At 40.7% G+C, this 72,089-nt stretch overlaps 1 protein-coding gene across 2 annotated transcripts; it reads left to right on the top strand.

The window, feature by feature from the left end:
• Positions 1 to 18,745: 18,745 nt before the first annotated feature.
• wdr11 (WD repeat domain 11) lies at positions 18,746 to 70,071 on the top strand. 2 transcript variants are annotated; one of them, XM_041050157.1, is made up of 30 exons: positions 18,746 to 18,928; positions 19,733 to 19,844; positions 21,260 to 21,413; positions 21,661 to 21,834; positions 22,259 to 22,460; positions 25,681 to 25,846; positions 28,103 to 28,205; positions 28,913 to 29,111; positions 30,167 to 30,267; positions 33,154 to 33,330; positions 43,223 to 43,307; positions 46,290 to 46,396; positions 49,176 to 49,251; positions 50,998 to 51,106; positions 52,018 to 52,139; positions 53,024 to 53,171; positions 55,651 to 55,757; positions 56,057 to 56,171; positions 57,476 to 57,647; positions 57,862 to 57,970; positions 59,483 to 59,545; positions 59,882 to 59,947; positions 61,915 to 62,104; positions 64,168 to 64,263; positions 65,059 to 65,224; positions 65,426 to 65,523; positions 65,874 to 66,019; positions 66,665 to 66,744; positions 67,907 to 68,124; positions 68,227 to 70,071. In XM_041050157.1, the coding sequence occupies exons 1-29, from the start codon at positions 18,843 to 18,845 to the stop codon at positions 68,107 to 68,109; spliced, it is 3,732 nt and encodes a 1,243-aa protein (XP_040906091.1). In that variant the 5' UTR covers positions 18,746 to 18,842; the 3' UTR covers positions 68,110 to 68,124; positions 68,227 to 70,071. The 2 variants fall into 2 exon arrangements, with proteins under 2 accessions (XP_040906091.1, XP_040906090.1); XM_041050156.1 differs by having other exon boundaries at positions 67,907 to 70,071.
• Positions 70,072 to 72,089: the final 2,018 nt, after the last annotated feature.

Raw genomic sequence — 72,089 nt, 5'->3', positions numbered from 1 at the left:
ACCGTGCTTGCAGTCAAACAAACATCCAGAGCTGAGATCTGACAAGATATTTTTAGCGATTACTGGTGCAAATTTTTTCTTGAATCATGATTTTAATCACCCGTGATTCATGCTGCTTGTTGCTACATAATGACTAGGTCCTGGGTTCACACTGAAAGTTTACCTGAAAACTAGCAGTCATACATCAAGACTACAGATATTTTAGAAAGCACAAGCATCCCATAATGTTCTTATATTTGTTGAAATTGCACCCCTGTAAACTGATGGCCTCACCACCACCTTATTGGGCACTAGCTAGCTGTTTCCCGGCTTTATGCTAAGCTAAGCAAACTAACTCCTGGCTGTTGGTTTACATTTACTGCACAGAGCTAAGAGCATCATTATTCTCATGATACTCTTGGAAAGAAAGCTAAAAAGCAAATGATCCTAAATCTATTACATTTAAATATGTGATATTACTATTAATATCTAAATCGCTTAAGGATTTACAGGTTTGATTTGTCACATGTTCAAGCAATATGTGCAGTGAAATGCAGGGTGGTGGAGTTGTGCTAAAAAAACTCCTACACCCACTCCGACATCAGCCACATGTGGGTTGAGACAGCATGTGTGATCTTAACATAATGTTGAATGGGTGAAATAACCTTCATGTCAGACTTCATCATTGTGCTGATAATGAGATGACAGGTTATTTGCACAAAGGACTTTGGGTCTGTGGAAAGACTTTCAATTTTTTTTTTTTTTTTCAGGTCACTGGAAGGAACATGTTATTCACTGATTCATATCGTTCTGCTTTGATCAGGAAAAAATCTGTCTCTAAAGCTCCTCATGGCCAGTGAGGCAGCATAAATAAATCTGTCATTAACTGAAGAACTGATTTGTGCAAGCTCGAACCGATCACATCCTTGAAATTATGGTGGTTGCTGAAACTTCATACATTCTCAAGTAACTGTCACCCTTTCTTCCTCATGTATTTCCACATGGGGGAGAAGCTGCTGGAGAATTCAGTCGATCTAAGGAAAAGTAGCACTGTGAGGTTAAATAAACACCACGATGGAGAATCTACTGTGTTTTTAATGGTACTCACTCTCAAAGCATGACTACAAAGAGCATAACTCTATTGTATGTTAATAAACTTACTATGAAGCTTCATCTTACCCGAGGCACAAAAATTGTCTCAAAAACATCTGTCCCTGAAAGAGAACTGTCTCGTTTCAGCCCAGCAGCTCCACTGCCCCAAGGCTCCCTGAAGCTGTCTCTCTCTCTCTCTCTCTCTCTCTCACAGGAAGCCTCAGATTTCACAGGTTAAGGTAAATATCACATGGCATGAGACCTATACATTTCATAAATAATTTCAGTGATGAATTATGGACAGTCTTTGTGTTTTTTAGATGCAGATGCTGGACATGTGTACCGTTCAAAAACAAAAAAAACAAAAAAAAAGAAAAGCAAAGATGGCCAAGAAATTTATTTTAAGATAAACAAAGGAAGCTACACATCAGTTCTATACAGAGATGTGTTGAGCAAAGGGAATAAACAGACAGGATGAATATTTAAACTGTCTCCCTTCTGTCCTTTTTTTCATTCACTTCGTCTGTTTAATTGGCTTTCAGTCCCTTCGCTTGGTTCCAGTTGATGAATCACAGATGAATAGCAGCCTTTATTTTTCCTCTTAAGAGCTTGCGATGGTAAGTTTTTCTAAAGAATTTACAGTATTTTCTCCCATTCAGGATGCCATGGTATGGCATGTGAGTCAGTAGAATACTTTTTTTATATGTTTTATAACATTTTGAAGGAAAATGTCATAGGTCTCAGTTTGTGATTTTCTCCATGCAATGGCTGTTGTTTTGTAAGCAAACTTTTCGCTCGATATCATACAGGGATGTGACAGAAATGATTTTTCAGAATTGGCAGAGGCGTCTTCTAGCTCTATCCGTGAAGTTTGTATGTTTTGTGCATCATGAGATACACACAGTGTATGTTTATGGACCAGTTACCGTATGGACGGGGGTTCACAGATTAAATCACTTTCTCACTTCAGAAGAGATAACTGCGTCGCCTTCGCATTATTCAGGTGGCGGAGATGCATCAGGTTTGTTTGTGTTGGGCCTTTTTCACACAAAAATGATATTCATGAAACCTCTAATTGCCTTGGTTTGTTAATTTTATGCACACACACTCACAGATACACACACACAGAGGCATACAAGCAGTCGGCCAGTCCTCTGAAGTGGAGATGATGTGTGAATCTGGGGCATGCACTGACTGATGTTCAGCGCTGATGGGCATTGGCACTGCCACTCTGCCAAACCCACGAGGCGCCGGGCTGAGGAGAGGGGCTACAGCTGGCCTGGATAAGATTCGCCTTCAAGAACGACAGCAACCTGGCTTCAGTGGGACTGGGAACACATGGGCCATATAGGGACACTTTGAGGATGCTGATCCTGCTGTTGACTCTGTGAAATACTGTGGGAACCGGGTAAGGAAGACTGTAGGTTAAGCATAAGACAAAACAACAACTTTTAAAATATCGTAAAGGATGTTTTGAGACCATAGGAGAGGAGATTTGATCAGGACCAAATCTTATTATCTGGTTGTAGCAGGAAGGTTTACAGATTCAAACCAGCCCAGACCATTTGCAATCTGATAGTGTCTGATACTGATTCAGTATCTAAGAACAGCTCATGTGGTGTGTGGGGATCACAGACTTATGCCAAGAATGGAAAAAGGCCAATGAGAGATGAGTTCACAGTGAGGTGAATCTGCCTGTTTGTTGGATTTCAGACATGTTGTACTGTGCAGAGGATTAGAGCAAGTGAATGTATTAGAACCCAGCGGGATTTTCTTATTATAAAAAGGCATTCTGAGGCCTACTTATTTAGTGTGAACAGATGTATGTCTGAAAGGCAGTTTTGTAAACACTTACGTGTGATATGCTTCTTTTTCAAAGTAATTTAACATTTAGAGTATTTAACTGCTTGTGTTGCTGTTAAAGCAACGTGCCAACCAGCACAATTGGATTCATTTGCTGTCAGTCTCTCTCCTCCTTTTCAGTGCTGTCATTCCTACCCTGTTTATCGGTGTAAAACCTCAAAAGTACTTGCAGAACTGTTGCTCTTCCAGATCCTCCCCTGGATGGAAATGGATTAAGGTTCTGGGATGATGCAGGTTTCCTACATAGATGTAACTCTTTGTCCAAAATGGTGTTAAGCAGTGAAATAATCTCTATAGCTGCGCACAATCTTTGGTCACAATGGCAATGATCATACAGCACTAACCAAGAAGTTACAAAGTGAAAGCCTGTGACCCCTGTGTACATTTGGGAGATGGAAACATAGATAGTACAGTAAATGTCTCCCTTAATTCATCACCTGTATCCAAAGAGCCACCAAGTGAGGGACTGTGCTCATTCTGGGCAGTTTTAATGAATTATTTTTTAAAGAAAAGAACTTTGAATATCCTTGTGTCTGAATGGTGCTATTTAAATTAACATGCCTTGCCTGTGAAACTGTAAGAAAGTGGCATTGCTCGAATATAGCCGGCAAACCATGTTCGCTACATTTTCCTGGAAAGGTTAGAAAGTTAGAAAATAATTCTCTCCATGTAGTGGACTGAATTGACCCTCTCTGTGTACCTGGGGGAATAAATACATATCTCCGTTCATCTACAGCTTTAGAGCACTTAAACTGCTACAATCATACAACAGGTCAAAATAAAAAAGCCATCCCTCCTACACAGTAAGGTTAATTGGCATGAAATATGATGCTCATAACAAGCTGTACTTTTTCCTCAGAGACCAGCGATATATACAACACTGGATTTAATTCCTCTTTAAAATTCGAACGAAGAGTTTTTCTTGCTTTGTCAATTTTATTATATAGTTTATACAAATACAGAACTCATACAGGAAATGTGAAATTGTTATTGTTGATGATTAATTGTGCATTAATTGTGGGGGACAGCATGTCTACTCGTTGTCTTGGTTACTACTCTCTCAGCGGTAATGAGATTTAGTTCCATTCCACAAGTTTCCCTGTTGTTGCTGTGCTACAAAGGTATTCCTTCCAATAGTGTTTGGAAAAAAAGACCATTTCCGCTGTGCTTAACCTTTAAGACAGCTACTGTTGAGTAATACTCTATGAGAACCTGCTCTGAATGAATTTCTCTTAATTTGCTTACCTCAGTCCATTTCCTGAAGGAGAGGGCTTTGTCAGCTGTAGCAGACTATTTGCTTAGCAAAAGGGAGGATGTTCACAGGAGGAGATAGGTTTGTTTATCCAGTCATTTCCATTTAAGCCTGCATGCTTCTCATCCATCTGAGGGGCTTTGTGACGAATGAGTGAAAGATGATGCCTTCAGGCTGGTCGATGGGATGCTGAGCTGCTGAGGACACCTATGTTCATTACCATATAACTCAGAAGACGTATTGGCTCCTCACTCAGGCCGAGGGTTTTTACTGCTTATGAGGATTCATTAAATATGCATGAATCATAACAGTGATTTACAGATGATTTCCTGTCTATGAATCTTTAATGCTTTTTACTATGTCATCTGGCAAGTGATACACCTCCTCTGCTAATCACTGTGAAAAACATGTTGCTTTTTTTCAGCACCCTGTAGCGTCACTGTCTTCCCTGTGACATCCCACATAAAATGTTGTGTCCTAAAAGGTGCCAGTATAAAAATCTACTACATATCTCTTCAGACTTAGTTGTCAGCATAAGGTTTGCCTTGTGTTGTTTTGTCTGTCAGTAATCATTCTTGCTTTGATATCGTGTATGAATGCTAACTCTGCATTTATTTTGAAATTAAGGAGCCACTAAGGCTGCTTAACCACCCCGGTTTCATTATCACTAATTGAAGCCAATTACATTCCAGCCTGTATGGGAGCGTGTGCATAAACACATCTTTTGTGCATCCAAGCACCAGTAAAAAGGGTAGCCTGTGGCAAACATGGCTAATACAGTCTTACAACAATCAAGATGCAGCTGCAAAGACATTGTAACAGGCATTTGCCTTAGGCGCACTCAGCACAACAGTAGCAAACAATGAAAAGAAGCTATCCAACAGGAGCACTTTGGGGTAGGAAGACTTTTACTGATGCTTGTTTTTCTCCTACACCTTCATGACGCTCTAAAATATGTCAAGGTGAATAAAAAGGAGTTATGATATTTGTCAACTTTCCATTCTGTCCCTGACCTAGATGCCAGTGCAGAACCTGTCCAGGTTCACAGCTAAACTCAGCACAGAGTCCTTGAGTTCACACTCATCACTGTGTATTGCTAATCTTCTTATTCCACTGCCAGTCGGATTACCTGAGTGCTGATATGTTGAATAAACCGTGTGTTTTCCCTCTCCTTCCTCCCTCGAGCTCTCTCATCTTGTGAGTTTATCCGGGCAGAAGATGCAGTCAGTAATCATTTAGTTGCAGCTGGTAGCACAGCAAAAACTGCATCATATCCAGGGATTCCATCTTATACCCAGTATGAATACTATCTGAAGACATGTTCTGCTCCTTCTCTTGTCTGCTGGAGAAGCTTAGTTTGCTCGACTATTGAGAGAAACATTCCTGCAAAAACTGATAATGCATAACAATTAAACACATTTAGCAGGGTTGGATAAGCTCCTACTTCATAGCGTTGTATTTGTTTGCTTTTTAAATTAAGCGTGCATGCATAATTTGGAATTGGATATTTCTGGTGACTGTAACCTTGTACTGTTAATTATCAGAACGCCTTCTAGTGTACTATAAATGGCCTCTCACATCTGCTCTGTAGGACCTGCATTTGTGTCTGGTGAGCAACAGTTGCCAGTAGCTGATTGGATGACACTGGTCTAAGAGTGTGTTGTACACTGTGACATCCTGGCAAGGGCACATTTAGTCCTTCATCTGTAGCCTCAGTCAGTGACCCTGGGTGTTTTTCTCCCTGCCTTCCCCTCATTTTTTGCTCTTCTGCCTTACACACACACACACACACACACACACAAATGCCCATATATCCACTCACACAAACCCAAAAACATGCTGCCCTCGCTTTCTTATCTCCCTCAGCATCTGATATCAGCCCCAAAAATGCAGAAATTTGGCATTCAGCCCTGCAAGTGCAAAACAAAATGTTTATTTGTTAATTTTCTTTGTTCTGCTCTAGCTGGTGCAATAGCTAAATTGCTGCTCATTAGAAGAGATGATGCCAGACGGTGTCCCAGGTCCATCCTCTTCCCCTATGTATGGAAAATAACTCCACTGTTAAGAGGAAAAGCATTAAGAGTGGCCATTACTGAGCATACAGTGGAAACACATAAAAAGCCACATAACGCCACACATTCTGGCAGAGGGAGACAGAGTTTCAGTGTTACCTTATTCTCTCTGGAATCTGGATAATGAAAGTAGCATTTGTTTTCCAGCGAAGGACACCAGCTGTATTGCAGAAGCAGCATTCTGGCACTGGCATGTGTGCTCAAAAATAAGGACTTCACTAATTGCATAAGAAACTACAGAAATGTGACTTTGTTTTTAGCAAAGTCAGAACAGCAGGAACATTAATTTTGAGGGGCTGGAGGTCACTTTTTTTTTTTATTATTGCACTGACATTTTGGACTACTGTAAAATGGTGGTATGCATAGATGACAAGAGAAGAATTTTAGCCTTACACTAGCTAATAATTGAGTGTGACACTGAGTGTGTGTGGCAAATTCCATGACAATCCATCCACCAGTTGTTGAGACATTTTATTAAAAAACACGTGTTGAGTAAAGACTGTGTAAAAGTCAGAGTTCAAAGTCATTAGGATTAATCCTCCTCTGGGCTCCATGGATATCTGTACCAGATTTCATAACAATCCATTCAATCACTAATTCACTAAAGTAGACTGACTCATTCTCTGCGGACAATGCATGTTGCTGGTATGTGACATATTTCAGTCTGGACCAAAGTAGAGGTTGTTAAAGCATTTTCCTACTAAAGGTTTGGGTTTTTTTTTCACCATATAATCAGTTAGTAATGTCTAGTCTTTTTTTTTTAACACCCTGCAGTGCTGGGAGATCCCTGTCATGTCTGGACTTCAGTGTCTCCTCCCCGATCCACTGTGCGGCTAAAAGGTCAGCGCTGCTTTCTCCCACGGACACCAGCTGAACACTGGACTCAGCTGTGATCACTGTGGAACCGTGGTGCTCTGAAAAGTTTTTCTTGCTGCAACCTGGTTCTTAGTAAGTTCCCAAGCTCACTTTAACGAGGCTGTCTGCTGAGTTGAAAAACAAACACATACTTGCTGATGTGCACTGTATAGGCAGCACAGGGAAAAATGTCTTTTTCGGCTTAAAAGGTTATCGTCAGCCCTGGTGAGCATGCACATTTAAACTGCGCTGCTTCATGTTTCATGTTCAATTTATTCACCTCACCTTGACAGCTATTTAAAATTGCAAACTTTCTTGAATGACAACAGTTGGGCAATAAATTATTTATCTAAAAGTGCTATTTTGCCATATTTTAGGGCGCTGAAATGTTACCAGCAGCAAGAGAGCATTCAAAAAAACAAGGCTTGTTTCTGTTAATTTCTTCTGACAGTCTCAGCCCACACCATGTCTTCATGTGTTTTTATATAATCACCATCCTATGGAGTGTTATGCACTCATGATTTTTAATACACCATCTATACAAACAACACGAATTCAGCACATAAGGAGCAAGCAAGCCAATCATATCTGTCATTAACTGTTCTTACATGTTCTGTCTTATGTCTAATTGGAAGTCTACACAGTTTTTTTTTTTCAGTATCACTCATTATTTATTCCAGTAATATCAGTTTTATCAGACAGACTGGATGGTGGTCACCTCCTGAGGTTCACAGGAGACCAAATTTAAATGTGCTCAGTGCCAATATACAGCAAACTGTACAGAGTACATCAGCAGCTACACAGCTGAGCTGGATGTCATGTTTTATTCAACACTCTCCTGAAAAGAAAAGACCTTGAAATGAAAACATTTTAGTTAGGGGAGAGACAGTGAAAGCTTGGAGGAGGAGGAGTCAGCACAAATTTTCCTCTTTTTGACAGCACAGTTCAAGCTGAGGGGACTCAAACTGTACTCCTTTGTAGTCCAGTCCAGCCTTCTTTTGGGCAGGAAATGTGGGTTAAATTGATAGTCCATACCTTTTCTCCACGACTGTTGCTCTTTGCCAGAAAATGACTTTCTTCACATTTTGTTTCGACCTCTTTCACATCAGAGTTCTTGCTCTGATATTTTGGACATTTTCCAGGTTGTAATACATTATGAATCTGAGACTACTGAGCTGTCTTGACACAGATTCATAAAAGACTGTATGTAGTATCCGTAGCCTTATTGTACTTAGGCAACTTTCACACAAAAACCTTGTCGACTATACAGTGAAGGGTCACTTATAGTGAATGCATACCCCATAATTATGAGTTTGCATTCATTTGTCATTTTAACTCTCACCTGATTGCAAAGTCAGCAAGCCCCCTGAGTCTGACAGGTGATGAATAGCTGCAGGGCACAAATTGTTTCCTGAATGACTGTAACTGACATAAGCTGTAATCAAACTGTTTGCAAAGCAAAACAAATCCATCACCTGTTCAGAGAATAGCACACAATCCCATTTCCTTCGCATCTGGTGAAAACACAGCTTTGTTAAGTGGAAAAGATGGAACACAGTTCTTCAAAATGGTCTGGTATTTCAAGACCTGTTTTATACCAGCAACACTTTTTAGGACATAACTCTCAAACTTTGCACAAGCAGGGATCAACTGTTTTTTGTTTTCCATTAATATTTTTTGACAGTTTTGAAGTTTAAAGTTTGAGGTTGAAGTTTAAACCAAGATCTTCTGCACTGCTAAGCTCCTCGTCCCCTCAGTGTTCCCTGTCTGTGTGGGTCAGGTCTCGGGCTTGTGCCTGTGTCTGTGCTATGGACGTGATGAAGCTTCGTCTTTGTCTTTTCCACTCTGTTGCACTTTATCTCTCTCACCTCGTCTCTCCTGCCACCCTGGTGTCTCTTCCCCTCTCCTCCCTCCCTGTCACTGCCTCAGGATTACTGCAGTGGAACCTGCTCTCATCTCAGCGGTCAGGATGATTGATTACCCATCAGCTCCCAGACTCATCTACTCTTACCATCACTTCTGAGCTGTCGCTGCTTGTTTTTTTTAGGGCTAGCATTGGTCAGAGCAGGTCGCCAGAGCCAAAAACAAGGGCGTGACAGACTTTGATTCCATCCTAGTGTTGTAAAACCTCTAATCTTGGTTGTTAGTCTAACCAGTTTCAGCTCTTGGCTCCCAAACAGTTGAATGACCTTCCTGCTCCATTTAGAAAGATCAAAGTAACTTCTAATCCTCCATAACAGGCAGTTAAGTCATCTTTTAGTCATGACTGCACCACATTGTCTTATGCCACTGAAAGTTCACCTCTGTACTGACTCATAACTCTTTTTAAAAGTGACTCCCCTTTTAATCAAGTATTTTCTCTCTCTTCAAGCAGATTTCCTTGTTTCCTTCTTGATGTCACGACAGAAGAACTATAAAAACAGCAAATCAGAAGACCATCATCAGAACAGTATCAGAAGAAGATGGACATGTGTATGACAGGTGGGGTAAGATGAATGACTTCGGTCAGTGCTTACAATTTGTCCTTGAATCTGGAATTGTTTCTGTGCAAGATCGACGTGTGGAGGGGAGAAATTAGCTCTGACATGACACAGATCTCAATGGAAACTTTTGTGCGAGTGTTGAATGTTCAAGGGATGGATCCTTGCATGAATCAGGAAACTGGCAGATTTGGAGCTGAATGTGAAGTTTGATGACTGAATTATTAGTGTAACTATGAAGGATCAAGGCATTATGCTGTTATAGTATAAGACAGGGGTGGGCCGAGGGAGGAGGTTTGACATTAATCGTGGAAGCTCTGTTGTAAAGCTTTATTACTGGTTCAATGATTTACATGTAGGAAGCCGCATTGTGTGTGAGACTTTTTTTTTTTTTTTTACATCCAAAACCAGTTATTTTTAAAATTCTTGCATTCTGCAATATCTGAGCATGGCAGCTACAGCATATAATCTATATGAGAGGTGTGGTTGGGGTTAGGCAACTAAAACATTTGGTTAAGATATGAGAAGCATCATGGTGACAGTTAATAAAAATGTGAATTTTAAAAGCATGTCTGTGATGGGAAACCAACTCCTATCAGCTATACTACATGCCCATCAACTACCACAACTTCCAAAACTTTATAATCCGCCCAACAACATAAAAGGCACACCTGTGTAGATACTGCAGATATGGACCTAAGACGTTGCAATCTGAGACAACATCAATCATTTCAGCAAATGTCCCAAAACAAAATGTTTACATCCAAGTGACAAAGTTCTCTAGCAGCCGTGAGAATTATGACTCTGCAAGAGTGACATTATTCCTGTGCAAGAGAGTCCGCAGATGGAGGAAATTGGGCTGGATGGATGATGATGGATGGATAAAATGTCAGATTTTAACACAGGAGATCATTGTTTGTGTCTGGTTTCCAGTAACAAAGTATTTTTTGAACCGCAATCGTGTGTCCCTAATCCTAACCAAGCAATTTTTGTTCCTAACCAAGCCTTAACCATAGCAAGTGATTTATTTTTCAATAGCAATTTACAACGGTTTTAGAAGGAACAGACAAATGATGTCCTCCTTTCCAGTTGAACTTCCTGTGTGAATGCATGAATTTGGGCTTAAACTTACAGATGACAAGAAACGAGGAAAAAGAGCAATAATTTTAAGTGTACAATTTAGGGGTAAAAAAGTACTTTTTCATGAGTGTTGAGATAAAGAGGTTAACACAGAGGTTCAATATCTATATTTGAGTCAGAGAGACAAATCAATGTGTCATCAGTATACAGAGATTGCCGGACTGCTGGAGTACTAAGGGCTCATCTGGTCAGGGATCAAATGTACGATAGTCCAGAGCAGCTCCGAACATCTTCCATTTTCCATCTGCCCATACTGTAATGCATTCAGTCAGCCCGCAGGATCTGACCTGGCAAAAACAAGACTTCAACTCTTACAGGGGAGAGAACAAGACAGAGGCAACATAAACAGCCTGAAGTGAAAATGTACTTTTACTTTAGAGACTGTGAAAAAAACTAACTTACTGTTTTCTTTCTCTGTGAATCTCTGCCCATCTTTGCCTCACATATTGTTCTGACTTCACACTCACTTACTCACGAGCACAGATACACAATCACACTTGCACCAAGGCAGTGGTCAATTAATATTGAGCTGCCATGCATCCTTTGCTTTCCGAAGGTTGATCTGTCTTAATTGAAACTGGAGTAATTAGCACATAACTTATCCTTTGTCCAAGATTGAGTGTCTCTAATTCAAACCCATACATGCACCAGTGAACATGCGAGTGCGCATTATGTGTGTAACCTACATGTGCACGGACACAGATATATACACACACAATTAAAAAGTGCATGGGTGAGCTTAGTTGTAATTCTTTATGGTCTATAGATTGGGTAAATTTATGTTGGAAGGAGAAGAGACTGGAGTGCAGAGAGTTTAGCAGTGCCTCGTGGTTCAGCTAAATTGTGAGTGTATGAGCTAAGTGTGGATTTCTATAGCATTTCTTTCCTCCTTTTGCAGGCATCAACCTTGAAGCCTCCTCCATTCTCTGCCTACTTCTCCTTGACTATTTCCCTTACTTTTCATTTTCACTCCCTCCGTTATCTTTAGTCTTGATTCAATTTTGCATCAAATCCATTTTCTTTATTATCATAAAGCTCGCATGATCAATACCACCAAAGCGCAGGAATGCAGTGAAATGTCACTGAGATTAAGAAAAAACAGCCGCTCGCTCTCTCTTTCTTTCCGTATCTCTCCTTTACTTCATTCTCTTTGTCTTTCTATGCCACCGTATCTGCCCATGATTTAAGTGTATCCCTGGCAACAAAGTCTTTAGTGTTGCCATTACAACTGTATAGTTGCCAGGGATGAACTTGTCTGCTTTCTCTGAACTGTATAAGAGAAACTAACTCTGTAAAATGTGACCTTGTACTGAGTTCAAATCATAGAGCCAAATCACATTATTAGGAGGCTGGATAAACTTTTATCAGTGAAAATATATTAATCAAGAATGTGCGTTTGCCCGAGGTTGTAAATGAATGCATCACAGCTGTGCTCTTCATTTTAAAGAAATCAAGTATGCAAAGTATAGATAATAAAAAATATGCTAGTGATTAGCAAATATAATTAGCATGATTGTGAGACATTTAAAGCTTATCATGTTGTTGGAGATTTATAGGCCTCATCATCACATTAAGCTGGTGAAGTACTTTCAGAACTGCTCTCATGGCCTTTGTACCATCCCCACGCTGCTCTTCCTTAGTGTAACTAATAGGCTGTGAAACCTCGTCTGAGCTGCATGTTGAATATAGTCTTACTGTTTTACTGAAACATCACACGGACAGGGTTTAATTCATTTTGTTTATACGCCTCTTGGGAGAGGCTCATTTTCTTTAACAGCATTTCGTGTCTGACCGTCCGTCACCTTGTCATTTATTAGATGTTAATAAACATCAAGAGGGAGGCCACAGCAGGAATAGTAATAAGTTATGCCGACAGCCACATCAGCATATGTGGTTTGTGTTGATGAGGCATTAAGTGAGGTCAGGAGACCAAAAGCACCACTTATGGCTCTCTCAGGGTCAGGTTTATGTGAGACTGTGTTACCACCACATTGAATATTCTTCCCAAAGTCCCAGGAAAATGATGATAGCAAATATTGATTTAAGGTAAATGTATGTGAAACACATAGTTATATTTTTCTGTTTTGCTTGGCGCCTTGGTCAAGTTCTGTGAATTCATTCTCATCATTTAGTTTCTCAGCACTGCCTTTACTGAGTGCTTAGTGGTTTATTGACTCATTCCTTCTAATGTTTAAATGGTTTGAATCTGTACATAATGGTTCAGAAAGGGCTTAATGACCAGTATTATGCATAGTTTAACTAAGCTCCGTCCCACTCATATCTCCACTGCTAGGAAAGAGAATGTCGGTGCATACAGAAAAACTTGGGGGCTTCCCAGATATCTATTAATGATAATCCTCATGCTTGTTCACAAACACATACAGGGATATAGATGCATATGGCTGAACATTTAAATGAAAAAGTGCCTATAGCAGAGGCCACCACAAGCCACAGTTTCACAGTGATGCACATGGAAAAAAAATTCTACAAGTCTCTGGAGGGATGAAAACCATTCCTACAAAAGATATTAGAAAGATAATTTTTTCCACGCACTTTACAGACTTCACTGTGTTCACTTAAAAGTTAAAAGTCCTAAAAGTGCAGAGAAAAAAAAACTCCCCTGTAACATCTACTGTTCATTTCCAAGACAACTGGGTGTATTCCATTTGCTGAAGAAGATAGTGTGACATGATTAAAAAGAAGAGGTCAGATTGTTTTTCCACTTTCTGGTTTTCACAGTCAAGAATGAACTTTAAAACTCAACATTCAAATGTATATTCCAGATGCATATCTTTTTTTTGGACAAAAGCACTCCCATTTTCACCTCCTACTTTGCACCCAGACTCTTTTATTGCTCTACAAAGATATTGTACAGATATGTGGCCTTCATTTGCACTCAGCTGATGAAAATTACCTTCCTGTATGGGTCTGGGAAATTTCTATGAATGTGCAATACGAGGGCAGTGTCCTCTCTTTGGCTTTCATGAAATGATGATACTCAACAATGAAGCTCATTATATATGTACATTGTCTTCCAAAGCTATGCCCGAGCCTGTTTCTCCGTAGCGAGAGGGAAATGGATGTTGAATCACATGGTATTCCCTCAGATGACCACTTCCTTCCCCTTCTATAGGTACAAGGTCGTGTAACCTTTATGTCATCGTGTCATTTATATCCTCCCTGTTGCTCCTGATTCTACTGTATTTATGATAAATAAAACGTGTCCGTTATACATCATTTTCCTTGTGTGAATAAATGATGCGGCCCGAGTATAAAATGATGACTCATTTTGCTGTTACAAGGCAGCAATTTAGAATCAATTTCATACCAGCAGCAGTAATAGAAACAGTGCTGTCAATTACACAGATGACAATGCCTTTACTATACGACTCATTCAGGCTTTCATTAATATTCATATGGCAGATGTTCAATTGCCTGGATGATAAAAGTAAATCAGGGATTTCTTGTGGGGATCTCTCTTCTCAGAGTGCGACATCGTAACTCATCGTGACATCCTGTGCTGTAACCATAGAGTGAGACGGTTTGAAATATGGAAGAGAGCTGTTAACACATTCTGGAGGTCTGATTCAAAGGGCCAGTCCATTCATGTGGATCTGACATGCTTCATGAGCAACAGAAGGTCTAATCTGGTGATGAGAACTTTGAAAGTACACGTTTTGACTTTTTATTTTCAGCTTCCTCAAACTTTTCAAGTGAACTAAGACATGACAAAACATTAACTTGAACCTCCCATATGGACTGCTGTGGTTTTAGAGAAATCAGTGAGAATTTTATGGCCCTCTTGCCTCTGTTTCATCTTCTCTTCTACTCTATGCCCACTGTGCTCGCAGAGGAAATTCGGCTGATATGAAGATCAGTGGCAGGCAGGATGGCAGAAATGAGAGCATCTGGGGGAGGGGGGGCTTCAGCTTGTCATTAATTGTGTGTTTAGTCAGAAACATAAAAACATGCATGACAGGGCTGGATTTTATTGTGTGTCCGTTAGAGGTTTTGAGGACAGATGATGATGACAAGGGGAGCCCTGCAATAAACCTCTTGGCTTTTTTGGCTCTGACAGCACATCTGCTGTAACTGCGTGACTCTTTCACAGTGTTTCAACTCATTGTAATTTTTCTGGGACTTTTTGTGTTTTGCTTCTCAACTTTTTATATTTTGAAAAAAAATGCTAAAACTTACTAAAGCAGTAGCACAGCTGCCAAACACACACTGGTTGCTGTCATGGTGTTTGTGATGTGCTACTACGTGTAATTTTGTATTATGTGTCTACTAACCGCTTTATGCTGTTTTATCATTGTGGATATGTTCTGATTGTGGATTTTAACCCCTGAGCGTACTGAATTGCAGCTTGTTATGCATTACATTACATTTACAACCTTTAAAGGCATGTGTATTTCTTCATCTTAAATAAAAGCACGGGAATCCTGGCAACATGTATTCACACTTTTTTATAATCGTCTTGTGCAAATGAATGCTTTATTTTTCCCTATAAAGCACAAAGCTGTGCATGCCACACATCAATAAAACATTTTAGCGCGCTCATGTGCACATCTAAAATAAGAGTGGATATTGAAGCTAGATGTAGAGATGGGAAGTGAAAATAATGGGGATATTTCACACGGCTGACGGCCAGCAGTCAAGCCCACTCAGAGCACTCAGGTCTTAATTGAGTTTCTAAGTAACCCAAAGTGTGATTATCCCTGCTCTCCATTTTCATTATAGAACCTTCAGGACACATCGACACCCAGATCCCTTGGCCAAAACAGCCACAGAAACCTAAAGGCCGTAAGAATAAAAAGCAAGAGAGAGATTTAAAAGACTGATTTACTGTCTTTCACTCTGTCAAATAATGCCTGTCCTGTGAGAATAGCCTGACTAAATGCTGCCTTTCTCGCACGAAACCAAGGAGAACTGTGCATCCAGTGAGTCAGAGAGGGAGATATTTTTCTCAGGCGTTAAGAGAGACCAAACCACTAAAAATAATGAATATTGGACTTTTTTGTGGCCAGAAGAGACTGTTCTACCAAGAGAAACAACAGGGCCAGTCATCTCAGTAAATGCCACAAGTACTTGTTGTTTCACATTTTGGTTTTCATACAGATCAAACAAACAAGATAAATTTTGTTAATTATTACCCTTTAGGGTTTCAGTTAGGTGGATATGGATCTTCTCATATTACTCGTGACAAGAAAGAGTATTCAACAAAATGTTGAACTGTTATTTTAACCAATTAACCCAAAGCAAAATCCTTCACCAACCCTAACCAAATCCTTTTATATCTAACCTTAACCAATACTTAACCATAGAGGACATGAGAAAACGATAAGTGTGATTTGCAACCGTTTTGGAAGGTACAGAGAATTGATGCTGTCCTGCCAGTATGGACAGATCAGAAAACACTTACAGCAGTTACAAATGATGAAATGATTTTGCTGTGATTCTACCTCATAGTATTAAAAAAAACAACAACTCCCAAATGCAGCATCAGTTTTAATGTAAAGTGAACCCATGTACAATATGCTGATGTCAAGTTGTGATAGACTGCAAAACCAGGTCAGAGTGGTGTGTTAAAGCACTATAATCAAATGGAAATCAGAGGCAGAGTCTGAATGAGATAATGTAAGTAAAAACACAGTTGCAGGCCTGTAACCTAGTGAACAACTGGTTACACTGACAACACCGGGTGGATGTGCCGTAAGAACTGTCCCTATAACACCACCATCATCTGTAATGCTCTGTAATAGAAGCACATCAAGAGGTAAATAATAGTGATAAGACATAGGCTGACATTTGGTGCTGGACAGACCTGAAGCAGAGATGTCAGGGTTACTATTTGGATGTTTTCAGACCATTAGCTGACCAGGAAAACCCAGACCCATCATTCTTGAAGAGACACATTTCAACATTTGGGGAAATATGCTGGGTAGCGGCCTCATACATTCAGATGAGAAGATCAATATGAATCTCATTTCTTTGCATCCACTGGCTACTGTTCCTCCTCAGTTCCTCAGTCACTCTCATACTGACCAGTGTACCAGTTCAAGCATGAAAAACAAACTTGAATGCAAAATGCTTATATTAGAACTATTTGACGCTGAAACTTCCTCAAGTTTCAAAACAATGAAAGGTCTGGCATTCTCTAACGTAAAGCTAATGGGAAGCCAGCTATATGTCTGGCTGAAATTTCAAAATGGGAGCCTCAGGAGCAGGTGAGGAATAGTTTAATAATTCCATATCAGCTTGGCAGTGTTCCTAAAGACAGCAGGCCTGCAATAATCATGATTTATGAGACATGTGTACATTGAGCATGCAGGAAACCGTGACCACAAGAAGGATTTTGACAGATAGTCAAACATCCAGGATGTAAAGTGAGATGCAATCTTGAGTCAACCAATTGACAATTAACATGCAAATCAGAGAAGAGCTGCAGGGGATTGTTAAGAAAATCCAATAACCCTGTGACAAAGAAGGCTGTGAAACATGGTCATTTAGTCTGCCTATCACAAAGGAAATAAAAGAAGATTGGAATTTCTTTTCTTCACTCATGTATATTATTTTACAAAATATACAGTATCTAGAGAGAGAGAATCATTTTGGAAAGGCTAGATATGTCACAGTTATCATTTAAGCTTATTGTTGTGACTGTATAACATAATGCAGTGTATGATGCATTCAAAATGCAGGTGGTGAATGTTTTATGATAACTCCCTGTAGAAAATAGCTTTAAATAACAATTAGATTTTCTCATGTTAAGAAAAACACCAAATGACAGTGCTGCAACCAATGAAACGTGAGTGAAGAAACAACTAAACCGAATATTTTCTGATTATAAGAAAATTATAATTATAATGTTTTACTATCGAACTTTTTTTTCACATTCCATGTCAGTGTCGGTACAACAGCGTCTCTACAAATGAGAGAAATGTGCTTCCCAGTCACGACTACGGAAGCTTGTCTTGTTCAATATGTCACAGTCAGTGGGGCAAAAAGGATTTATCATTCTCAATGGCCAAATAATCAATCAAATACGGTCATCTACCAGTTAATGGAAAATCTTTCTTAAGGTCACTAAACTATAAACGATAAAGTGTCTGTCAATGTCCCACTTCATTTAATTTTTTTTCTGCCCCTTAATTTCTTCATTATGTTATGTCTTGTTTGACTTGGTATAGTTCCTTTGTGTTGCTGTGCAAGCTTTTCCTCAGTTCACCTTCCTAAGCAGAGAGAATCTCAAACTTCAAGGCTAATGTCTGCCAGAATGTCACAGTCTGCTGTTATTTAGCAACAAAAGGCTCAAGTTAAGTGTTTTTCCGCATCGAAATTTTCCACATTGAAATTTGGTCTGTTTTTATTTCTGTATAATAGAGCCAGCCAATCCTTTTATCCTTGAGCTGAGGACGTCATATAGAGAAAAAAAAAGTATGACAGAACTTCACAGAAAGTATGAATATAGTCTGTGATACAGTCTGTGTAGATGGTGACAGAACTTAATTGTAGTTATCAGGATTACTGCCTGATATTAGACAATATCTGAATCAGAGGATCCAGAGTTGGACAGATGAACACGCCAGGGATAAGAGATATTATGCCTGTGTGTGTCAAAGCTGCTAATAAACTGAAAGGAAACTACTGGTTGTAAGTCAAATTTGTGGGTTTAGGGTTTATCCCTTGCATAAGACTCATCCAGGACACAGTTGTAATAATAGAATATCCAAAATAAATATATGAACAAATTAAAAGAAAAAAGAAAGAAAAAACAAAAGTTAGAATGCAAGTTAGTGTTTCACTTTTATCTTTTAATTTATCTTTTGTTGTTCTTTTAAATTTTATTGTACTATATGATGGAAAATAATTGTTTAGTCGATTTCGGGGCTTTTACCTACTGAAATGTCGCAGTGACAATTTTAAACATCGAGAATGTCACTTTAGGAACCCTGTTGCTCTGGGTTTTGTTTCCGCACGGCGTTTCGTTTAGAAGCACCGTTTCACTTCCTGTTAGAAATCACAACAGAGCCGAACCACAGAAGCTAATAAATTGTAGCAGCTTTTGGTCATCAAATGTTGATGTAGCATAAATATTCACGAACAATAATGATTCCTTACACCGTCAACATCAAACTCGCGGCTCGGACGTTGACTGGCACTCTCAATTTACAGAATAAAACCGCGGTAGATTGGTGAGTACTGCACCTCTGCAGCTAGCATAATGCAGCTGGTTAATTCAGTCAAGATGTGCGACTTACAAATGATGTGTTGCAACTACTAATTGCATTGTACGTGTTTCATTATTTAGTTTCCTTTTGTTGCCGCTTAGAAAGATGCCAGTATTTATTGACGCCGGTAATGTAGATTTTTCTCAACAAAACAGAAGCATCCAGTGTATCTTGTGTCATGTGATTAGATGTGACATTTTGCTGGGCCAGACACATTTCGTAAAGCATATCTTGCAACAGTAATCCGACAGAGACTGACTGCAGTGTGACTTTGTAAGCTTAAATTTAGAAGTGCAGTTAAATTTATTAACGCTACCAGAAATATTGCTATTTCAGATAAGGGTTGCACGAACACCACGTTTTATTCCACATAAATGAAGCGGAAATGATCCGTATATATTCGATATTGCAATATTCACGACTGAGGCCTCACACTTTCCATTTTGGAGCCATGGAGATTCAGATTTGACGTGGAAATTTGTGATTTTTTAGGAGTCAGGATTTGGATTTGGTTTAGCCACACATGAATGCAGATGTGTGCACACTGCAAGATGAAGATTGTTATAGACATGAAGTGGAGAGCAGGAAATTGTAATGCAGACCCAGCTTTCAAGTAATACTACTCATAGGAGAAGGTGTGCATCAGTCACATCTCTTTTACTCTGCAGTGGAAAGAACTTTCAGCTTCCTCCCACTTGTCTCATTATTAAGTTTTTTGTCTGTTACACTCCTCTTCCTCTCCTTCCCTGTGGTTCTCATGCTCTGTAGGGGCTGGCAGGGGCTGATAGCGCAGGGATGTCACTCCAGTATTCTCATCATCGATCCAAAGACAGCCCAGACCATCCAGGTTCTGGAAAGGCACAAAGCCAACGTGGTCAAGGTCAGTTTCTTAACCATTTTTCATCTGTGTGACTGTTTAGCTTTATACTAGGCCGCAAGGCTACTAGGTTCACACTCTTTGGTATATTCTTAATTAAATTATCAATCACTTTATAAAATATCAAAAGTTTAAAAATGGCCACCATAATTTCCCAGAGCCCATAGTGATGTCCTACCATCAAAAGTCCAAAGTAATTTCATTGACTATCAAAGAAACAAGAAAAGAAACCAAAGCAAAATCCCCAGTTTGACAATCTAGACCCAGCAAGTGTTTGGCAGCTTGGAAAGAGAGCGGAACATATCAATCAATATTGTTGATAATAAATTTTCTTTCAATTACTTAATCAATTAATTGACATGAAAGTAAAAAGATCAGAGAGGGAAAAAAAACTGACAATGTAGGGTAGAATATTTTAAGGATAGGTTAAAAAAAATTGTGACCAGTTAGCCTGATTAATGTGAAAAGAATTTGCTGGACATAAATCTTACCTGTTGCACTTTAAGTCAGTGTATATGCACGTGCAGTAGGGTTTGCAAACTTCAAATATCTTCAGTGCTTTTATAGTCTTTGTCCTTTACAAACATGTCAGTTTCTTGATTTGGCTTGGCTTTCCAGGTGAGACACCAACAAACATCTGCTGACGGAGAAATACTTTATAACCCAATATTAATGTCAGCGTTGTGTGATTGTGTGGGCTGCGGTAGGTTGTTTTCGACCTTGCCTGACAGACAAATTGAGCTCTGCTTCACTGTGTCAAGCCAACACCAGCAACACTGACAAAGGTTGCTTCTGCATTGACGGAGAATCCTGTTGTGTGTGTGTGTGTGTGTACATATGCTTGTGTGTTTTGTAGAAGGGTAAATAATGGGCAATAAATTCTACAGTGATTATCAGAGCCTGGGCTCAATCTGAGGCTCTCATTCCTCACTCCAAAGCACACTTTAATCTTGTAAAGCACCACAGCCACAGCAGTGGGCCATCCCTCACCACCCAGCCTGACACAAGAATGCTTGCTGAAAAAAAAAAAAGAAGTAGTAGTAGCCACAGTAAAGGGCATGCCTATTCATGAACAAATACACAGACCTAATCAATTATGTAATCATCAGCTTGTTCATGGAATCATTTGTCTTTTTTAGTATTGATTTTGTATTGGCTAGATTTCAATATTGTGTGTTTCCAGTAGGGTCTGTATCTCATTTGTTTAGTTTTCTATATTGTTTTCCCCTAAGCCCAAATTGGCCAAGGCTGTAGTTAGTAGTTAAAATCTACATAAGCAATAATACAGAAAGAACTGCTCAGCGTAGGTCTTCAGTTAATACGACGACTGTGGCATTTGTTGTGTATTTAGTGAAATTCATCATCTTCAAGTCAAGTCAGTTTTATTTGAATGGCAACATGTGTTTTGTGTTTGGCAGGTGAAATGGTCCAGAGAAAACTACTACCACAACCTGAGCTCACCCTACTGCCTGCGACTGGCCTCGGGAGATGCCTCGGGGAAGATCATAGTGTGGGATGTGGTCAGCGGCACTGCCCATTGTGAGATTCAGGAGCACTCCAAACCTATCCAAGGTAAGGGATCATAAACCCCTATCATGCAGGCTTGAATTGATTTCCCCCCTCTGCTTGCAACAGGAATGGGACATTATTCTGCCAGTGCTGCCAAGGAGAAACTCTGAGCTGTTGCTCTGTTGCTGGCTATTTGTTTTCATTAGATGCTCTTACCATCACTCTCTGTCTTTCCTTCTGGCACACACTACATCTCCGTCCTCTTCATTCCCAAACTCTCTTCTCTGTCTTCAATCTCTTTCCCCGTCAGACTTGGAGTGGTTGTGGAATCAGGATGCGTCTCGTGATCTGCTGTTAGCCGTACACCCTCCCAACTACATTGTTCTGTGGAACGGAGACACAGGCACCAAGCTGTGGAAGAAGAGCTACGCTGAGAACATCCTCTCCTTTTCTTTTGACCCCTTTGACCCATCCAACATGGCATGTAGGTGAACAACATACTGTCCAAAAGTATGACTCGACCTTCATTCAGTCACTGTGTCACGTTTTTTAACACATATTCATGTCATGTCTCTATATTGTGTCTACAGCTCTTAGACTTATGATTCATCAAGCTCAGTACGTGGTGAAATTCAATACTCTGGCTCAGTATTTCTTAACACTCATCAGAGACACTGTTCTAGGTCTAGCGAGATGCATGGCATTCTATTATGCTAACCATTGAACCGTTTGTAATATCTTATTTTCCATACATCACTTTTTTTGGGGGGGGGGGAAAGAACAGAGAAAAAGGAAAACAGATATTTTCTGAAGTGACAGATGCAAAGTTTCTAACAGAATACTGACACGGTGTTCAGCTGTGATCTTCATAAGCATCTTTCTAATGTTTTTTTGCTCTTCCTCGACAGTGCTGACCAGCGAAGGAATAGTCTTTATCACAGATTTTTCCCACTCCAAGCCACCGAGCAGCGCTGGCAAAAAGGTCTACATTGCCAGCCCCCATGCAAGCCCCGCCCACACCAAACCTGCTCCCGCCGCTGCACCGGCCCCTACTGGTGCCAAGAAGGCCCTCAACAAGGTCAAAGTGCTCATCACCAATGAAAAACCCACGTAAGTGCCACTAAATGAGACTTTATTTCCGTAACTATAATTTAAAATGTTTAGAAAGTTTTTACAGAGGCAAACTCAAACCCTGTTGATTGTGATTGTTTTGCACTTTTCTGGTTTTGACTGGTTTTCACTGGTAAGGTAAACCTTACCAGTCAAGTTCTGATATCCATGGAAACATGTTTTTTTTAAGTAAGGTCACTCGCAGTTCCAACTCCAGCAGCTGGGATTGAAGGCCATTGCTCAGGGTCAACTCAATGGAGTTTTATTCAAACTGAGTTCAGAGAGATAATTTTATCAGACATTTTTTTTTTTAGTCTCAGGGCATCTTTGGCCTGCAAAGTGTATGCATGTGCCCTTGACCTGTGGTGAATCTGCACCTGTCAGCATGCGTTAATTATGTTATGTCCTTTGCTGCTGGACATCATATTTGGGCACGGAATATGTCTTGTTACATTAATCAAAGTTTACATCATTTAGATATGAGTGAAAAACACAAAGTAAAAGATGCCGTCTTAGGTGCACATTAACATAAGAACGAGATATTTTTTGAATAAGCTCTGAACGTGTGCTGCTCGACCCCCATTTTATTTTTCAACAAGTGAAAAGACTTGTTGAAAGTGAATTGTGACAGCTTGTCTGTTTGGGAGGAGAAACATGACAAATAAGGCAAAACTATTTATCACACCTGAGAGATAAAGAGCCAGACACTGTTTCTGTAACAGGATGAAAAAACAGGCTTCAATACGTGGGATTATAATGGATTTTGTTTTCATTTTGTGATTGACTTGCATGGAAGAGCTTATTTGTTGGTTTAACTCAGTCTGGAGTTTGGTGTTGACTCTTTTTCCATCAACGTTTAAAACTGAGCAGTTTGACCAAGTTCACATTTATTTTTTTGTGGCAGTTAAAACTGTCATGTCAGTTACGCTTAAATCTGGTGATACATGAAGGCAAGTGTCAGGAAGTGTAATACTGAAACACACATGAATTGGTGGCAAACCTACATTTTTATACCATTTAGTGACAAACTTGTGAAACTGTATGAGACACTACAAAAAGTTGCGACGGATCAGGAACCACAGCCTTGTTTGATGTGCTGGCAGCTTCCTGCCTGAGCAGTTGTGACTGTCAAACAGTCTTATTTATAGCAGCAGCATCCCAGCCTCTCTGTCCACATACCCAGCCAGCTCTAATAACAAACACTCCATTAATCTTACTTGTCTTTTTCCTCTCTCATATCCATTTCAGTCTTTGTGTCTTCTGTTGGTATGTGACACCTTCCTCCCTCACCTTTCATGCAGTGGTAATTGCTCTTGCTGAAAATGCTGTATTCCCTCAGTCTGCCTTTGTCTGTGTGTCGGGTTTGGGTGTTTATCACGTTCAGTGTTACAGTAGCTCTCCTCTCTGGCTCTGTCTGCCTCCAGGTTGATAGATGGGGGATTTAAAACAGGACTCTGCTCTCCCAGAGTGTTATCAGAAACCCGGTGAATACAGTACTACATCACGCACATCAGTGTCTCATCAGGCTGCCATTAATCTGGTTGTTAGCCAACACAGATTTGGTCCCCTTATCAAGATAATAGAAATCAGTTTCATACTCACACTCCAGCATGCCTGTTCATACACACACACACACACACACACACACACACACACACACACACACACACACACACACACACACACACACACACACACACACACACACACAGTCAGATATGTAATATTTACAATTCGTTATCACAAAAAAAAAGAACACTAAAATTGTTTTTGTTGTTCTGTTTGCATGACCAGTAACTTCATGCAGCTCTGACAAGGTGTAAAGAGAGTCAGTAGTAAACAGTGACTAACTAATAATAAGATTAGTAACATACAATATGTGCATCGTTTCCTGTAAAGGCATGTATTATCCATTGACTGCTGTAGCCTTAATGCCTTACTCACAGCAAAAAGAGAGAGAGAGAGATGTGAGAAGTGTGTGATGTTTTGGAAATTGGACATCTGAATATTTCAGGAGGTTTTGGGGTAACAGGACGTCTTTTTTTTCAGTTTATTCCTCTTCCTCTGTGAAGATCTGTTGCTTTCTTTTTTACATCTAAGACCCAGAAGTCTTTCACTCTTTCTTTCTGATGTTTTGCCTGTGGTGGCTCAGTCATTTCAGCCTCTATCGCTGCCTCGCCTGGCTTCAGGGAGCTGGTAACTATGTGATTTAGCTCAGCAACTCCTAAAGGTTCCTCTATTGAGTTCATTTTATCTGTTACGCTTTCCCCAAGATGATAATGATCTCCATTGTGTTATAAAGTTTGTCTCCCCTTTATTTGATCTCCCTGTGACCTAGAGGAATGAAGCTGTAGGAATGAGTTATGGCCATGGCCTCGCTCCTGGATTCTAAGAAAATCAACCCTCTGTTCCTTCTTGACTGAACTGCTAAGTGTTTGTGGCTGCTTTGTTGTCAGACAGAGAGATCGAACTGGGCTGCTGCCATGGATAATAGTATTTGTAATTAGTTACAGCAAACAGACTTAGTTTAACATTTTTTAGGATTCTCGAAATAACGGAAGGGATTTTTTGTCTGATGCAGCCAATACCTGCTTAATTCATCAGCCGACTGTCGTTTGACCAAATTCCCTTTTAAGTACTTCCTCGTTTGCCTGTGACTCACAGAGCCCACAACAGTAATAACTAATTCATTCAGCCGTCTGTACGGGAACACATGAATAAAGATTGAGCTGATCTCAGAAATGAGACAGTTTTTATTGAACTTGTTTTAAGATTTTTTAATCCACCCTCACATTGGTGTACACAGTATTTGCATATTTCATATGCATGTATTGTTATTACAGCAGAGTCTGATATTTTTGACAGCGTGTCTGGAGAATAAGACTGGCAACACATCCTGTTATCTGGACTTTCATTTCTCGTCACGACAGTTTACTTTTTGCCTCTTTAAACATGTCTTGTGCTTTGTATATGGAGTTTAAAATAAATATACAAAACCAAGACAGTGGCCAAATGTAGGAAATACAGGTTTGAGGCATAATTGTCTATGAAATTTTAGTTCATTAATCAAAAGATGAACTAATTTGTTAAAGACTTTTGGCTTACCCTTTCTGAATACATGCCAATTTTTTTCAGTTAAGAAAATAACATGACTCTGAATCTAATTCCTTTTCTTACCTTGTGCGCTTTCCTGCCCTGTCTCTTTTTTGTGACATTGTAGTGCGGAGGCGGTGACGCTGAACGACTGTCTGCAGCTGTCCTACCTGCCATCCAAGAGGAACCACATGCTGCTGCTTTATCCCAGAGAGATCCTCATCCTGGACCTGGAGCTCAGCCAGACTGTTGGTGTGGTGGCCATCGAGCGCTCCGGAGTGCCCTTCATTCAGGTGAGGCGCTGTGTTCATGTACAGCAAATTCTGTGTGGTAAGGATCTCAGTATATCTTGGCACAATCAGAATTTGTGGAAAGCACAAACCTAGAAAGAGTGGACCTCATTTTTGGTGGATATAAGATAATTAATTTGCCAAATGCACAAACTTCTCAAGGTCAGGATTCTGTCAGCTCTAAACCTTTTCTCTAAAGACAGCTTGACATCTTAGCTAGTCTAGGTGAGATAAATGAAAGGATGGCTGTCTAACATGCTTCCTTCATCCCCATCTTTCCTTCCTTTCAAACAAGTTTCTGCTTTTATTGTGTTACTCTTTGGGCTTCACCAAAATCTGTCTTTTTTTATGGATGATTCTTCCAGGAAGCCAATTCCCCCTGCCGTGAAAGATAAAGTTCTCTACTTTTCTTCCTTCCTCTCGGTGCCCACCTTATCAAGGTCTGGCGACGGCACAGCAGGGCTGTGCAGTCCTTAGCTACAGCAAAAAATAAATAAATAAAAAATCTCACCAGTCTACATATCGTGTAACTTCTGCTGCTTTCTATAGGCACATCCAGCAGCACCAGTGACCTTTAGGTGCCAATTCCCTTCTTTTGGAGTCTGGACTTCTAATTGGAAATTGATGAATGCTGTGGGGTTATTAGATAGAGGATTTGTCACAGCCGCAGAGCCAGAAGCTGTCTCATAATGTCACTCTGTTCACTCTGCTTTCACTCCTAACCCTCTCTGTCTGTCTGTAAATGAGTATTGCGGTGCCTTGGCATTACATTGAGGAGATCTCATAGTTTTCACTGTGGTGTTTGAGCCAGAATATTCCCTTTGAAACATAATCCCTCTAAGTTCATGCCTGTATGCAGACACATGGGGCCAGTTTACTGTTCCTCGGCTTATCAGTTTACATTTTCTGTGTGTATCTGATCAATTGTTCTGTTCTATTTCTTATTGTACTTGCATAAATCATGCTTTCCTTGGTTGTCAGTGATCTTGTTTTAACTAATGTATCCACAGTTAAATAGTACTTAGGTGGTGAAGAAGCCTTTGTAGTCACGGAGTAAGTCCTAAAGTCGCAGAGCAGGAGTACAGGGGTATTACTCAGCCACCCGGCCTCTGTCCAGCCAACACCTCCCTCCTCTAAGTGTTATAAAGTGCTTGTCACACAGCCAATTTGCATGACTGATGACACAGCTTCAACAAAAAATCCAGACTGGAGTGTGGAAGCTCCAATAGCCAAGGAAAGACAGGGAAATATAGACACATGGACATTTGTACTACACACTGTCAGATTTAACACATACATAACATGTGTACATGTAGTAACTGTACAACTAATACAATCTAGTATAAAATCTATCACTTAAGTTGAAATACTCAGTTTCAACATGGTGTTGATAGCACTGTTTTGGCAAGTGTTTGTAATATGTTGTTCATCTCCTCTGTCATAAATGGAGTTAGACCAGTCAAACATCTGTATGAGACATGGCTTTGTGGCCACACAGTGATAAAGACAGAACTGACAAAGGAGAAAATGTGTTCAAAACTGAACAAATGATCAGCGGAGAATACTATATCATTATTAAAACCTGTTGATCAGCTTTAAGTCAGTTGCTCTTTTTAAAGTTTGAATATGGGAGGAGCATCATGGCCGTGCAGAGTTCGTTGGCCACGTCTTCACCTATCTGCTTCAATCCTGAGCAGTTCAACATTTGTCACCCAAATGACTTAGTACAATCAGTCTTACACACACAAGCACCTCAAAATGTTTGCCTTGAACCAGATATCTTTCAGATGAATGCTACATGTGCTCTGCTGTTAACATTATGACTGCGATTGTTTTTATTCTGTCAAGACATGAAGCGATTGATTTGTCAGAAAATGAATCGGCAGTTATTTTTATAATTGATTAAAAAGTCACTTCTCAAGAAAAATTGTGAAACATTCTCAGGTTCCAGCATCTGCCTGTTGAATATATGCCACTTTCTTCTTTGTTCTTATTCTTGTGCTTTTGGACTGTTGGTTGAACAAGAGAAGCAGTGTGAAGACGTCCCCTTGGGAATTAGGACATTATGATGGTCATTTTTCATAGGCCAAAGGATTAATGAGTTAATAGAATAAAATTAATTATGATAAAAATAATCATTAGTTGCAGCACTAAACCTATTTATTTGAGACAAGTATAAAAAACTCTTCGTTCTATTGCAAACTTGATCATGAACACACACACACATCATCACCTGTTTCCCTGACTTCCTGTGTTCAGGTTATTCCCTGTGCTCAGCGGGACGCCCTCTACTGTCTCCATGAGAACGGGTGTATTACCCTTCGAGTGTGTCGCTCCACTACCGCTCCAGAGGAGGCGGCAGGTATGAAATGTCTTGTCAGAGACAAACACATACAGCACATGCTTGTTGTAGCACACTCATTCACAAACCACCTTCACTCCTGTGCCATCGCTCTGTCATCATCTATTCAGCCAAACTGCGCTACAGTTAGAGCCTGTAGCCTTTCTCTATGCTCCAGTGGGCATTTAGCCTCTTACTGTCTCATTTATCTTTGGCTTAGTGTTGCAGGCCAATGGGAGTCCATTGTCTCACTGAATCTCTCTCGCTCCCTCAGTTACTCTCTTTGCCCTCTCTTCTGCCGTCTACTCATCTTTCTTTTTTCCTGCCATGTCCTTTTGTGAGACTCTCACACACTCATTTATTCTCTTATGTCCTATCTTCTCTTCTTATCTCCTTAAATCCTTTCTTCTGTCTCTCAGCTCTCCTTCTCTAATGGTTATTCAAAAATTGTCTTCACCAGTCTGTCGCACTTTCTCCCTACTCTACTTCCCTTCCTCTTGTCCTCTCTATTCCCTTCACTCCCAACTTCTGCTTAAATTTTCTCTTCGTTTCGTTCTTTTTTTTATATTTCTTCACCAATTTTCTCTGATTCTATCTCAAACATATATATATATATATTTTTTTTATCTCCCACCATCTTTTCCGCTCTGGCTCACATTGTCGTTCCCTACCTTTTATCCCCTTTTTGTTTCTCTGTTTCACTCTCCATCCCTCTTTCTCTCCCTCAGACCCAGAACAAAGTGTCCAGGAGCTCGTGTACGACCTTCGCTCTCAGTGCGATGCAATCCGAGTCACCAAGACAGTTCGGCCGTATCGCATGGTTATCTGCCCTGTCAACGAAAACAACGCTGGGCTGATGGTCAGCGACGGCAGAGTCATGCTGTGGGAGCTCAAAGCCCACACTGGCAAGGCTGCTGCCAATCCTAGGTATACACACTCATATACACACACACACACACACACACATAGATATGCAAATAATTCTGCTAAGCAATATTAGTTTTGCAGTTGGTGGCTGAAATGGCAGGAAGAAGTTACAGTTGAAAGTTTGACTACTTTGTAAGGTGACTTTAAACTACATAATCCTCTGACCTAAATTTAGTCTTCTTAGTGACTGGTGTAGGTAGGAGGTGCAGAGAGTTTAGCTAACGTTGATGAGCCCTGCTTTTCTTTGATCGAACGCTCCCTCGCTGCTGTCGAGGAAACAGTTTTGTGTTTCTCTCTTAAGTTGGCTTCCTGTGTGAGGCTGAGAGAGGTTTGTCTGCCTGTGAGCAATCCAGTTTAATCTGGGCAAACAAGACAAATCTGCAGCAGTGAATTGAGGAGGGCTGGCGTGTTCTTATATTTTGCCGCTCTGCGATGAAATTGTCTTATTATAGTCTTGTTTGAATTTATTTGCTTGAAGTTTCAGACAGGTGGGTTTTCTATTTCAGGATTGTTCAGACTGATGACAGTTGTTGTTCACACTACACTGATGTGATATTCTGATGCTTCCTTGTGATTGTTCAGACGTTCTGGTGCACAGTGTTCCGGTTTGAAAGCCAAAACAAATCCTAAAAAGATGTTTTGGCCCTGGTTTGATATACCGACATGATTTATAATTCCCTCTGCGAGATGGTGCTTGTCACAGTGTGCCGAGCACGTACAGATAAATTAAGATGAGTTATTTGGGGTGAGACCAATCTATCAAGCTCCATCAACAATCTTGAAAATAATTTTTGTAGATATCATCTCTCTTTTTTTTTTTTTTTCGTTGTGCGGAGTCTAATCGATACAAGGAATCAGTACGCCTTTCATCCTCTGTGAATACTACTGTGTCCCTCTGGGTCAATAATTTATTAAAAACCGGATCACATTCATCATTCGCATAAGCAACATTCATTTATCACTCCCCATTCACTCACTTTCAATAATGGATGTGTGTCTTGCTTTCATGTGAAAAAATGTATTGAATTAATATTCTGTCTCTCCCTCTCTGTCAGTTCGGGTCTATCGCCGCTCTACTCCCCTGTGTCATTTTGCGGAGCTCCGCTGGGTGCGAACCAGAAAAGGATTCAGGATCTCTCTCTCAACAGCATGATCGGTACGACTGTACACATCACTGTCAACGCCATCTGGCAAGCAGCAGACATGTTGGTGTCTGCAACGAAGTGATACATGTGACACAAAATGTCACATGTTTCACTTCTTGTTGCAGCAAGAAGCTTTCTCCCTGTCCATAGAAGGACAGACTTCATTTCTGAAAGAAAATGCGAAAACTCAAAAGAAAGGAGGAAACATAGTTGTGCGTCTGTGTGCGTGTGTGTTTGTGTGCACCAGGCCTTCTTGTATCTTTTATTGTACCTCTGTGAGCTGTGTGGGCCTCGGGGTTCTCCTTCACTTTCTGCTTTAATGTGTGCCGACTGATTTCTCCTCTGAGCACAACACAGGCCAGCGTCATTCCCCGAGCTCAGTGGCTCTGCACAGAGAGTCCCATGAGTGCTTGGCCATTCCTGTCTTTCACTTTTATCTCTTTACCATCTTATCCTTTTGCTTATGACGTGTCTCTGTCTCTCTCTCTACTCTTCTCCACTCACCCTCTCTCTCTCGTCCCTGTTGATTTAGAACAGAGCTGCCTATCAAAAGATGAATGTGGGTATAAAACAGTAATGAGATGCTGGATTTTTTTTCTTCTTCTTTTTTTGGTTTTTGTTTTTTTTTTTCTCTGTCAGTTATATTCAGCGAGAGTCAAACTGCGAGTGAGTGGAGGGCCTTGGGGAGGTGGAGCACTAGTAGTTATGCTGGAATAAGAGGGGAAGATTTTGCTGTCTCTCCCCTCACACACACACACACACACACACACACACACACACACACACACACACACACACACACACACACACTCACACACACACTCAAACACACACACACACACACACTCACACACACACCGATTGGAGCCAGCTACTGCCTGCAGCAATAGCTCTGTCTGACAGTTGCTGACTAAAGCTCTTGTTATGAGGGAATGTCACAGGCCTGCAGGATGCTAAAATTCTATGAAAAACTAGCTTGTTGTTAAGATCTTTTGCTGATTGGCTGCCATAAGAAGGGTGTCAGACTGGCAAAGGCAAACAGATCTTTGCTACTGGCAAGAACTGCCACCTAGAAAACTATATTTGCCTTCGTTCCATATTTTCATTCCCTGCTCAGGGCAATCTGTTGTATCTGTGGTTTGTTTTTTTTTTAATTGATGTGTTGACTTGTTTGGAATTATGTGCTCATCTCATTTAATTGTATCTTCAAACTGTAATGACCCTCATTTAGACAGACATTAAATTTCCAATATAAAGAAGGTCATGAAGGTGCATGGAATGTAAACAAAATGGATTTTTCAGCCAGTGCCAATTCTAACGTCAAGGTTGTTGCACCCTCAGAGGATGTCCCATAGCTCCACAGCAAATGCACAAAAGGAGATGATTGCCTATTTTGAACATATAAAATGTGGTCATTAACAGTCTGATAGTGAAGGACATGGCCATCAAAATCCAACTGTTAGTAAAATATGGCATGTTCACGTCTGAAAATACGGTATTAAAGGATCAGCAGGAGCTGGACTGCTGTTATAGGAAATTCAACAAAATTAGCAAAGTAGATTTTTGATTAAGTCTGTAGATACTTCTGTGTAAAACATGGGTCTGTAGCTGAATTGTGTCAACTCACCACTACATCCTCGAGATAATTGAAGCTGGCCAACTTGATAACTGACGCCAAAGCTCAATGAAACAAACAATACTGTTTCTTTTCTACTGGCTCCAGCTGCAGTCAAATTTGAATAATTTTTTTCCCATTTCAGCCAAATAACAGATTTGGATTAGATTGCTAAGTTGAAAGTTTTAGCCATAAGAGTGCTAATGAGTTCTGTTACAAATGCTGTATATATCTAGAATCCAAAAAAAGGAGGGAAGGAGAGATAACCGCACACTCCTCTCTGTGCTAAGAGGGATTAGGTTTATTCCAACATGTTTCGGCTTATGCCTTCGTCAGGCTACGGATGACAGTCTGCCACAGCTCTCGATGCTCGATGAGTCACACCTGCACGAAATTAGGACACCATGTCTGTCTCATGTATATGCAGCCTCATCTGGAGAAGGAGCAGGAGCTATTTTGTGATGTTGTTGCTGTTGGTCCTTTGGCTTCAGTTGGTAGTTTGTCAGTTTGTGTCTTAATTTTTGTTTCACTGGCTTGTGGTTTTTTTTTGTCTTTGTTTATTGTAGTGCATAGAGCTCCAGGTATGCTGGCGTACTAAAATATCTATCATTTTTTTGTGCACCACTGAAATAGTGTAACCTATTTCTAATACACATTTTTGCAAACACGTGAACCATGTACTGGCATGGACAGATAAACTGCAGCCAGCAGTTTCAATGAAATATCTCTATGTATGGTTGTGTCAGAGTAGCTGTCTAAACCTTCTTTCAAAACCATTTACAGCCTGAAACTGCTCTCTCCATAGATATCATACAAAATACTGTAGAACACACCACTAAAAGTTATAGGGAGCCACTAAGGTAAAGTTGTGATGCAGGCTACATTTTCTTAATGCAGATGTATTCGGCTGCCAGATATAATCATCTAAACTGGATCAGCTTGGCTAATTTTAATGTACTCTTAAATGTTATAATGGATACAGTTATATCAACACATATACAGTGTTAACAGGCCTGGATCAGGGGCCAAAATCCTAACTGGACATGCCAACTTAGAGCTTCAGTGACATAAATTGCGACATCAGTTGTAATAGTGATTTATTGCAGATTGTATGTATTGGGTTAAGATGCAGGAAAAAGCAGCCCCCACTCTTTTTTCTTAAAATTATAAAAAAAGGCCAAGAAAGGACATTAAATGGACTCTTGTTATGTTCCTGTATCAATGCTAAGCATGTTATATTTAAACCACCTTAAACCTTTCCATGTTGTGGTTTCGTCTCTAGGCCAGACCTTGATAGCTGGTGAGGCTCCTCCTCCATCATCCAGCCAGCAAGAGGTCCAGTTGAAGTTCCTGCTGACTGGCCTGCTGTCTGGTCTGCCACTGCCACCATTTGCCATCCGCATGTGCCCACCACTTACTACCAAAAACATCAACCACTACCAACCCCTGCTGGCTGTAGGTAAGTGATAATGCACCACTGAACACATGCGCACACAAATCTCCACGAAACTCACTGAGGAGCAAGACACTATGACTGGCAGGGTTTGGGGATCTGTTTCCCACTGTCCCACGGGAAAGTACTGTGTAGTATTCTGAAATACAACAAACTGTATGGAGTTCATAATGTGCCACACTGTTATTATACATAAGGGCCTGATCTGACAATAATGTTTGCATTGGACTTGTGTCTAGTATGCTGTGTTTCTTCATCGTGATGCGTTGCTATTTTAGATTAAAACCAGTTGCATCAGTGCTGTACTTCAAAGAGAAGACAAATGATGAATTAACTGCTTTTGTGTTTTTGTGGTTTTTATCTGTCACGGTCATGTCAACAAATAGTTTCACTGAACATTAGTAAATGCTTCATGAACACTGAGTGGTCCAAATTTAGATTATTGGCTTCAAAGGATCTAAAACTGTGGAGTGGATTATACATATGAACCTTCTCACATGAAGCTGAGTTAGTCTGGATGAATGCTTTGTTAAACCAGACAGTCACTGCTGACAGCAACATGCATTCGGTCCTGCTCCAGTAGATATGATGAGGTGAGGTTTTAGTTGGTTCTCATCCCACTGAGGAGGGACAGATCTCTTTTTGGTCTTTGGATTTTTGACTCCCACGTGTCAGTAGGTTGTAGCATGATGCTAATATTAACATGGCAGCACGCTATTGTAGAATCCTTCAACGTTAGCATGCTTATGACCTGCAATATCCACACTCTTTAGGTAATTGGAATACGATTAGGGTCAATAATTTCATGAAAAATGTGGGAATTGTCAGTCGCTGCATGCATTTATTTACTCATCTGAATAAAGTGACAGATTCCCATATTGATCCTGTGTATGATCCACAAGTAACAGATTTTTTTTCCACTTCTGTTTTGTTTTTTAAATTTGCTCATTGCTCCATGTGCAGATTTGCAAAACTGTCAGTCTTCTGATATTAGATATTTAGTGCATGGAACGCTTTGTGGTTCTGGCGTGGTTGATTTAAAAAGCGTTTGGAAACTTTTGATTTGGATTCAATCCTGGTTACCATCAGCGTTTCCGTCAAACCTCTCTGTCTCGGACCTGCGTGAAGATGTCCTTTAACCTGCAGAAGTTGAACTTCCGTTACACAGAAACGGTAAGAAAAATACAAGCTTTCTTCAGCTATTTGATTTGTAATTGATGGTCTATCTTTAGAGGAGCATGTCATCAAGAAAACAGACTGTGTTTGCTAGAGCTTGACTGAGCAGCTAGAAAAGTCAGGAATTTTTTTTACAGTGTAAAGCTCATTTAGGTATTTAATGAAATCAGCTGATAAGTTCATTTGTTTTGTAAAGATGTAAAGACACTTACTTTTAAAAAAGTAGTTAATTTTTAAGCTGCAGTAAGAAATTCACACCCTAAAGTTCAGGTAGATACAGCGCAGATACTGGAGTCTCCCACATATGCCTGTTCACCAGTAATTTTGTCATAGTAATGTTTTCAAGGTCAAGAATGAATTTTGACATTCAAACTAAAAATATACATGTATGTATATTTATTCATGCTTTGGGGCGATGAGTCTTATTGTAATTGCTGTTATTATCACAGTTTTGTGCAACTTACTGTCTTTATTTTATTATGTCAGGGTTGTTTCATGGATGGAGGAATGTCTGGTATGAACACCAGCATCAAAATGGCTTCGTCGGCAGAGGTAAGTCACTTTAACTACCTTTTAAAGCCAGCATGCTTGAATTTGAACATTTCCTATTTTGGGACCCCACTGAGGCAGTAGTAATGTGTTATTCTGTTGCTCAGAAATGTCAGGAGCACCTTCCAGTCAAAAGCATCACAATCTGCAACTTTCAGCTTTTTTTTCTTGAGTTTTAAGGGCTGAGTGATATATTTAACTTACCTGCCAATCATTCAGAAATAGTATTTGTTTAATTTACAGTGAGATGGAAATACCTTATTATGCAACCTGATGTTATTTGGTCATATGTTGTTTTTTTTTTAATTATTTTTATATTCTTGATATTTGCTTGGACATGATCAGAAGTTTTGTAAGCTTTTTTTAATTTAGCTAAACATAAATCTTCATTTATTAAGTAATCATTATATATTATAAGTAGACTAAGTTTGAACAGCTTATGCAACCAGCTCCCTGTTGGGAGGAACCACTATTTGACAGGCTGAATTCGGGGCACGTCCTTCAGTTACTTTCAGTACCCTGGCTAGCTGTTCACTCAAACTACCTGCTACAGAGATGATCCCCAACTGCTCATATTCAGGATCAGTGAAGTGATCTTTGTTCTTTAAAGCCACTGTGTGTAGGATTTCAGAATATCTCATTTTCTGCTCAAAGCGCAGCTGAGTCTCTGCGCCACTGAGCCTAATGTATGATTTAGATAATAACATCCTTTCCTCAGGTATAACTCTAAACTAAACACTAAACTTTACATTTTGTCTGCACTAGTGGTTGAAATAACAAAGTCCAATGCATTGGAAAGAAACAGTGGCAAATTGCATATCTAGTGAGTGATTTCTGACACAACAAGTGTCTCATTTTTCCTTAGGTGGCCATGTAAATGTAAATAATTGAATTACTGCCTACCTCTCCAATTATTTAAGTCATTCAAGTGGGTCTGGTGTTGTGCTCAGTGACAGGTGCCTCCCTGGTTAGAAAAACAATAGAGCCAATTAAGAGCCTTTTAGGCAGGATGCAAGAATAAGGAAGTAATTTTCATGTGCCAGAGCCAGAAAACTGGGGGACAGAAAAATTACAGTTGAAATTCAACCACTATGGAAGACTGACATAGCTCTACAGGTTATTGTAAGATCAACTCTTAAATCGGCATATTACTTTGACTGACATGAGAAATTTTAAGTGCTCCTAACTGAATAAAAATTACAGGACAGATAAGTCGGCCACTCCTGACTGGTTAGGGAGCATGTGCTTGTCTGAATAATGAACGAAAAACAAAATAACAGTTCAGTCTGAATATTAGTCTACTGTGGTAAAAGAGCCACAGTAGCTCTGTTACATAACAGGCTATGGATGGTTTCATTTCTACATAATGAAGCCATTTTCAGGTTTCATTATGTAGAAAATTGTACACTTGATTAAAGAAACCCCAGTCAAGTTTTCACTTCTGCCATGTTCAATTTTTATTTCTATCAGATAACAGAACATAATTAGGAAGCATTTACCATATGACTACTTTTCTGTCCATCTGTTTTTGCTTCATAGAAACAGACCTGCAAAAACCCAGACAGGCCCCATGATGCGGGTGAGGAGAGTTTCAATGGAGGACTGCTGGATCAACACCAGCATACCCACACTGTAGAGAAACCACTTCGCTGTAACCAGTGTGAGAAGATTTGTGCAAGTGCTATACGAAGGCAGCTTGAGGTCCTTGAAGATGTTTCACCTCTCATCCAAAAAACTTCTTGAGTTCTGCATGTGGGAAGAGTTTCAGGCAATCACAGAATTTGAAGATTCATCAGTGTATCCCCACTGGGGAAAAGCCATACCGCCGCGACCAGTGTGGGAAGAAGCTCACAGACCCAGCGTATTTTTGCCAACATAAGAGCGCTCACGTTGAAGAAAAGCCTCATGTCTGTGGTCAGTGTGGAGCTTCAGGCAGTCAGTACATTTCAAAGTTCGTCAGAGTATCTACACTATAGAAACGTATCACCAGTGTAGTAGCCCAGTTTAGAACATATATTTGAACTATTTGGTGCAAGTGGCTTTTAAAAGATCACATGTGATTGGCAATAATTGTCATATTAACTGTCCCAATAATACTCATCCTCATGCCACTTCAATTGTCAAAATTGTTTTGTTTTGCTTTTACTAATTTTGCCTCAGTGTAGCACTAAATGTTTTCGCTTATTTCCCCCCACTGACATAAATAAAATATTTATTATATATTTAAAATATTTGAATAACAGCATAAAATAGCAATCTGTATGAAAGCTGCAATACCTTACATAGAGATGTTTTTGGTTGTGTGTGGGCCAAGCCGGTTCTGAGTGTGTGGTATATTTCTGTCATCTGTCACAGTTGTACAGTATCTGTTTCTTGACACCATAGTTGTCAGAATGCACTCTGTCTCAGTGGTTGTCATTCATCATACCATCGTCTGTAACTACCACAGATTTGGGCGTTGAGAAGACAAAGCTTGTCTGGTTTGATTTATGAAATGTTGCAGCCTAGTGCTGAGCGCACAAAACATCCCAGTGAGTGAGGAGCGCTTTGGAGGGCAAAGGGCTGAATGACTGAATACAGCTGCGGCTAAACATTTTAAATGCTTGCACATCCAGTCCCTTTGTCAATGTAACTCTGTGGTTTGTGTGTGAAAAATGAGATGTAATAAGCATGAATAGCAGAGCAAGACCTCAAACAGCGGTTCATCACCAAACAGGAAATTAACAGCCACGGATGTGAAGGCAAACGTTAAGTCAAGCAGAGCTTTACCTCAGAATAGCAACACAGTTATCAGATATAGTTGTTTATACTTTGCCTTAGGAACCAGTCAAAGTGAAAGGATCTTGTCAGAATCTCGTGGTCAGCACTTCCCAGAATTACTTAATATCAATTTAAATTTGTCTTTTCTATGCGCTTTGCAGTCCAATTAGTGTAAACTACATAGGCTGGGGTTACAAAGTGTTTTCAGATACTTTTGTCGAACCATCTTGACAAACTCTCATCTTTGAGTTTAAAAAATGCAGTGTTTTTTTTTTTTTTTTAAATGAAATGGATGCATCAGTATTTTGGAATATGCAAATCATCGCTGTGATTTTGATTCTTTGAGGCTGAAAGTGAGGAATTAGCAGTCCATCAGATCTGACTGCGTGGTCTCAGCAAATGATGCAAAAGGCATAGGCTTAATCTAAAATATCACCCTCTGTTATTAGTCCCCTGAGACAGCTGCTAGGCGAGGCAGAGAGGCAGTGAAAGTTTGGATTTATTTGTTTTAGATCAGCATAGCAATTTTCTTCAGACGCTGTTCCCTCATCTTCCCTACAGTAATGATGCATAAAATTATGAAAGTCTCAATTTGAATGGAAAATTAAGAGCAGAATCGTGTGTATAATGTGTCTCTGTTTTTCTCTCTTTCTGTTCGTTGCTTCATACGCGTGTGTGGGTGTGTGTGTCTATGTGTTCGCTCACACTCCTGCCTGTGCACCAAATTCCATTTAAGGCCCAGGCGTACTGCTGTTCTCTCCCCAGCGCAGCAAACCTTCAGTTAAGTTGTCAAGCTGAAAAATAGGCTACTCTCAGTCCCCTGACGTAGCCCACATAAATTAATCATACCTCAAAGATACATTGCCTCCCTAAGACCCACAGACAAGTAGATGAATAATAACACCTTCAACCTACACATCTTACAACCATTTTCACTGGGCGTCTTTGTTTCTCTGATGTGTGCATCACGTCCACAATGGTAGAACCCAGAGATCTCTTAAATTCACTACATATTATTATGGAATATTTTCTATAGTTTTAAAAGGCCTTAAGGGATGACCACTGTTCTTGACCTGCTACTTACAGGTTTATCTGAGATGTGTCCTAAAACACACACACACAAAAAACAACCACCATTCTATCAAAGCAGCCATTTCAAGAACACTTTTCAGTCAGGGATACATCATTTGTTTCCAATCAGTGTGTGAGTCTGGAGCGGGTGCAGTAGGAGGACATCATGCTGCAGATGGTGTGGTGTTGAGTCGGCACAGCTGGTTCCCAGAGGCCCTTTGAATCAAAAACCAGAACAGGGCGATTGAGTTTTCTATGCACATCATTTGTTAAGTCCCCGTAGTCATCTTGCAGAGTCAAGTAGTTAAACAGTCTAGCTGCATTATTGAAATGTGCCTTTTGTTCCACTTTCTGTAAGCTGGCCTGTGAATCGTAAGTTTAGGGGACTGGATAATTGCAGTGATGATTTAGATGGAGGACGTAGTCTCTGAAAAGAGAAGGGTACGTCCAGGCAATTTAAGAGGTGAAGTATGTTTAATTAAAATGGTATCTTGGGGCTAGTGTATTTCATTTATAGCCAATTTCTTAAATTGGCACAGTTAGGAATAATACCTATACTATTGCAACAAGGTAGGAGTTATCATTAAAGATATATTTGGAGTCTTGAAATGTGGTACTTTGCTTCACTGTCATGCTTTATAAATTGAATACATTCCTGGGTTACAATTGCAATTGTCACCTCCTCAGTAACGATGCTTAGCTTGGTGTCTGGCAGGCGTTGGCACCTGTCATCGCTCTTGTTTACCAAGGCCCAGAGTATACACCTAATCAGTAAATCGAAAGCGATCCATGGATGGGTCCTTGACAGTTACAGCACAGTCTTTCTCTTGGCCTCTGTTCCAGTCTACATTAGGTTTCTACCTAATGTGAAGCTGAGTTAAAAAGGGGACTCATTGAGTCTCATTGATGCAACACAAGTCAGAAGAACAGCCAAGGGAAGCCGAGTTTTTACACCTTCCACTAGGTGCAAATAAAGCAAGAGATGAGCTCGCTGCTGATGGTGTGAAAGCACTGGGGGTTGAAATTGCCATCCACAGTATCATTATAGTTAGACAGGAGGCAGGGATTCCCGTCTCTGCTTTCTCTATTTCTGTCTTCCACTTTTCCTTCCTGTCAGTCTTTCTTGCTCCTTGCCTCCAACGAGGAGGTTACAGAAGCTGTGCAGCCAACCTAGCTACCCAGAAGCACCGCTGTCTGGTCTCCTGTCTAAATAGCTGTTATCTGTATGAGACCTGACAACTCCATTACAGATTTGTACAAGACCCAGAGCTTTCCTTTTACACTGACATGTACACAAACACTGACAGACCATCCATTTCTCATCCATGCCTAATCATCTGATTGGGGCATGCCTAATTTATTGATTTGTGCTTTCACAACAGATTTTCTTTGCAGCATTGTTTGGATCTGTAAAATGAAACAACATTAAGAGTAGAATAGAGTATCAAAACAGCACAAACATAAACTTGACATTTGATAAATGTGGAAAATAAACATATATGTTCCGATATTTAAGCCAGCTGCTGTAACTTGCACCTCAGAAGCCCAAACGATTCTCTGATGGACTGATTCTCATTCTGTGTGCCAGTGATCTATCAGGTGGAATATCAGTTACGTTTGCAGTTCACAATATAATCTGTTCAAAGCTTCCAGTTTAAGGTACACATTATCTTCTGCTACCTCACACCTATTTGCAGAGTTGGGTTCAGCTGGGTCCAGCTCTGTCATCAGCTGTGCTTGGTGCTGAAACATATTAGTTTTTGGATTGGTATCAAATTGAATTTTGATGCAACAAATGGTGCAACAGAAAGATTCCTATCATTTGGAGAAGGATTTCTGCTACTCAAAAGAAATTAATTAACTCAGTCATTCAATTGGGGAAATGAGATGGGAAATCAGACTGAATATTAACAAAATAATTAAATAATCTGTAGCAGAATTTTATGAGCTTTATTATTGTTGATGTTTGATTTATTGTTATTTCCACAAGTGTATGACAAGTATTAAGTATATTGGTGCGTATGTTCACAACACAATGCCGGATGTCCCCACTGAGTTTAATCAGGATTGCCCTAAGACACCTTGAGATATGGCCAGCCATCAAATGTTTCATTTTATTGACTGTTAATTATAGCGCCACCATGGGGCCAGTTGAGATCATATTTTTTTTTAAGCATTTGTACATCATTTCTAGTTAAGGTGCCAAGTTTGATGTCTTGTGGTCTTTCCAACTCACAGCAAATTGAGCAAAGGCAAAAATGGCAAGCAATGATGAATAGGCCGTGCCCACGCGCACCAATCAATCAATCAACCAATCAACAATTAAGATTTTGGTTAATACTTGCGTCCAGTTCATGTGCAGCAAAACTGGTGACATTCTGTCCACTGGGTTTTGACATACACGTTTTTTCCATACTTGGACTGAAAATATCTACGAATATCTAAGATTCATGATGATTGAACAAATGTTTAATGAGTTATAGCCGATTTCTTGCTAAGCCTCGCCCTTGGCAAAATGTCTTGGTCGATGGTGGCCGTGTTTTTTGAACTGATCTCATCCATTTACAACAGAATTATGCAACCCAGAGCTCAAGATATGAGACTGGTGTCAATATTCTAATCAAACCTTTGGCAAATAAGAGTGAGAGAGAGGTTTTTTAGAACCTCATTTGTTATCAGAAATGTTTGGCCAGCTCAAAACTGTGAAAGTGCTTCAACACTAGCTGAATGAGCATCAAAGTGACAGAGCTCTGTTTTACAGTTGTTTAAAAAAAAAAAGAAAAACTAATATGGAGAAACAGCTGCCAAATACTCAGCAGCATCCACCATGGTACTCAGACCATGAATGGTGTCTTTTTGATTGGCTTGTCTGATGACTGGCTGACTTTTGATTCTGACATCCTGCACTGTTGTGGTTAAAGAGGTAATTTTCTGTTTGCTGTTGTATTTCAAATAGCTATCTCAGAATCACAATGAAATCTTTTCAACAGTGCTCTCACCTCAGCTTTAAAGCCATACGGAGGGGCAGCATCTTCTTGCTCTTTTTCACAACGCACCCTGTGAGGAAACTCGGAGTATATATGTTCATCTCCAGCAACCCACTTTCTGTTTGCCCGACTTCCTGCTGAAACATCCTGCAGTCCCACACAGCACTGCAAGACACACAGACACAGATGCCCATGTGGCACTGCCTATCACCACCTCCAAATGTTGTGTCAGCGTGTGGTCGTCATGCTGTAGCCCAGTGCAGACTGAGCAGTCCTTTGCAGAGGGACTGGGCACATCAGCCCAGTTCCATCACACTCAGGATAATTATAGAACTGAATGTGCTGCTGCACCTGCCTGTGTTCATCTCAGAAATAAAAAGAAATCCCCCAAACCTTGTTAAACGCCTTCCAAACATCACAAAAATGGACTTTTGATTTGCTTTCTCATCTGCTGCAGAGTTTTGTTCACCACGCTCCTGAACTGAGTAATTATTTTAATTGCTGTCTTTCGTTTCCTCACTTAGGTTATAACCTCAACTGTTTTGTGCTTTTGACAGCTGCTTGTTTTTCCCCATTTATGCAAACCTAGCTTATGGTATTCTATAAAACTATAATCGTTTAAGGGAAATTTCCATATAGTAAATAGGATGCCGGCTTAATATGGTTCAATGCTGAAAGTGTTTTATTGCATATTCTTCAAAAATGGGCTCTTACATCCTCATGTGGAAGAGCTAAAATGTGACATAATTTGTTTAAATCCCCAGGTGACACAGAATCATTCAAAATTTCATTTTAATGCTTCAGTCGAGCTTCTTAGTATGAATTTGTTGAGTTTGACTTTGAATTTGAACCAGGAAGTTACTAAAAAAACTTTCCCTGCAAATATTAAAAAAAAGTTGATAGTAGGAAACTTTGCCCAGATAAGTACACATCAAAAATAACTTTCAAGTAGATTTTGGTTTGATTTTCTCTCTTAGAGTATGAACAAATGTTGGGGAAAAAAAACTTTGTCAAACCTCCTCAGAGTTTCTGATCAGTGTCAAATGTCACCTCCAGTATTTAATCAGGTGAAGTGAGGGATAGAGCTGTTGTGCTGCTTTCTCAGCAGCAGATGAAACGGTGCAATGTTCTCAGGCTGTGAGCTGTGTGACACAGGGTTTGATGTGCTGCCTCTATCCACACCCACTGCTGTGACAGGCAGTGCACAGGGTTGTCACACTGACACACCATCTCTCTGATCCTGCTGGAGGCGAGATGCTGCTAAGATACGCAACTGTATAACTTGTGACCTCTCGTCTTTCTGTGTCAGTCTGTGTCATGTTCCTCATTCTCTGCTCTCTCTCTCTTCCTCTCAGGTACCAGTAATGGGTCTGTACTGGTCTATAACCTGACCAGTGGTCTTCTCCACAAAGAACTCAGTGTCCACTCTTGTGAAGTCAGGTAATATTCATTTCTTGTGCGGTTAAATTTACACTTCCAGGGTCTGCAATTCACTTGCCACCAGTGAGATGTATGCACTCAGAAATATCTGTAAAATGACATGTTAGATGAACCCAAGAGGCTGGTCACTCAGCTTGAGGTGGATTGATTTTCTGTTGATTGCTTTCAGGCTCATTAGAGTTTGTGGAGGCAATTGGCACTCACATAATTAGAGTGCCATGTCAGCTCTTGTGTGTTAAAGAGAAATAATTCCCTAGCCTGCTTTATGGGGGTTTCATCTGAACATCTTCTCAGATTGCTTCAAATGAGTATGGTGTTCCTGACTCGAATAATAATACAAGAATCGCAAGAGTAAAATGAAAAAAATCCAAACATATAGAAAGATTAGTTAAATATGTGACGTACATAGATTTAGAACATCAAGGTAAAGCTGCTGATGTAACACCGGTGATACAGTAAATATGGTTTGGAAGAAATCACTTGCTCCTGACCTACACAAAAGGGAAACAACAGAACTTCAAACCCAATTTATATTGTAGCCACTTCTCTCGCAGTAGATATTTTGACTTGTCAAACACAGGTGTTCCTGATACCATTAATGTCAGGCTCTGGTATTGTGTATGCTGGCTATCATCATTAATAACATTAATGATGTGTTCTATTAATAATGTTATTAGTTTCACCTGTGTTTTTCCTGCTATGACAAGTCATAATGTTTGCTGGGAGGATGGTCTATTGATTTCTCTGTGAAATGCAGGCTGCATTATAAATATCATTTTCCATTGTCCCTTGGAATAAATTACTTAATTTTTTTTTTCATAGTGGAAACTGAGCCAAAAATACAGGCTTCTCCTGTAATATTCCTTTAACCTCTGAACAGCACACCATTCCCTCAAGTCTAAGAAGCTAATTAATGAGCCTGTCAATCACACATAAAAGGGGGCATTCAGAGACGAGCAGTTTTCTATATTAGGAAGCTTCCTCCTTCTGTTCATAACCAAGCAGCTGAAGCAGGGAAATTAAATCTAAAAACAAGAGCAGCGGGAGAATATTGAACAGTTGTTGATGACATTTCTGGGAATCGACAAGACCACCAACACAGTTAAGAGCTACTTAGTTAGAAAACTCAAGACCATAAACGTCCATCTGATACAGACTGAATCTATTAAAAAGATAACTTGTAGAGATTCTGGTCTGAGCACCCATAACCTTCCGCATAAATGCCCTGTGCTCATTTGGCTATTAATTTTTAAGTATTTGTTTCACTCCTTGATGCTGGCAACAGTGATTGTGACTGTGGGGAAAAATATCTTTATTCTCCAGGGTCACAACAGGTCACAACAGGTTAATACAACAGGAATAATAATCCATGCAGGACAAAACAGTACATTGTCTCTAGTGCCCTATGTCTGTCTATATGTGTAAATAGTTATAAATAGTTAATTAAAAAGCAGCTAGTTAATTTAATTGGATTATTGTCTTCTTTTTAAGAATTACATTGGCTTTCAAAACTTTGTAATTGGTTGCACATTACTCATAACACTTGCTGTAACAACATCACAGATCAAGATGCATGTTTAAAAAATAAATATAGCATATTTAGAAGCTAGTTTAGCATAAAAAATTCATGTCAAATAAATATTTTGGCTATTTATTCTAATTTGGACAAAATGGGTCCACTCGAGGTAGATTGAAGTGATGTGCTTGAATTAAATCTTACTTTGTTTCAGTGCAGTTTTGTTATACATTAAATTCCTTTGTCCTGCTGCTCTTCTGCTCAATGTGCTGGTTAATTACGGTGCACGAGGCGGGCCACACTGAAAACGGGTACAATGCAACAGCCAAACATCAACAAAGAGCAGGCTGTGTTTCATTAGTTAGTATTCTCTAATGAGCAGCAGAACTATTTCACCAAGATTAATTAAGCACGAGATAGAATCAGTTAATGTTGTTAAGAGATTGATTGGGAGCAAACGCCATTCGTTCAAGCAGAGCCAGGCTTTCTTTAATGAGAGAAGTTGGTATCCAAAAATGCTCAACTCCAACAAACTTTAATGAGCTGTGCAACACAAGCATAAGTTGACTTGAATTTTCTGTAGCTACCTCTGCCTGTGGATATGTGTGTATGTGGGGATTAAAGTCAGGGATTAGTCAATGGATTTCTCTGCCTGGTTTTTGGTGTCACTGTGAATTTGCTCTACAGTCATGACACTCAACAGCTGTCTCCTCATCTGCTTGTCATCTCTCACTCAGTGCTACTGTACCTTGTGCTCCCACACGCCATACAATATATAATTTATGCGAGCACTAACACACTGGTTACTTGCTTGGTGTTGTACGCTGCTCTGGGGTGTTTGAACCCCTTGTGTTTTTAAAAATCCCATCATCAAAAGGTGATCACAGAGAGGCCAAAGGTTTTCAAATAAATAACACAATCACACATGAACCCACTCAATCAGACATTTATATCAAAGTAGCGCCATCAGATCAGGTGTGTCTCTTGAACACACCTTAGATTTTCTCTCTTCCCGTGCAGACATATGTAGAGCGCCGCTGTTATTTCCAGTGCTGTGACGTACAACGTCAAGTTCAAAGCTGTGTGATGGGAAGAGCAGAGGTGCTTATGGAAATGAGCCCAGCAGCCTTTGCCCGAGCACAGCCATGCCAGGGGAGGCCTGGCTACTTAGCATCTCATTTACATTTAGTGGGGATATTGACTAATTAATCATGTGGCTATTTACCATCTCATTAAAGTGGAGTTTGTGCTCCCTGAGCTGTGCCCACTTCTCAAAATATTCAAATCTCACACTTGCTGGCTTGGTTTGTTATGCATATTTTTTACACCTTCCTAAAGTAGAAGTCTTAGGTGGTACCGTTTACCTTGCTAGGATGTAGGGGAAGAATATTTGACAGCTACACCGCAGGTATTAGATAGCGGCATTATTCATTCAGCTGAAACCTGTGTTCGTGCTTATTCCACAGGGGCATTGAATGGGTGAGTCTTACCAGTTTCCTGTCTTTCGCCACCTCTGCCCCCAACAACATGGGCCTGGTGCGAAATGAACTGCAGCATGTCGACCTTCCTACTGGTGAGAGGCTTGCACACACGCACACACACATATGTTATCACCTGTTTCTCAGGGTACCTACCAGCACTTTTATATGGGACTTTGTTCTTGATGTCGTCTTAATGTTTTGCTCGGGCTACTTGCAGCCTCAACAACAAAGAAAATAGGCACTCTCTCACTCTCTGACTTTCTCTTTTTTTTCTGTCTTTCTGTGTCTACGTGGTTTTCTAAGAGACTCCTCTTGTTCTCCCCCAGGGGATACTTACACACTCCTCCAAATTAAGGTCCAAACTAAACAGTGTTAGGGTACCACCAAGGGATGCCTAGCTCTGAAAATGAGATCTTATCATGAGTTCCTGCACAGCGACTTATGCCTTGCCTGAGCCCGTTGATCGTTCTATAGAATTACTGTGCCAGCAGTAAAGTGTTCCTACTTCCTCCAGGGATTGGCAATATAGTGCCACATTTTCTGTGCCAAAGAGAGAGCAGAGCTGGAATGTAAGTTGAAGGTGGTCAGGAAGAGATGGTTAAAGGTTTCAGGGGAAAAAAATAATTGATGAGAGCTTTTATCATTTTCACACATCTTTCCTGTTTTGTCATGTATATCCATTTCCTAAATTTCAACCTTAATGTGTAGGCTGGGCACCATAAAAAGAAATGTGGTCACTGTAATAATTCGGTCACAGAAAGCCCTATCCCCAGCTCATTCAGGACAGTGGAGAGGGTAAGTCACTTATTTAATGGCTCTCTTGTAAGCACCAGAGTCATCAAAGTTAACAGTCCACAGCAATAGCTTTGGATACTGGCCCTGCACACTTTCCAACACACATATACTTAATTGTTTTTCCTTGTGAGTTCAAACGAGTTCAAGTGGCTGAGTTCCTCTAAGGTATCTTTGACTGCAAATGTAGCTGCTGTGTTGTGTTGTGTAGTGTAGATAGACTGTGTGGATTTAAGTGTCATGGCTCACACCTCTGATGCATGTGCATGTCTGTGTGCTGCTTTTTGCTGTCTGACCAAGCATTAGATGAAAAGATCGATATTAATTTAATCCGTGTGTGTTCAGTACAGAGATGCAAGATCTCTGGGATGTTTTTAGCTTTGAATAGGACCAAGATAACAAGGGAAGCAGAGGGAAACAGCTCACTAAGCTCCATCCAAACTGAAAAATGTGCCTTTCAACAACTCCCAAGATGTCTTATTTACAGGTTACAGCTTATACTACGTGAAGAAATGAAAAAAGGAGACATTGTGATTTAATAAGCATGTAATACTGAGGCTTTTTTACAGAAGGAATCAGTTGCCAAGTATAGTCTTTCAGCCTTTACAGTACAGTATGTTTCATGTACTGTTTTAATGTTAGATGTTTGAATGACAGTTACAACATCCAAAATTTGAATTGCTACTACACCTCGACATACTGGACAAGATTCAGTAAGACTGAAGGCAGATTTAGCTTATGCTTGTGTGGTTTATTTAAATCAGGCGAAGTGAGCATATTTTTGCATAAACAAGTCCTCAAATAAAACAGCGCAAAAGTAATATTTGTTCTGCAGGACTAGTAGATTTTGTACTTCAGCTGTAAGACTAATCCACTAAGGCAGACACCTTATGCCCTTTACATCTGGAGCATTTTCTGATTTGAAGATTTGAGACTGTTGGATGGAAGATCATCTTCCTCGCTTGCCTTACTCAATTGTGGTGATGCCTGGTTTTTGCAGCAACGATAGCAGCTGTTCCGAATAGACCCATTCTTTATCTGTGTGTGCTGCAGTAACTGAGGGAAGTTAGAGTTGAGACATGGTAGTAAACTCAGTTTGCATAGCCTCACATACAGTATTAATATGTATTATGCATACAGATGATAATTACCCTTTATTTATATCAACACAACACAACAACAACACAACACTCTGAAGTATCTTTCCAAGAATCATCCACAGTAAGTAAAGAGCATGATGTTCTGACATCACCGAGTGAGTAAGAAAGCAAACCTTCTTCCCTTCACATGAAGCAAGTGAAGAAATTTTGACCCCTTTGTGTCTTTGTTGCTGCATTTGCTGCACCGTGAACCGCGTTCAACACCTTGACACGTGTGTATTTGTTGTGTGATTTTGTGAATATATATTTGACACATGATTAGAGCCTGTAGGCTGATGATCTGGAGAGTTAGATACCATAATTGACACTTTGTAATCAGGAAATACAAACCCTCCCGCTGTGTGTGACTGTGGGAACACAAGAGAAAATGGGGAAAAGGGCTGCATTAGCCTCTAGTAAGCCACATGTCTCCAGAGTGTTCCCTACACCATATGCTTTATGCCCCACCGGTACACACCAACTGCTGTCTCACCACAACTGTTGGAGGTCAACCCTCCTCCCCTCAAACCACCACAGGCTGCTTTGTTACTTGTACATTTTAAGCAGGCCACCTTCCTAAGTGTCCTCCGCAAAATCAGATCAGCACTTCCTTAGGCAAACACGATACGATACACCTGAAGGGCATTCTTGTTTTGTTTAAAGGGGCACCTTGACGCTCTGCATAATGTCTGCATCGGTGGGTGGAAAGTTGCGAATGAAAAGCAGGGATTAGAGCAGCCGGTGAGAATAAGTTGTCGGCAGTTTGCTCTCCCTGCTCCGGCGAAAGAGATGAAACCAGGACACCCCAGAACTAAAGTGAAATGAGATGAATCAGTCTTTTCACAGGTGTAAAGAAAGATACCGTCTTCTGCCTTCCATCATCAGCTCCTCTCCCTCACTTTCCCCCTCTCTTTCTCTCTCTGTCTGTTGTGTTTTCCAGGCAGATGCTTTGCCTTCAGAGGCGAGCGAGGAAACGATGAGCCACCCATTGAGATGATTAAAGTGTCTCATCTCAAGTGAGTGCCTGCTCTCCCCACCACCAACAAAACCTGATACCAACAACATCACACAATCTCTAATGCTTTTACCTGAGACACACACACACACACTGTAACACCAAATGTACATTTACATATAAAATATTTACACCCATGTGGAGCCTTTCACCATACCTCCTTAGGGCCATTTCACCTTTGTCTCTCTCTTATGTCCATCCATCTTTGAACTGTTAATTCAGTAATTTTTTAAGGTTGGAGAGCTCTTTCTTTTTCTTTTTTTTTCTGAAATATTGTTATACCCAGACCAGAATTCGAATGGAAGCCTGAAAAGAAGACCTGAAAAGCACAGATCCATTCTTATGTGGGTTGTTTATTCATTATTGTCCCCAAAAACCTTCATATATTTTTGCTGTGCAGTGTTTCGGATCATTAATTTTCTATCTAAGTGTTTATCATTGCTGCATCTTTTAATGTGACTGTGATGTTCAGAATAATAAAAGATGCATGTATTTACAGTCATCACACACGTTTTTTTGAGAAATGAAACTATACAGAAGCTGTATTTCTGTATACTCAGTTGCTCCAGATATATTTGACAGTAAATTCTTCTTTTCAAGGACACCATATTTTGACAATGCCAAGCTAACCTGGGAAGTCTTAGCCTTGTGAATACATGGAGAATATGATTAGGTGGATTGTGTGTTATGTTGGAAAGTGACACCTCTGATTATTCTGCCCACATTAGGTGACAGCTGGCACTTGCATTATTGCTCTATTGTTAATATCAGAAAGAGCTCCCTCCTCCAGAGTGGAAAGAGTAGGCTGGGAAATGAATACAGGGTTCAGTACAAAAGTCATGTCCATGAAAACATTGTGTGTGTTTTTACATACAAGCTCCTTAAGAACTGCACATAAATATTGTACTGCTGGGCTAAGTAGTCTTGTTAAGTAAAACAGTAAAAAGTATGAAGTACAACTGAGGTGCTACAAACCACATCATGAGGTAAAATGAGGTGGAAAAATAATTACTGGACAGTGCATCATCTATTGTTTCATCAATATTATCTTCTTTATTCTAACCAGGCAAGTTGCTGCAGATCACAATCTTAGAATAACAAAGGCCCGGGGGTAAAAGTTATAGGGAGGGAGAGGGTAATGTGCTTTTAAACACTTAGTGCTGCAGTGTTTTTGCACTGTTAAATGTTGTGTTGTTCCTCTGCAGTAGCCGAAGGTTTGACATTTGCTATTTTATGGTAGTTTTTTAAGAAGGGGAGTCTGGGGTTTGGCCACATCTTCTCATATTAGTGGAGGGATTCAGACTAACTCCTGGTCACAAGTGAGAATATATGATTCAAATGTGCAAGAAAATGCTTGTTCATGCTTCTCTTTTATTTCTCAGTATAAACAGCAATGCACCTAAGGAAAAATACAAGAGTGAGATAAACGCAAAGCAGAGACTCATTCTTGTTGCATTTAGGTTCTTGTGGGAGGGTAAAATCATTTATTAGTCTGAAGCCGTATTGTGCTATATGAACACAAAAGCAAACACAAAAAACAACACCAGATAAACATGAATTCATTCTTTTAATGTTAGTGCTGGTCATCTGACACATTGCTGAATAGGTAGCAGACTCAGCATCCAGTGTTTAAACATTCAGGCCACATGGAAACCAGTTTTTCAGACCACAAGACATGTTATGGTGAGGTAGAGGGCATTTTATTATTATTCTGAGACTGTGTGTGTTTGTGTTTATCCATCCTCAGACAGTACCTGGTGGTGGTGTTCAGAGACAAACCCCTGGAGCTGTGGGACATCAGGACGGGGACACTTCTCCGAGAGATGGCTAAGAACTTCCCCACTGTCACTGCACTGGTACTGATAAATCTACATGCTAATAAAAAAACCTTGTCCTTAATTCTGTGGGCTGTACACGGTGGAAATTGAGATATAACAGAAATGACTTTTTTCCAGCAGGTGTTCAGGGTTGCTCATGTAAATCCACAGCTGCATATCCAAACATCTCCAGTTTACATATTTACTTTAACAAAATACAACGTCAGTATTGTTGACTCTTCCCTCGGGTAATAGTCTCGTACACTTTTTGACCCCTTCACCTTCTTGTGTTTGTGTGGACCATTTGAAAGATTAGTCTGGAAAAAATTTCCCTAAGCTCAGCAAAGAACAGTGGCTTCATTAGGCCAGTGAAATGCTCATAAAAAGAGAGTTATGCTGGGCAAACTTTACAGTGGGGCTGTAAAATCTCTACAGTGTGAATAAAAGTGCCAGTAACCTTAATAATACATGCCAGCTTCCCCCTGCCCCATATTGCTGTCTCATTTCCATATTGATTACAACCTCCAGATAACCAGACTATAGCCACTGTGCTCCAGCAGTGAGACAGCAAGGCTGGGGGAAACAGCTCTCCTGTTTGCCTTAGTTTCATTTATACAAGCATCTACTGTACATGCAAATCACTTCCTTATCCACCTGTCTCTCTCTGCTTTTTGCACTGTAATGTTTTGCTGTTATGTCAGCAAATGTGTCTGGGTTTAGCACTGTAACTGCAACCGTGTGTGTGTGTGTGTGTGCGTGTGCGTGTGCGTGTGCGTGTACGTGTACGTGTACGTGTGTGTGTGTGTGTGTGTGTGTGTGTGTGCGTGTGTGTGTGCGTGTGTGTGTACGTGTGTGTGTGTGTGTGTGTGTGTGTGTGGGTGTGTGTGTGTGTGTGTGTGTGTGTGTGTGTGTGTGTGTGTGTGTGTGTGCGTGTGTGTGTGTGTAAACAGGAGTGGTCTCCGTCACACAACCTGAAGAGTCTAAAGAAGAAACAAATGGCAGCGAGGGAGGCCATGGCTCGGCAGACGGTGTCAGACGCCGAGCAGAGTAGTGTTGAATCCTCAGTCATCAGGTCAGCATCATAAAGCTTAAGAATTTTGTTTTGTTCTCACAAGCCTTTTGTAATGAGAGAAAGTCCTGAGGCAACGTGTGACATGTAACTGTGGTCATTATGCAAAAGGCCAGTAGCGGCCCTCTGAACTTTAGGAAAACAATAAATCATTCTAAGCCTATATTAATGTCCTTTTTGAAACTAGACCCAATTTAGTGGCTCTAACCTGGAAATCAAAAGAAAAAAGACACTGTAGTAGACAGCAATCCATGACACAGCATTTTTTTAGCAATGATTACAATTCTCCAGCCCCAGAAAATAAAAAACATGGCCACGATCAGTACCTTTTTTCATCTTTTTTTTTTTTTTTTTTTTTTTGGTGTGATGTTCACCCAAGTAATCCTTAGACACCACCCATCTTGTTCCAAACATAATTTAATCTAGATGTTATTCAACTCAGTTGATTACATAAAAGTGAATAATGTGAAAAATAATGTTTTCATACTGTTAATCTGTCAGTGTTTAGGTGAATTTGGTCAAGTTTGCATTCATACTGCTGGGTAGAAGTTGGATATTCACCATGAATCCATTGTTCTCAGCTATTTTAGCCATCTGTCTGTCTCTTCTAACTATCTATTTCAACCTCTCTGGTCACATAATTAGTTTTCACACACTCTCAAACACAACACATAGAGTTTAAGTGTTACTGTCTTAATTTGTGTATATACTGTTTTAATTGGGAATCACTGGCTCCTAGATGAGAGTGGTAATGCCACTGTCAGCAGAGGAGAATGTCTGAAAGTCTGAGTCCAGCCAAGATATTTCACACTGAAAAGAAGGCAACAAACCTGACATGTTGTGCTTACCCGAGAGAATTGTCTGTTTGTCTGATTTCTCCACCACAGCCTCCTGCAGGATGCAGAGAGCAAGTCAGAGACCAGCCAGGCCATCTCAGCTAGGGAGCATTTTGTATTCACTGACACAGACGGGCAGGTCTACCACATCACCGTAGAGGGTAACACGGTCAAAGATGGTGCACGAATTCCCCCTGATGTGAGTTCAGAGTCTGTGTGTCCTCTTTTTTTTTTTTTTTTTTTAAGCTTCATATTCTCCTGAACTACCTCAAGGTCGTCCACACTTATCCTTGCACAAAGCCATCAGTACCTGCTTCATATCTCCATTCGGTTTAATATTTGGTTAATCTTTTCTATAAACAAGATCTGAATCTGACTTTTATTTCCCCTGTTTACTTTCTGCGGACACCAGTACGTTTGCTGTCACTACTTCTACCTCTGATTTTCTCCCCTCCTCTCTCCATAAATGTATGCATCAATCTGTTATCTGTCAAATCTTCTAATCAATACTTTCTCTCAGTATTGTAACATACACTGTCCACTGTACTGTATTTTACCTTTGCACACCACACCACACCCATCACTTTTTTTTTTAAACTGACATGTCCCCTTTTTTCCTCCCTTTTCTGTCTTCTTCTGTTCTGGTTTTGTTCTTGCATCTTTCTTACATCGCCTCTCTTACGTTAAAAGGTTAAACCTTTTTTTCGATACATCCTATTCTTCCTCAGTGTCAAAGAGAATGACAGGATCATAGCAAAGTGTTTCACATCCTATTACTTTGCTGCTTTGTGATCAAACATCTGCAGTGTGTCAACATTTTTCTTCATTTTGGAGCTCCAAAGAGAAACATTGCTTTCTTTTTGTTAGACAGCCTCTGCACAATTTCCTCCTCTATAAAGTAAAAGCCACCTCTCCTCCCTCTATACTCTGTGTCCTTCAAGCTTTCTTGTGGGGCTTGTGTGGGAGATGATATAGATGTTGGCTCCACAACAAGAAAGTGGCCAACTTAATGTGCCACATTCAGTTTAAAAAAAAAAAAACTGCATGGAATAAAGGTGAAAGTTTTTCAGCTAAATTCTTCAGCTTTATGTGTTTTTTTTTCCAAGATAATAAACAGCCAACTGAAGGTGTGTGATTCTGAGTGTGGCATCAGTTTGTCCCAGATAGTGTTTAGCACGTGTTTTTTTCTACTAGTGCAGAGCGTGACTCAGGCTCAGGGAAGAAGACACTGTTACTGTATTTACCTGTAAAGCTTGTAATGGTAACCTAGCTATTACTTTGCTTTGACAGCAAAATGGCCAGGCTGCTCAAGAGAAGCAAGCTTTTACTGAGGACAGGTTTTCTTTTCACCTAGATGACTACAAGATGCAGTGGTAATATCATGACAGCAGGATGTTTTCATTACTTCACAAGTCAATGTATCCCCACTAACAACGAACCATTTGATTGCTAATTACAGGAAGGTGTTTAGTTACCCAAGCGTCCACTTTTCCCATAAAACTAAAGCTATTGTCTGGTGAGTGTTTTGGAAGATTTTGGCTTCAGAAACTTTCTCAGACCCATTATCTCGTCTTGACTTGTAACTGTGTCGAGATGAGTCATGCTCTAGAGTAGGTAGCACCTTCTGTTGTTTGTTGTTTATTGCCCACATCTTCTGTCAATAAAAACAGCTCAAATTCATTACCTTATCACTAACGTTTTTCTTATTTTTATTTCATTTCTGAGTCGGCAAAATTCATCTTGCTCCATGCAGTTTCTCTGAAGCCACTGTAGTATATCCATTTCTCATGTCCATTTCTGAGAAGTGGATAGAATTGTAAGGCAGTCTGTTTTTCTTGCTCGCTACCTGCATGTGCTCACACCACACAGACAGACACCAGAGGTTTACCTGGGGATTTTAAAGCCTTATCTTGGTGAAGGCTGTAGATTCATTGCTCAAAGATTTGCATACCCCAATGGTTTTACGGTCCTTTCAGGATGATAGAGGATCTTCATATCTCTGTCAGGAAACTGACGGAAACTCTCCTAAAAAGTTTTGTCCTATCATCCACTGCACACACACTGAAGGTGAGCTGACACATAATGTCTTCACATCAGTACTCTGTCTTGTGACGCAGCCTTACTTAAACTAAAATGTCGTGCTTGTTTACCGCTCGGCTGCCACAGAGATTTCGATTTATTTTCCTGTTTTCGTCCACGCTCAAACACTAATGTTTTATAGTGGAGGGATAAAGGTGTTTTTTTATGTCGTTGGGACAGCACTTTTTTAACTACCCAGTGGTTGGCTGCGTGGCTTGTGAACATCATCATTTTTTTTTTAGATTTTTCTTGGTTTTTCTAACCTTGAATTATTAGGTTATATGGAGGATCATCATGGATTTCAGATGTCTTTTAAAGACAAGCATTCAGTTACAGCAACTCCGTAGTGTGGGCTTATATACAGTAATTATAATAGTTTTGTGTCTGTTAATAGCTGAAAATAATCCAAGCAGGCAAAATGCTTTAAGATGAATGAATGAAGACATATTCTAAAAACTGCTAATGATTGTTTAGGTTCATTTCAGTTGCACTTTTCAGATCATTGACCTCTTGAAATCTTCAAATTCATGGCTCTCCTCCTTTCTTTGTCCTGTAACGACTTCTCTCAGTAAGTGTCTTTCCTCTTCCTGTGTTTGCAGGGTAGTATGGGCAGTATCGCCTGCATTGCCTGGAAAGGGGACACTCTGGTGCTCGGGGACGTGGACGGCAATCTCAACTTCTGGGACCTCAAAGCTCGTTTGTCCAGGTGACAACTAAATTTGTGACAAGAAGATTTTTTGCAATTTATGATGGATTACTGTGTAATAATAAAGAAGGTGTGACAAAAATGAACCTGACCAGAATGTCAGTGGCTTGATTATCAATCAATGCATGGGAATTATTCACTTCAGTAAATGAATGGAAACAAAGAATTGGAGGGTAGACAAAAAATAAGTAGGAAAAACGCATAATAATGGCTGTGATATATAGTATGTGTGCGACAAGTTATGTTGTTTTTAAGATATGGATTTATTCCAAAATGACCAATGCTGTTGGTGTTTTCAGGGGAATACCAACACATCGTGGCTGGGTGAAGAAGATTCGCTTTGCACCGGGGAAAGGCAACCAAAAGCTGCTGGTCATGTACACAGATGGAGCCGAGGTCTGGGACACCAAAGAGGTGAGGCTCCACACATCAGCTCTTGCCAGCTGCCCGGTCACATATCATTGTGACAGAAATTTTACAGTAAAGTCATTTATTGGTTTGGTGCAACACTTTATAAATTCCCAGCATACACATCGCCTCAGCACACCACAGAACGCAAGTAAAAAGGAAAGGAGCTGCAGCGCTCTGCAGGTTCAAAGCCGTGTTTTACAGTTTTACAGATTTACTGTGGCAGAATGAATGGGTTTCTGGAGCACCGTAATCACCGAAGCACAACAATATTGTGTTGGGTATATTTAACTAATGTCCTCTCTCAAACTAAGGCTGTAGTAATAGTATATCCCCTGTAATTGTCCTGTGGTGTTAAAGAATCATTACGCTGCTTTTTTTTAGTTTTAACAACTTTCGGCTGACATATATAAACTCAACCAAAGCAGGATGGATGATCCTTATTTCTGTATGCTGCGTGCGTCCTGGCTCTCTCTTTAACTTTGTTTACCAAAGTCGTCTACAAAGTCCACTCTCTGGACAGTCTTCACTACGCCTCATCTAAGAATCTTTCTGGCTAGTTTGTGATCCGGTTCATTATTTCATCTGGAGACTGGAGATTTTTTGTTATCTGAATCCACGCCATAATATTTGTTAGCTTACCCAGCAGAAAAGAGTGTTAAAAATTGAAGAGCAGATGAATGTGGGCGCAGAAAGATGCTCTGGTGTATTAAGCAGCATGGGGTGGAGGGCTGGCGGGAACTGGTCCCAGTGGAGCGCTATTGTCTGGATGGAGGGATGTGCTTTCTTGAGGGGAGCCGAGATAAGACACAGTTTTCAGTCCCCAGTCATAAAAGCCAGACAACAGATGGATCAAGCTGCAGAGGGAAATGAGAAGCAGCTATAGAGGGGGAGAGAGGGGGAGGAGCAGGAGAGAACGGGGGAGGAGGGGAAGTGCAGGAGAGATTTCCGAAATGCTTCAGTGCTCTGCTGACAGCTGGGTTGCACTGACTCCCATACAACTGCATAAAAAGCCAGAGAGAGAGAGAGAGAGAAAGGTTTTGCAGAACACCTTGTGAAAAGGCAGTTTGTCCACTGGGTCTTCCATTCTGCATCCCGCCATTCTCAACCTAAATTAGTTTACAGTAGCATGCCGCACTGGCCATCCTCGGGAATCCAACAGGCTTTTATTGAATCCAAAAATCAGCCCACATTGTGTCTTTCTCCCTTTGAATTTTTCTGAATGATGGCTCATTTCCCACCATCTCCCCGGACTCGTTGCAGATGGGTGGTAGTCTCTGCTGAACTACCTTGGCCTCTCTCTCTTGCAGGTCCAAATGGTCAGCAGCATGAGGATCGGTCGCAACGTGAACTACCGCATCCTAGACATTGACTGGTGCACATCAGACAAGGTCGTGCTGGCCTCTGACGATGGCTGCATCCGAGTGCTTGAGATGGCCATGAAGTCCGCCAGCTACCGCATGGATGAACAAGACCTGACTGGTGAGCCAGGGATGGAGGGAAAATTGTGAGATAAAAATTACATATAAAGTTTTTAGGAGAGCGAAACGGGATCTAGACCTAGTAGTTTCCTGATGCAAAGGAAATTATATGCTTTTTAAATTACATAATGACACATGATTTTAATATTGCTCTTGATATTATTAACAGCTGTAATCTAACATTCTGTCTGTTGGTTTATGGGAAACATGTCCAGATCCAGTGTGGTGTCCTTACCTGCTGCTTCCCCGAGCTGCTCTCACCCTCAAGGCGTTCCTTCTGCTGCAGCCCTGGTCAGGAACCTTCACCATGGACATCACTCAAGTGTAAGTCTCACCCCTGAATAAGCTGCACACAAATGTGTCCACTCTAACATATGATTTCATGAGTAGGGCTAACAACCACATTTACACAGACCATATATTCACTCTCACAAACAACATACAAAAAAACATACAACTCTCCACACTGAAGGAAAGAGAGTGAAGAATTAAAGTCACGACCTTGCTGAAAGATATTATTATTTAGCTTTCATTTCTTGTACTGTTTACATTGTGATCACAAAAGTCTGTAAACATTCCTATAAGGAAGTTTATTGAAGAATAAAAGTTCATGGTGTGAACAGACTTTTTAGTGCTGGAGGCACTCTGTGCCACTCTGCAAGATCAGTATCAGGGCTGACCAATGCATTTTTGAATTTATCGTTTTGGCAATGTAGAGCCTGATCCATTTCCAATCCTTTGTTTATTGTTACTTGTGGCAGTTGGGTACACCAGCAGTAAAATTAAAACCGAACACTGGCACCTTTCCCTAAAACTAGATCAAGTAACACAGAGCAACACACTGATAGAGGCCAGCAGTCTCAATTATTGATATCCACACAGCGTGCATCAGTGAGTGAGCGGAGCTGCTCTAGGTTAAACTGCATTTGAACTTGTGTACTGTACATTTTGTTTAGCCTAGGGGTGAAGACAGGCCGTCAATCAGCTGTTAAACCTCCCTGCAACAACACTTACAGACTGACCTCTAATGTTTGGCTTTATTCATTTGAATGTAGACCTGTTTTCAGGCTGACTGTGCATCTCTGTTTCTGCAGAATTGAGATCATGGTCAGAACCTGATAGTGTCATCCCTATTTAGTGCAGTTTCACTTTGGATTTGAGGCTGGTTTTTGTTCATTTTTCAGTTACAAACTAGAATTGGTTTAGAGAAGGAATGATCTAAAGGACTGAGGTAGTTGTATTTACTTATATATAAAAAAGAAACTTGTAAATAAATCAGATGTGTGGGACGCAGTTCTTCATAATCATGATTGATAAAATATTGAATACATTAAGTAATCCTAGTGTAAGACTTGATTTATTCTCTTATACTAGCATAACACATGCCAACCGCCCAAGGATTCAAGTTTATTACCTTCATAAAACAAACAAACATGAAAAACAACAAACCACCTTTATAAACAAGTCAGCATGGGAGCCAACCATAGAGCCAACAGAGGCCATCCTGAGAGAAGGAGAGTATTTCTGTTTGCACAGACACCTACATCTGTGTTTAACTATAGCCTGGTGTAAGTATGCCCCATTTAACTGTGCTGTCAGTGTTACATTGCTTTCTTTCATTAAACACACACGGCTGCCTCATCATAAGTCAGCACTCGCTGGGTGCTACCTGACCTCAGCATAAATGTTAGATAGACTTATCTATTTTTGCCTGACACCACAAATTGACTTCTGTTAACAGGCAGGTTCTCAGCTTCCCATTTAATATAAGGCCAAGTATTATTTTAGGAAGACATGAGAGGAGCCATTTGACTGAGTTTGATCCTTCTGTTCCAGAGACTACAATGAGAAGGACGAGATTAAAGGCCTGATCCAGGAGCAGCTCAACTCCTTGTCTAAGTGAGTTATTAAAGTATTGCTTTGTCTTGTAAAGGCAATTACACATTGTAGCTCAAACTAGATTAATATTGACATTATGCAAACGCTAACAGTCAGATGTTACTGAATGTATATTTATGTGTGTTTGCTGTTGTGCCAAGTGTCAGTTTTTGTTGTACTTTTGTAGTTGGAGACCCAGGGTCCTTAGTGTTTATACAGCAGCCCCAAAGAGCATGTAGTCTGTGGGTTGACAGATAAGAGGAATCCACCGTAACTGCCACACTGTGCCCGCTGTGTTTGAGAAGTGTAATTGGCTCTCACTGTGTTTTGATTGTAAGTCTCTGATTGGCTCCCCAGTGATATGAAGAGTGTGCTACAGGACCCGGAGCTCAGTCTGCTGCAGCGATGCCTCCTGGTCTCACGGTGAGTTACAACTCAGCGTGGAGTTACTGCTGTTTGCTGTCTGCACACACTACACAGAGAGTTCATGATTTACCGGTACCCCAGTGTGATTTTTTTTTTGATAACATTCTGACAGTGCACGTATGTCAAAGCCTTGAGGACTTGCCATGAAAGTCATATAGTTAGTGAGTTCTAACAAAAGTTTAGTTTCTTCCAAGAAACATTGAATCAAGGGCAACTGGACTTGGTTGGAGGTACTTGAAGACGGCTGTTGTAACAACGGTCATCAGAGTCGTCGAGGACAACAGCGTACATAATTTGAGAAGGGGGGACAGGTGGTTTGAAAGAGGAGTGAGGAAGGCTATCTGTCTTAAAACAGAGAAACCATCAACTACAGAGGAGGAGGTTGGCCACAGGTGACTCCAATGACCCCACAGAGGTTAAAGACCTGGGACTCCTCACCAGAAGGGAAACATCTTCAAGTATCTACAACCAAGTCCAGTTGCCCTCAATTCAGGTTTTCTTGGATAATAGTGTCCTCTAATGACTGCAGATCATCACAGACCCATAGGGCCTTTCTCAAACTGGACTCTCCCCACTCCCTCACTGTATTTGAGTCACACTTGCAGCTGAATGAAGCAGTTTTTATTAAAGTGTAGGGTACAAATCCAGAGGCAAGCTCCAGCAGAAACAGGAACTGTCCTAACTTTTCTAAACCATGGTTTTGTTTCAGCACATTATACAAGGCACTAATAACAGACTGCATAAGTAACAGTGTGGGCAGTGCGGTGGCACATTCATTACATTCACTCCACAGAAGGCCTAAGCCCGTGGAGAAGAATAACACTTATTCTCAAGCTTATTTGGTGGCTTTTCTTTTTTTTTTTTGTAAACAGCTTCTCATTTTTAACTCTAATGTTTAGAAGCTGCTTGTCTTTTGTAACAGTCCCTGTAAATATATACAGAACAGCACTGATGTAGACCCGGCGTTGGAGGGTTTTAACAACCCACCTCCACTCCCTGCTAATTGGTTTGGGATGGCATTTAATGTTGCAGACCCTCCACGCAAATATGCAAAGGAAGTGGAAGTGAGTAGGGAGAGGCTCTATAGTTATCTTAGAAGCGGGATGACACTTCTAGGACAGATTTCTCTGCAGAAATCTGTGCCTAATTGTATACTTTCATATCATCATTTAAGTTTTCACAGCTGTTATTTGTGGAATATCAGTAGAGAAATACAGCATTTAAATCTAATTTAGAATATTTAATGTAATAGGGAAAGATAAGCGTGATCATGCAAGATTATGAGCCAAATGTGCTGTTGAATAATTTATCTTAAAAACTGTCAAATTATCGGCCAAAATAACAGGGACTTATTTTTGCTTTAACTGTAACTGTGTCCCCACAAAAAAAAAGCATGACGTGAGAGCTTGTGTCAGCAGCTCTGATCTCATCTCTGCTCCAGTTTCATTTCCCTCCATCTGACAAATCTAGAACAGCCAGTCTGAGCAGAGATGTTATACCACCCCCCCCCCCCCCCCCCCCCCCCACCCCCTCCCTTTTTTGCATTGTGTTTTTAAAGCCATGATGTACCTGGAAAGTCCTGAGGACTCATTTTGTGTCGTGTGTGTCGTCTTACAGAGAGCACATGATTATGTCTCTGCATCCAGCCGTCCAAGTTTTCACACTATTGTTAATGTGGCAAGGTAACCTAGCAACAGCTGTGTGCCAGTGCAGATATGTTAAAAGAAGGTTGAGAGAGGTAAACGACGGAGGAAATAGCAGAAGGATGTGGAGAAAGGGTGGAAGGGAGCTCGCTGAAAGAACGAGGCGTGGGCTGGAAGGTACAGGAACTATGGTCATTAGTGCACAAAGTACTAGGAAAACCGAGTGACATGTTGATTCAGACTGCACAATTTGATGAACTACTCCGGAGACAACATTATCCACTCCGAGCCCAGCTGATTCATTGTTGTGGTAAACCGCAGACTGTTCGGGGATGAGTCGGACCTTCACTTCTGGACAGTGGCATCTCACTACCTCCAGTCGTTTGCCCAGGCTCGTCAGCTAAGCGTGTCCGCTGCAGAGGGCCAGACCCAAAGTGAAGTAACACAGCCATCGCCTCAGAACCACCTGGACATCTGCCATGACGTCCTGTGTGAGAGCTCATACTTCCAGGTCAGTAAAAGAAAAAGAAGGGAAAGTGGTTGCGTGTTTTGTTGCCTTTCCCTCCCTTTGGTAAACAGAGACAATAGAGACAAATATGTGATGGAACCAGTCAACATTTAAAAAGAAATCCCCTCAAGAGTCTCCTCAAGAGTCACTTGCTATCCTCAAGTCAGACTAAGCACAGACACACAAACACCACCAACCTGTCCCTTGTCATCCACAGCTTCAGCAACATGGCTCTGGTCACACAGTACATTCCATTATTAATGACTTTGTGTATCTACTCTGTTATCTCACTAAGCCCCAGCCTTTAAGGAAAGCAACTCACACTTTTAAGCCTTTGAGGTCAAACCCGTCTTTGACTTCATTCCTCACTAAATTTAATTCCCCCAGCCTTCCCCCACAGTGATTTAAGCCTACACTGGGATACGCTCAATTAAAAAAAAAATCCCTCTCTTATTTGTGCCATGTCATTGCTCAGATCAATGCGTCTCGCTGATGACATAGCTGAACCAGCGCCCAAGGACCTTGTAAACAATGCCCTGAATCCTCTTTTTTTTCAGCTTTAATTATCCACCTCTTTTGCTCTGAGGAAACTTTCTTCAGAAGATGCCCATTGATTGAATCTTCTTTGCTGTGTCTGCCCACGTCACTTTGCTGGTCGACACGGCAGCCACACCGAACAAAAAACATCCACCGTAATGTTGCCATAGTGAATTCAAAGGTTTTTAAAAGGTTTTCTTTTTCATTTTGTAGTTGGGATGCACACAGCGTTTTTGTGTCCAAGCTGCAGAAAATACTTCTGTGGACTTTACTTAAGAGGAATAGTTTGAGAAGGAAAAAAGTGTTTTAAAAGTGTTTAAAAAGTTGGCCCACTGTGCAAGTGAACACTGGCATTCCCTGGTTTCTGGTAGGACTGTTTTTTTTTTATTCCTGCAGGGCTGTATCAGTATACCCAAGGAAGCAGAGGAGAGGAAAGAACACATACCTTTTGTGATGAAACATGATTAGCACGTTAAGAAAAAATGTCAAGTAGCTTTTTGCTAGCACATCAGGCAAATGTAAATGGACCATCTAATTTCAGACAGACATCCTGCTGAAAAGTCTCAAATAAGTCTATCATTTTTTTTCCTTTGAGTTTTATTCAGGATTTTTTACGGATTATGCACTGTTCTGTTTTTGCGGAAGTTCTACTCCCAGTTAATGAGGGGCCACGCAGTGATCACAAACTTAGGGCTTTCAGAAGAGTTACCCAGACAGTCTGCTGCTACATTTGGCTCCTGTTGTCATAAAACAGCTTCAGTGGCAGCAGCCTGACTGTAATTACTAATATCCAAGACTCCAATACAGAGCGCACAGCTCTGAAGTTACTAAACTAATTTGGTATCTCTGCGAGGATGTTACTCGCAGAAGAATTCATCATCATGAAAAGTACAAAAAAGTAAAGCTTCTGTGGAAGATATAGATTCACAAGTGTTCACACACCCGGACACACATACAGCGTATGTAACTAATTTTATACTGTGCTGTTATCTCTCTTCCCTCTTTGTATCACTTTCCCCCTCTAGTCTTCTTAGAAATCTGATTAGCTCTCACACTTTAAAGCATCTATTGCTGTTTTTATGTTTCATGCTTACCATTTGCTCACTGAAAAAAAACGTCTGATCTCCCATCAGGGAAATATGTCGTGAAATAATGGGAAAAAAGCTACCAATAATGAAAATCAGTATGGGGGGCTCTGGCACCAGAAACGCTGTGAAAACTCCTGAATATTTTAAAGACTTTATAATTATACTCTCCATCTCTGTACTCTGTATTCCTATAATTGTCCTCCACTCCTTTTTTTTTTGCTCATCATTACTCATTTAATGTCCTTAGTGTTTAATCTGTGTGTACCAACGCATTACATCACTTTCTCTCTGCCCTGAACACACACACACACACACACACACACACACACACACACACACACACACACACACACACACACACACAGAAAGCTTGACTGTGTATCAGGCAGTGTGAGTTAACAAAGTAAGCTAACATGTGGCTCCACCTTTACTGCTCAACAGAAGTTCCAGTTGGATCGGGTTCACCTGCAGGAGGTGAAGCGCTCCAGTTATGAACACACTAAGAAATGTGCTGACCAGCTCCTCCTGCTGGGTCAGGTAAGTACTACACTACCCATACTGCCCACACAGTTATGCCAGTAAAGAGGCTACAGATACATTTTGCAGTGTAACTTTGATGCTAGATAAAAATTTCCTCTTCAGACAAACAATAAAATGACATAAGAATTCATCGCAGGTCTTTTGCGGCTGACATCACAGTGGCTGATACACCGGATTATAATCCTCCCTCACACATCAATGGATGAATTCTTTGTTGTTGTTGTTTTTTAGCTGTCACGTCTTTTTCATTTTTAAAACAAAAATAAATGTGACACAAATTTTACAATCTCTGTCCATCTCTCTTGCTTGCAGCTTTCAGATTAAATTGTACCCGTCTCTCTCACACTTACACACGTTCTAACACCTTCGCACCACTTAGCTGTACATATTTGCATGTTGTCATGATTGTAAATAGGTCATATCATTGCTGTGGAGTCTAATGAAGCAAGATGGACGGTAAGTGCTGCCTCTGTCCTCCCTGGCATCTCAGCCTGTGGGGACTGGATTCACCTCTCTCCCCTCTCAATGTCACCACTCTCCCTCTAATCACAGGCTGCAATCAGCAGGCTGTGTGGTGGAGGTGCAATCCTCCCGATAGCCAGCCTGTGCTGACCCCAGCATGAGCTTGAGCCTTCATCTCCACCAGATGAAAAGAAGGATAATAAACATAATTTCTCCTTGCCATTCTGTCTTATTCAGCTCTCACAGCGGTTACCAACCTGAGCTGCTAATGCCTTGTTTCTCTTTCTTACCCTGGTCATTACATTCTCATCTCTTTGTTGTTGCTCTCAGACGGACCGGGCAGTGCAATTACTGTTGGAGACGAGTGCAGATAACCCCAGCTACTACTGTGATTCACTCAAGGCCTGCCTAGTTACCACCATCACCTCCTCAGGCCCCTCACAGTCCACCATCAAACTAGTGGCCACCAACATGATCGCTAATGGCAAGCTAGCAGGTATGAATGTCTAATTCTAGTTGGCAGCAACCATCTCTACTCTTATTTTGTACATTTAACATTCATTAAATGGGTGTCTCCAACAAATAGTTGACAGTGTAGTCATCACAGTGGTGCCTGGGCAGAGTTAGCCACTACAGGAGGCCATCATTTCTCCATGTCACATTTAAGTACAAATTCTCCCATTTTGCTGTTTGTCAGAGGGAGTACAGCTGCTGTGTTTGATTGACAAGGCAGCCGACGCTTGCCGCTACCTGCAGACCTATGGGGAGTGGAACCGAGCCGCCTGGCTGGCGAAGGTAACTCAGCATGACGGCTTCCATCAGCAGGAAACATCAGATACTGTGTAATGTTTGGATAGTTTGTGAGCGTTTGGGCATGTGAGGGGTGGTGGATGCTAAATGTGTACATTCTGCTTATGTGTATGCTTGAGTTTTCTTATTTTCTATTGGCAAATGTAGGAAGATTTTAAAAGTTTGAAGACATAGATGAATTACATTCTTGCATTACAAACACATCTGGGAAACACAGCTAATTTAGGGACATTCAGGGCTGCCCAAATGTTCTTACACTGTGCATTCTATTTGCTGATAAAGAGCACATTTAAAACGGCTGGAGTTTGAGTGGCTGTAATTTTTTGTGCTTCCAGGTGCGTCTGAACCCAGCAGAGAGCTCCGACGTGCTGAAGCGCTGGGCAGAACACCTGTGCTCCCCGCAGGTCAACCAGAAGTCCAAAGCCATCCTGGTGCTGCTTTCCCTTGGCTGCTTTTACAAAGTGGGAGAGATGCTCCACGGGTAAGTGCAAGGATCGATGCCATTACGAGCACACTGTATATATTCAGAGTTCAGCACTGTCTATGACTAACGTCTTTAAAATTAGAAACACAGTCCCTCTAATTTAATGTCTTGAAGTAATTCCATATAAATACATTCATACAAATATCCAGTCTCACAGTTAGTCAGTATTCCCTGAATTGAGATTCTCTTTTTTTTTTAACTTTCAAATTCCATTTTGTAAAATGTATTCAGTCTGTGACTTTTTTTTGTTGCTTGACCTCCTTCTTCCTATTCTTCTCTCTTCTCTCATCCACAATCATGAACACTCAATCATGAGTTTTTCTCAGTTTCTTCCTCTTCTTTTCTTCCTGAGGACACTGAAGGACACTTCACAGTGTATAGTAAAGTCTGACCTCATATATTTTACCTCATCATTGATCTCCTGTTGGTCTACCTGTCCTCCTCCTAGCCAGGTCATGCTCTGACTTGCCTCTGTTGGCAAATTCTCACGTACAGTTAGAGAGGCATCAGGATGACAGGGTCGATGTACGTATGCTGTGGGGTCTCAGACATCAGCGCAGAGCTGATGCTGGTGTCTAACAAAAGCTCTCTCCACCTTCTCCTGCCTGTGTCTTTCTCTTCCTCCTTCCATCTCGTGGTTAGTATGAGGCAGTTTGATCGTGCCGCCCTCTTTATTGAAGCCTGTCTGAAGTATGGGGTGATGGAGGCCAATGACTCTTCCAATATCCTTTTTTTGAAAACCCATTTCTTTATTCAGAGGGCAATTTACGACCGGAGTTAGCTCCGCTGCTAACTCTGTCTGTCTCAGCTATGGACGTGCTCTCGATAGCAGAGAGCTTTTGTCACAGTGAAGGTCAATTTAGATGCTCCACGGAGCACATCGAGCTACATTTCACATGTTCCCAATAGCTAATATCACACTTTTGCCACGGGGGCTCAGTTATGCCCCAGTCTCATAAGAGACTTTAACTTACATCATATACTTTGAGAACATTTTGTATCACTTGACCACTGATATAAAATTATAGGAAACCAGCAGGCACAGAATCTGTTGGTCAGCCTGTGTTTAGACTTGTCTCACTGTTGTCTCCTCAGCAAAGTGAGAAATTAACTCTTTGGTCCACCAGTTACTGTGGCCTCTGTGGCGTTTTATCAGCCACATTTCTTAATGTAGTGTCTATAGAAAATGTGTTTTATATTAGTAATGAAAAAAAAAGACAAAAAGACAAAAGAAAAACAAAAAAACTAAAAGTTAAAAAAAAAGAAAAAGAAAACATTCAAAATGGGTGTACCCTGAAGCAATATTTCATCCAGACATTATTTGTAAATCATTGTACATACACTGACTTGAAGACATCCCCTTTGGCTTGTTCATTGGTCAGAACTGGCTTGTAGCCACTAAGTGATTTCTGATTTATGGAGACCAGAGCAGACTAAGCAAGACCAGCCTCCCTTGTAGGAGAGGATTTTTCTGGGTGTGATTTATCTAGCATTGTTTCAGTAAAATACACTTAGTTTTCAGACTTAATATCTGCTATTTTTTGTTTTTTTGTTTTATACAATCATGGATCAAACAATCTTTGCTACTTTGCTGACCATGAGCAGTAGAGCAAACAAGGTACTGTGTGGAGCAATGTGGAACACAGGTTAAATATACTTCACACGTTTCATATAATAGAATTGCACATTACTGAGGCGTGTCTCTGGTGTTTAGCCCACCCTTGCTGATTTAAATGTTGTGACTTTAGATTGACACTGTGCGTGACCACTAAAGCCACAAACATTTCCTTGCATTTGCGTTTACAAAGTGATCTGAGATCTGGTGCCTGCAAACATCATCATATATAGTTCATATTATAAGTTCTCCTTGACCTGCATTTGCACATAAGCTTATCGAGGCTGCATTTTTGGAATACGCGCGGCTCCTGCGCTCGATGGGCCTGCGGGAGGGCGCAGCTCTGTGGGCATCGCGGGCCGGCAGCGCTGGGGAGCAGCTGATGGAGGAGCTGTTCCAGGGAGAGGGAGGTCTGCCAGAAGCCGTTCTTGGCAAAGACGAAGTCGAGCTGGGCCAGGAGAGCACCGAGTGACCTCAAGGATGGGAGGTTTGGAAGCGAACGAATGAAACACTCTTAGGTGCAAATCAAGGGCGTGGCCATTCAGTCTAACTTCAGTAACCTAACATTTGTGAATTAACTGTGTGTCAGCTTCCAGGGGAATCATGATCATCATCTCTGCATCAAAAGAAGAAGGAGATATGAGGGGTTTCCTCCGTGTGAAGCCTGCCTGTGTCTGTGACTACACTGAGTTTCTTGATGTTTGGTATGACCAGTGTGTGTTTGTGTGCACATGTGTATGCATGTAACAGCCCCAAAAGAAACATACTTGTTTCCTCATTCCCCCAACAAGTGAAGTAATACATGTTGTTAATGACCCTGTCATCAGTGTGTCTGATTATGTTAATGGTTAATGAATTTAACTCATTTGATTTTTTTTTAGTGGTTCTTTGTTAAGCTTTATTTTGTGTGCCTATATTAATAATTTCAAAGTACTGTTGTAGTCCTACAAGTTTTATTTGCCTTTTTACTGCTGAGATTAATTGCGACGGATATAATTTATCCCAAAATAATACATTCACTATCTCATTTCGAGAATGCACTGCCGTTATAATGGGTACCCATAACTACCCCACGTCTGTTCCATGATTTTTTTTTTTTTTACTTTTGATTTAACCAAAAACACAAACATACTTTGAAAGATAATGGAATGAGGCATAATATTTCTCTAAACAGACACATAAAAGACTGGATGTTCTCTCCACAGCAGGTGGTGCTGTGTAAGTGACTGACCAAAGCCTGCTACTGCACAAGCCTCTGCAGATGTAGCCGTGGAAAGGCAGTAAAATTAGTTAACCAGGCCACCCTGCACTTATTTCACATTTATTAGTTTTTTATCTCCTCGCGCACCAAGGGAAGAAGAATCTGACCGCTGCTGCCTGAGTGATACCGCTTAATTAGCGTGTGTGGGGTTCAGTACAGTTATATAGATGCTGGTTGTCCAATAATCTATTCCATTAATCCAGATGGAGTTTTAAATTTTCTACTTTTATGAAGGCTTGGGAGGATACTTAGCTCTGTGTATGCTTTGATGTTCGTATAATGAGGTTGTTCTCTGGTGTGTGTACTACAAGAAGAGCTGTCAAAATGTGTTGTAACTCATTTAAATCAGGCCGCTGATGGATTATTTACAAACACACAGTAATATGTGCTGCTCCCACTGTTGCTCGTCACAATCACAAAACCTGACGCACAGTTTAGGAAGTGGATTAGACGTGCCCTTCGTAACTCCTCTGATATGCTTTTCCTTTTACATAGTAAGTATCTACTGATCATCGAAATCATATGTATGACAATGGAAGAACTTTAGTGATTGTGTGTTTAATTGCCTTGTAACATGTTTAGTTGCCCTGAAACGAGACAGTAACTCGATCCACGGGACCTTTTGGTGTGTTACTGTGTTTCATAAACACGTCAGTGCTGTTTCTCTTCTGTGTTAAGGTTAACCCCGGGCAGTGTCACTATGGCAACCCAGGCCTATTTTGGGGGACTACATGTTGTTCCTTTAGATCCATTTCACATAGCCCCACTAACATACTGTCAGGTCGCATAGAGAGCCAGCATAGAGTCATACAACCCAGCAGCTAATCAGCCTGGTGCTGTGTAGCTTCTCCCAATCACGTGATGCAGTATTGCAGAAGCAACATGTACTGTACTGCCTGTGCTTTATGATTAGGCACTAGTTTGATTAACACCTGCTGCTTTCACTTTGTACTTTAGCTGAACTTTACAAAATAATGCTGTTCATGTGGCCGAGAGAGGAGACATGCCTCAGACAGTATGTTTTGTAAGAAGACAACAAATCATTGTAATGGTGTTAAAGCTTAGCCTTTTTTTCATTGTTCTCTGTTCATTGTTTGCACAGTGATCCTAATGCTTTAAGCTATATAAATATTCCAAGAGAAGAAAAGATATATGTATAAATGGATGGCAATAAAATCAATATTATTAACTTGATGCTTTAAATGTGATGTTTGATGCTGACACAAGAGGGCGCTCTTAGTCCTCAGTGACAGGCAAATTGGCTGTGGCTCATTGCTGCTTAATGGCAGTCACTTTATAAGAAAAGACCTGTTATATCAAGTGTTCTTTGCAATTATCTAATTTCGACGCAGGTAGATTGAATTTGAATGCTCATTCATTTATCAAACTGTCCTAAAAGTGAATTAGTTCCTGCATGAGCTGTTTCCGCAATTAATTACTTCTTTTCAGCTCGGAAGGAGGGCCAACAGCTGGCTTCAGCTCGCTGCCCAGGTCTAACCGTTTTCACTCTTTTATTCTCCCCAGATTTATTCATTGACGTGTTCTCTGTTTCTTCTCCCTCTCTCTCCTGCAAAAAGCCGAGCACAGAAGAAAAAAGTCTGAAACAGAAGGCCACACAAATGACTAGATTGTGTTCCTTTAATGGCTTAATGAATAACCGCCGGAGAGCTGATCCAGCCGTTACAGCCAGGTCATCAGTATGCAGGGCCTCACTACAAGATTTCTGTTTTGTCCCACAGCTTATACAGGCTACCACCCAGCTAGCCCAATGGCTCTGATAACAACCCCCATCCTCACTTGTCACTTTTCCACCCTATATGTGCCTTACCCCTCCTTTTTCTATCGGTCCTTACTTTCCTTCCACTTAAAGTAAACAGGCACACACCATGCCAGCTCATGTTCTTGCTGCACCCCAGCCTCCACTAATTTCCTGGAAGACTTGTTTCCATCTGCTGCTTGGCTTTCACCTCTCGGTAGCCCTTCCTGAAATAAGATTCAAAGCTGTGTCAGAAACACAAGATTAAGTGTGTTTGGATCCAGAGCAGCGAGGAGCACTTATGTTCATTTAACAGATGGAAATCACTGGGCTTCGCAGCTTCGCACCACATACGGTGAGAATTAACAGCCAGTTCCGAATTAATTGTGTACGGTAGTTTCTGTTACGCGTTCTCAATCAAATGTATAAGTAGCCATTGAACCAGAGTCACCACTGCGCAGTGTGCATGGTATAGACAGAGTGAAGTACAGCAGGTCATCCACTTCCCATGAGCATGTTCTCTGGTGCTGCTGACAGATAGCTTTATCCAGAATGGGCAGGTCCAAGCCTGCTTGCACAACTTACTGAAAACCCACTCTCTCTTCCTGTATGTGTGTGTGCGTGTGTGTGTGTGTGTGTGAGAGATGTTTTCCAGTTTGTTTTTTTCCCCTTCTCACTGAGGGTTACCACTGAGTTCATCCCTCATTTTCTCTGTAATTATCCCACCTTCCATTGTTTTCTCAACACCCTCCCAAGACATTTTGAGGCATTCTTTAGGCAGCTCACACCCCAGGTAGTGGAAATATTCTGGGCTGAGCGGCTGCTGCATTTGTGAGGATAATTATTTGTCTAGCTGTGCCGATAGGTAGGTATGCTGATTGCTGCTGCACTCTTGTCCTTATGACCTGTGTTGAAAATACCGTAGGATGTAAATTTACATGTTTTTCTTTGTGTTGATCTCCATCCTGTGTGATGTTTCTCATCCTTAAAGCCAAACAGTCTGTCTTCTCCACATCACTGTAATTGTGGCTCACTTTTCTTGCCTTTCTCCACACTGTTATCAACAGTTTATTACTCCCACTCCACTCCACTCCACAGGGAACCTGATCTACACGTGTAAAGGTCATATCTGTTTCTCTCACACAATCACCGTCACCCCTACATCACCTACCCTTGCCCACATGTGGGGGTGTCGCCTGGTGTGGAAGGAACCCACAGGCCTGATTCATCTGATATGTGCTGCCAGCCACTGCTCAGATTGGTTAGAAATGATTTCCCCCCCTCCTTTCAGCCCCTGCTATTTGTCGAGCTCCCTCTTCCCACCGACGTTTGCAGAGCAGCGCCGGGGGCCCCTGCTAGGGGCTCCAGGTGATGTTTATGTTGAAGGTATTCAGGCCCCCACTTTTATCTGATTCCATTTAGATGAATGTCACAG

The sequence above is a fragment of the Toxotes jaculatrix genome, chromosome 11 (assembly GCF_017976425.1).
Source record: "Toxotes jaculatrix isolate fToxJac2 chromosome 11, fToxJac2.pri, whole genome shotgun sequence".
Taxonomy (NCBI): domain Eukaryota; kingdom Metazoa; phylum Chordata; class Actinopteri; family Toxotidae; genus Toxotes; species Toxotes jaculatrix.
This window is presented reverse-complemented; position numbering and strand designations above follow the sequence as displayed.

Bases quoted from the DNA above. Each gene is read 5' to 3' on its own strand.
- wdr11 (XM_041050157.1), top strand. From the start codon at position 18,843: ATGATTCCTTACACCGTCAACATCAAACTCGCGGCTCGGACGTTGACT. The intron at 25,847-28,102 runs GTGAGGCGCTGT...TCCTGTGTTCAG, and splicing joins CCGGAGTGCCCTTCATTCAG to GTTATTCCCTGTGCTCAGCG. The intron at 66,020-66,664 runs GTAAGTGCAAGG...TCTCGTGGTTAG, and splicing joins GTGGGAGAGATGCTCCACGG to TATGAGGCAGTTTGATCGTG.